Raw genomic sequence first — 72,089 nt, 5'->3', positions numbered from 1 at the left:
TCTCTTTAACAGAACTGTCTAGTGAGGGTGAATTGGGCTGAAGCTAGAGTTAATAACTACATTTTGGACAATGAAGATAGTTTATGAGTATGGAGAATTGGTCGCTTTCCCTTTGTGTTACCCAACTGCAAGTTTCCCCCAAGAGGCAACGTATAAGTTTTCTAAGGGCGCTTTCACACATACCAAATAATGCACTTTCAATCTACGTTCAGTGCACTTTACAGCTGGATTTTACTGTGAAATGGCAAAATCCACTTGCAAACAATGGTTAAAGTGCATTGAAAATGGATTGAAAGTGCATTATTCAGTATGTGTGAAAGTGCCCTAAATAAGTTTCTTTACATTATTGGTAGCTCGTCCTCCCCAGTAACATACATCTAGTTAAAAGCCTTGATTTACAAGATTCCTAAAACCCCAGGGAAGAAACTACACCATTTCTGATGTGGTTAGTGGTTAAGACCGGTGGTTTGGAGTGGTGGACTCTAATCTGGAGAACTGGGTTGGTTTCCCCACTCCTCCACATGAAGCCAGCTGGGTGACCTTGGGCTAGTCACAGCTCTTAGAGCTCTCTCAGCCCCACCTACCTCACAGGGTGTCTGTTGTGGGGAGGGGAAGGGAAGGTGATTATAAGCCGGTTTGAGTCTCCCATAAGTGGTAGAGAAAGCCAGCATATAAAAACCAACTCTTCCTCCTCCTCCAGCATGGTGTAGTGGTTAAGAGCGGTGGTTTGGAGCAGTGGACTCTGATCAGGAGAAGCAGGTTTGATTCCCCACTCCTCCACATGAAGCCAGCTGGGTGACCTTGGGCTAGTCACACTCTCTCAGCCCCACCTACCTCACAGGGTGTCTGTTGTGGGGAGGGGAAGGGAAGGTGATTTTAAGCCGGTTTGATTCTTCCTTAAGTGGTAGAGAAAGTCAGCATCTAAAAACCACCTCTTCATCTTCCATCTGAGCCTCTGTCAAAGCATTTTGTGAATGGCGTTCAGCTGACGCCTCCTAGCCCTTTTTTTCCAGCATCACCCCGGATGACTTCAGTTTGCTCCTCTTTTCACTTTAGTTTTTCCCACAAGCAGTGCCCTGCCCAAATTACAAGACAGATTGACACATTCTGTAGCGTCCTCCGGAGGGGAAAAATGTGCCGCTTGCTAATTTCCAGCTTTGTCTATTTCAATATTAGTACTTGCTGTCGTCAGGTAGAGCAACAGGGTGGAGTGATGTTTAAGGATGTGGAAAAAAAGACTTACTTCTGCCTAAGAAGCAGGCTAATTGGGCCTGTGGGGCCGAGTGTCAGATGCGCCAGACTTTCCCACGGCCACACCTTCAGTATGTGAACTTTACCCAGATTGATGCAGCGTTCTGTCTGCTTTATAGAAGCTGGAGCTGGCATTCTGGGAACGCTGCATGCGCCTCTGTGCACGCAGTGTCCGGTTTACTGCTTTTGGTTTTCCTGCTGATTGTATATAAAGCTTTTCCTGGGCGGTACCACTTCAGGCCAGGGAGGGGTGTCTGAATTAACTGGGGGGGGGGGGGACACACAGCATGCCGAGGGTGCAAAGTTCCTGATGAATTGTATAATTTCTAGAAAATCTGAAGCCATGGTGGCGGGGGGAGAGAACAGAAATGTGTGGGTGGGGGCCCCGAAATATGTACAATACTTATTTGCTTATCAGAACTCCTTGGGAGGAGCATTTCAGATGAAGCTAAAAAATGAAGGAGGGGAAGGGCTGTGGCTCAGTGGTAGAGCATCTGCTTGGCATGCAGAAGGTCCCAGGTTCAATCCCCGGCATCTCCAGTTAAAGGGACTAGGCAGGTAGGTGATGGGGAAGACCTCAGCCTGAGACCCTGGAGAGCTGCTGCTGGTCTGAGTTGACAATACTTTAATGGACCAAGGGTCTGATTTAGTATAAGGCTGCTTCAACACGCAAGGTTGACAGGCGCTCAGTCGGGGCTATTTCCAGTTGATCCTTTAAAAAAAAAGAAAGAAAGGACAAGAAAAGTTTTGTTGTGTATTTGGATGGTTCCTATGAACCATTTGATGTAACTGTTGCATGTGGGCATTCTGTCTACGTAGGAATCGATGATGAGAGTCCTGTGCCCATTTCCAGGGTGTGGTGGTGGTGGGGGCAAGATTGACCCCATCACCACTCACGGAAGAAGAACAGCTTGCACGTATCAGGCGGTGAATGTACAGCTCGGCTCTTGACCCTTTCTGTGTCGCTGCACGAAAACGGTATCGGCGTTGCTGTCAACCACATTCCAGTAGGAGATATTCTGAAGGTAGCCGTGGGATGTGGCTTCCGGCCCACATTACAACGACACTCTGCATGACAGAGTGGGTGGCAGCAGGAAGTGGAATTAGATGCCTACGGGGCATCTGTAGCCCATGCCAGGGTCCTGTTGTGATATCGATCGCTAATTAAAAGGAATTAAGAAAAGATTTCTCTTTGGGAAAAGTTAATGACTTGGATCCTGCAGAAAACCTCGGCTGATGGAAGGGATTTCTGGCAGCAGAATGGACTTTTTCTTGCCTCCCTCTGCAGTCCAAGGTGATTGCTGAAAAGCTGCTCTTTGGGGATAGGAGACCCCCTAGAACTGCATGGCGGGAGTCAGAGGTTTGCAGTGGGAAGGGGGAAATCGGTGAAAATCAAACTGGATTTTTTGGGGGAGAGTGACAATATAATGATGGCTCGCTTTCCTAAATAGTGCCATTTCCACAGATTAAAAGGGTTTATCTGTTATGGCAGGCTGTTCAATCCCTTAATTATCTGTATCGTCGTTTTTCTGTAGCTAATGAAGTTAAGTCGAGAAGAGCAGAGGCATCGCTTTTCCTTAACATGGCAAGATAAAACAAAACTAATTGCGTGGGTTATGGCAGTTCGCATGATTTAAACCCGATGCTGGCATGGGGAAATAACTTTCCTGAGCGGCTTTGTTTGAATTTCTGCTTTTGCCAAGCAGGTATCTTAACATGCTAGCACAAGACTCATGTAGGCTATGGATTTCTGGCATTCTACGCACGTGTAGCTGTTTTGCATTGATGGCGGTCCAGGTTGTATAAGATGGCTTCATGCGAAATGCAGGTTCAGGTTGAGGTTCAAATTTATTGCGTTTGGCCAAAGGCCATTACAAAAGTTAATCTAAAACACATAGAAAGCCAGGGGGAGAATTCCAGAAAAAAATAGAAGCTTTATTATGACTATGCTCAACTAAATCCTTAATTACTTATAGCAGAATGTAATAGAGCTGGAATAAGTACTGTTGATCTGAGTAGGTAATAAGACACATGGCAGAGTTATTAGAAGCTGGATTTAGAATTGTATAATTTGATTAATTTATGTACGCTAGGTAGAAGCTTTAACAATAATAAGCAATGACTTATTACATAGAATTGTAAAAATCAGTCATGAACACGGCTTTCAGTAACTGTAGTCATTTCATTGGACGAGAGTAATCATGGATATGCGGTCAGTATATTGTTAATATTTGACTTCCTTTGGAAGGTTTGATATACTGTATGTATGGAAAGTATGCATGGTTTCCCCCTTTTTCTAATAAATTTTTATATAGATTTAAAAAAAAATCTAAAAACACAATACAGTAAGTCCAGGTAACAAGCATTAATAATAACAGGAAAGAGCATGCTTCTCAGAACCACCAAAACTTATAAAATACTATGCAAACTTAAACATTCGGAATTATCTAAAATCTGATTAAGTAACTAGAATTTGACTAACAGACGTCATAATAATCAGCAAAAACCAAACTGAACTTGAAGTTAAGATTTTGTAGTATCAACCTCCTGTTCATGGGATTTGCAGTTCAATGATTACCGCATTGGGCCAAGCTGGCCTGAATTTTCTTTGCCGCTGAGCAAAGAGGGCGACTTTATAAGAGACATCTGACTCCGTGTCTGCAAAGAGAAATATAACTTTCTCCATCACAGTACGTTGATCTAAGTGGTGTAGTGATTAAGAGCGGTGGTTTGGAGTGGTGGACTCTAACTGGGTTTGTTTCCCCACTCCTCCACTTGCGTGGCAGAGGCTAATCTGGTGAACTGGATTTGTTTCCCCACTCCTACACATGAAGCCAGCTGGGTGACCTTGGGCTAGTCACAGCTCTCTTAGAGCTCTGTCAGCCTCACCTGCCTCACAGGGTGTCTGTTGTGGAGAAGGAAGGGAAGGTGATTGTAAGCTAGTTTGATTCTTCCTTAAGTGGCAGAGAAAGTCGGCATATAAAAACCAACTCTTCTTCTTTATCCTCAGAACAGTAACAAATGTTAGCAGCAGTTTGTTATCCAGAACTAATAACCCAGGTTAGTGCAGAAGAGCCAAGCTAGTTAAAATTATCTTGATCTTGTTGCCACAACCCATTTAATTCACAGCTGAATTTATTAATTGACCTGGTCTCTGCTAGACAGCAGACTTAAGAACTATCTGGCAGGAATCAAAAGCAACTCTGGCATTCCAAATGGTTCCAGAAGCTTTTTACAAAGCGGCTAATTATTTGCATTTGTAAGGATCCACCCAGATCTTACTTTCCAGAAATACAGAATGACCATTTAACCTCTGGCTCAGGGTTGCCAAGAGCCCCCAGACGACCCCCAGACAAATGCCCCCTAAGCCTCCCCCCAACCATCATCATGTTCCAAAAAAGCCACTTTAAGTTCCATGACAATCCTGGCTCCGCAGGTAGGGTTGCCAGGCCCCGACTTTGCAACTGGCGAGAGGTTTTTGGGGCAGAGCCTGAGGAGAGTGGGGTTTGGGGAGGGGAGGGACCTCAATGCCATAGAGTCCACTTGCCAAAGCAGCCATTTTCTCCAGGGGAACTGATCTCTAACGGCTGGATATCCATTGTAATAGCAGGAGATCTCCAGCTAGTACCTGGAGGTTGTCAACCCCCAAATATTGGTCCACTTTGTCCCCCCACCCGCTGTTGTCAGTCCTGATACAAAGACATGGCGCACAATCCAAACGGCTAAAGGCAAAAGGGGTAGGCTGAAAGATAAGCATGAAACATTTGAGAGCGAATGAGAGAGCATGTTGTGTATTAAGTTGTCAGTTTCGCCATTTATTTATTTATTTTAAATCATTCATATCCCGCTTTTCCTTTTGGTTCAGGGCAGCTTCCAATAACAGTTAAAACCTACCCAGATAAAACTAAAGATAAAATAGCAAATACCAAATCCTTCCCGCTTAAGAAGAAGAAAAGTGGGTTTTTATATGCTGACTTCCTGTACCACTGAAGGGAGACTCAAACCGGCTTACAATCACCTTCCCCTCCCCACAACAGACACCCTGTGAGGTAGGTGGGGCTGAGAGAGTGTGACTAGCCCAAGGTCACCCAGCTGGCTTCGTGTGTAGGAGTGGGGAAACAAATCCAGTTCACCAGATTAGCCTCCGCCGCTCACGTGGAGGAGTGGGGAACCAAACCCGGTTCTCCAGATCAGAGTCCACCGCTCCAAACAGTGGTTGCTGTTAACCACTACACCACGCTGGTTAAGATGCCTGCCAATCAAACTCCCTCAAAAGCAAACTGACAGGCCTTGCAGCGCCTCCTGACAATCTCCAAGGAGGGGCCCCTTCAGGTCTTCAGGAAGCCCATTCCACAGAGCCATGATGGAAAAGGCCCGGGCTCTGATCCATGCCCAACAGGCCACTCTTAAGTGGTGGCATAGCCAAGAGATAGCTGCCTGATGACCGCCACTGGTGCACAGGGACATATGGAAGGAGCCCCCAGATTGTGAAGGGCTTTAACATTCATAACCAGCACCTTAAAACGGCCAATGCAGGTGTTTTAGAAATGAGTAGCATCAGTATAAATATGCCGAGGCTTAAGGTTAACAAAAAAAATAAAAATAAGAAAGTCGACAATAACTAATGGCAATGATATTTAATTTTCGATCTAGATAATGTTTTTGATAGTAGAGACATTGAAAATGTTTGATAGATACAAAAGGTGATCATTTTCCGGCTATATTATATGCTCAACTCGACCAAATATATATATTTTTTTTATTCTATAACTTGGCCAATTATCTGATCATAAAACGGTGTTGAAAAACAAAGTGATGTAGTATGCTCGATCTGTTTCTGAATTTGTGGGTTTTTTTAAAAATGTGTGCTGGATATCATTGTCTTTTCCCTTTCCCTTTTCCCCCCTTCTGTACCCCTTTTATTAAAAATTTTTTTTTTAAAAAATGAGTAACATCAGTATTAGCTCTTCAAGCCAGTCCAAGGGGCACGTTTGGTGCACCACTACTAAAGCAAAGCATAGAATTCTGAAGATGCCTTTGAGAGGCTGGTCCGAATGTGCTTTGTCATGACTTGTGTCTATGAATAAGGCATCGCAGATCAAACACCGCTAGGAGGACTTCTGTTAACACTCCCGCCTTGTCTCCGGTGCGGTGGTGTTCAGCGGATTCATCAGTTTGCATACAAAGCAACAAGTGATGAAATGTCAGGTCTGCAGACCAGCTTTTTTAGGCTGCTTTGATTTGCACAAATACAATCCAGCCATTAAAACTTTTCAGTTTACTTGGTTAAAATGTGGTGAAAGCCTGAGATTCGCCCAACCCCAACCCCCACAGGGGAGGGGCTTTGGCTCAGTGGTAGAGCATCTGCTTGGCATGCAGAAGGTCCCAGGTTCAATCCCTGGCATCTCCAGTTAAAGGGACTAGGCAAGTAAGTGATGTGAAAGACCTCTGCCTGAGACCCTGGAGAGCCACTGCTGGTCCGAATAGACAATACTGACTTGATGGACCAAGGGTCTGATTCAGTATAAGGCAGCTTCATGTGTTCATTTTTATTGCCAGGTTACTGTGAAGCGGCTGCCCAGGTCATGATGTATGAAGATACGGCGTTAATTACATTACATACAGACTGCTCATTGTGTTTGTGTACAGTTGAGAGTAGCCAGACAGCATGATGGTGAGCCAAAAATTTTAATCAAAGGCCAGAAGATATTCTAGTCTATTACTTACCCATAATAAAAGTAAAGCCATAAAAACCATGGTATATCTGCATTTGCATTTATTGTGTTCATAACAGTAAAGTATGCAGAAAGAACAAGACCGAATTCATGGTCTTCATAGTACAATGGATGTCACAAAAGAGATGACTTTGTGGACTCATTGGAAAAGGGAAATATCATGCCCCCCAGTTCCCACCTCCTTACCTCTTGCTGTGTGCCCGCAATCCTCCCATTGCATGTCCCCTCCCCCTCCTTACCTTACGGGAGATGTTGTTTGGGGTTGCTAGGCATTATAGTGACTGGTCTTGCAAGATCTCAGTGGGCATTTCGTTGTTGTAGTGCTTGCACAAGTGTAGGCATTGCGTCTCCTTTTTAAAAATCCCCATATTAAAAAAAATGGGATTCTTCTGTAAACTGGAGTTTGTAGAAACATTTCTCATATCCCTACACGGTCCCATTTTGTGGATTTTTTGATTTGCACAGTGTCTCTCATTTCAGAATCAGATACTTGATATCTTTTCTACTCCATTTACAGGATTGTAAACTAGGCTTGTCCTGCAGGGTTGCAGGACCTTGTGTGAATGTATGTGTGTGTTAATTGCCATCAAGTTGCTTCCGACTCAAGGCAACCCTACGAATTAATGGCCTTCAAAATGTCCTATCGTTAACAGCCTTTCTCACATCTTGCAAACTGAGGGCAGTGGTTTCCTTTATAGAGTCAGTCCATCTCATGTCTCATAGGGTTTTTGAGGTAAGAGATGATTAGAAGTGGTTTACCATTGTCTTCTGCACAGTACTAACCAGGGTTAGCTGTAGTGGTACTGCCGTTGTCTATGAACGATTCTCCACCAGTGTCACCTTCCACTACTGCTGCTGCCCAGTAGCTACCCTTCAAGGATTCCTTTGTCACCATCACCATTGGAACTGTCTGCTCTCTTCTGCTGATGTGACCATTCATTCCTGAAGGGGGTGGACACATCTTCGTCTGGTGTCTCAGCTGTGACCATTTTGGCGTGAGTGACTCTACTAGGAGTTTAGCCCCTTGACAGAGTCTAGACTCCTTACGATATTAGCTTCACTGACATGCACAAACTCCCTCACTACATTAAGGTGTGTGACCCGTGGCGTAGAGTGGTAATCTGCAGTAATGCAGTCCAAGTTCTGCTGATGACCTGAGTTCGATCCCGATGGAAGTTGGGTTCAGGTAGCCGGCTCAAGGTAGAGTCAGCCTTCCATCCTTCCATGGTCGGTAAAATGAGATGACTGGGGAAGGCACTGGCAAACCACCCCGTAAACACAGTCTGCTTAGTAAACGTCGGGATGTGACGGCACCGGGGACCTTTACCAAGAGGGGGACTTTTAAGTAACACACAAGACCTTAAGTAGTGCAAACATCGTCTTAATTTGCAGGATAAATAGATACAGTACTTTTCTGCCGGGGCTTCAGAAACAGTAAATTGGAGATTAGTATCCCCTTCTTTAGATGTTAAGAAATTGGCATATATGAAACAAGTTCTCTTTAAAGAGTACAATCCACTGGGAAGTCCTTCTGCACCATGTACCAGGTCCCATCGTTCTGTGAACACTGCGAAACAATATGGCACCACAGTAGGAGTTGGAACCCCATCTGAAGCATAGTAGGAGTGATACTGGAGTGAAACTAATGGGGAATCAGCTAGGTAGAGCCATAAAGTACTATTCTGACCAAGGGCCCCAAAGCTTAGAAGATGCTTTCCTGAAGTCTGATGAACAAGCTAAGTACGTGTATGTGATGGCCATAAACTAATAATGACGACTATCAGAGATACAGTCTCTCAATTGCAACCAAAGCTTTTTTCTAAAAGGTAGGATTTACAGTCATGGTTGTACCCATTGTGTGAAATTTGCTCTTTATTTTGTTGAGGGACAACAAAGCCCTCTCTCCTTCAAGTTGCTTTTGTTGCCTTCCTCTTCACAAAGCTTCTCCTCTTTGCATCGTTTCCTACTAGGAGCAAATACGGTAAGCTAAAACACGCTTCACAGTTGAATGCGGGAGTCCCACCTGCCCGTCTTGTGCTTCTCAGTTAAGAACTGACCAAGGACATTATGTTCTGTCTTCAATGGTGGCGAAACCATTTAAGCTGAGCTAACCTTTCCAGAAAACTGTTATCAATGCAACACTGTGTTTTTTCCTGTTTTAAAAACATGTTCTCGGTGAACATTTAAAATAACTTTCTTTCCTGCTCAACCTGGTGCCAAGCATTTTTTTTAAACACCATATTTAAAACAAAGGTTTGTTAAAAAAGAAACGCACCGTCATGCTTGAGATACTTTATACAGAGGAACATGTCCCAAATATTCGCCCTTACTAACGGCAACATGCTTGTATTACCAAACAAAATTAACCGGGAAAACAAAAGGGTTCTTTCCAGACACCCACTACTTTGTTATCAGGACATCTCTCTCAAAGATTCTATCCACTTAGAGAATTTTTAAGACCATCTAGTTGTATTAAATAAGAATCTTGTTTCTTGGCAAGATGTTCTTGCCTGACATTGGGCTGCAATTCCCAGCAAAAGACAGGACAGGTCCTAAGGGACTTCTGCAGTGCATCTGAAATGAACAGGAACACCAGAACAACATGAGGCTGGATCCATCTACAAACCAGGGTGCAGATGGGAGATGGGCCAATTTCGCCCTTACCTCTGAAAAGCCATTATGGACATTGTATTGGAGCACTGGTCAAGGAAGAACAATCTGTACCATCAGCACTCTTGCTCTTGTGCGGGCTTTTGCACCATTACCTGAGCTTGCTCCACTTGCACAAAAATAGGAAACGGTAATTTCTGCAGACTCCCCCGTTTTTGCCACAGTCCCCCCCCCCACTGCATCCCATGCTATCCCAGAGGGTCTTCCAAACTTTAGAAGAAGACTTTTCAGGGGGCACAGGGAACTCAAGTCAGCATGCTCTAGTGGTTAAGAGCGGTTGTTTGGAGTGGTGGACTCTGATCTGGAGAACCGGGTTTGATTCCTCGCTCCTCCACGTGAGCGGCAGAGGCTAATCTGGTGAACCGGGTTGGTTTCCCGACTCCTACACATGACGCTAGCTGGGTGACCTTGGGCTAGTCACAATTTGTCAGCCCCACCTACCTCACAGGGTGTCTGTTGTGGGGAGGGGAAGAGAAGGTGATTGTAAGTCAGTTTCATTCTTCCTTAAGTGGTAGAGAAAGTCGACATATAAAAACCAACTCTTCATTCTTCTGAGACCTTGGAGAGCCCCTGCAGGTCTGAGTAGACAAATACTGACTTTGGTGGACCAAGGGTTGGTTTGCGGATGAGCTCTACCCTTTGTGTATCTATTGCATTGTTAATGTGGTGCTTGATTTGAAGATGTATATTGGCAAATAGAGCCAATTTGTTTAATGTGCCAGCACGTTGTTGTTTTTCTGTAGCTGTTCAATGTGAAGGTATCTATATTTTGTACATTCAGTATAAGGCAGCTTCATGTCTCCTTCTCCTCCTCCTCCTTCTCCTCCTCCTCCTTCTTTTTTCTTTTTTGAGGGGTGGCTTGGCAGCATGCAAATCTTGATTGTAGAGAGATGTGGGTTTTGAAGTTAATATTAAAAATCCCAATAAGAAACATTCACCCACCGCCACGCACTCCATGTAGACATCTCACTCTGGTTTGTGCCTGCCATGTTAGGAAATGCTGGTTTAATTAAAGTAAAACAAACAAAACATGTTGGAGGGTATTCTGGAGTAGGGTTGCCAACCTCCAGGCAGGTCCTGGAGATCTCCTGGAATGACAACTGTTGTCCAGACAACAGCGATCAGCTCCCCTGCCTGGAGGAAGTGGCATCTTTGGAGTCTATGGTATCACATCCCTGCTGAGATCTCTCCCCTCCCCAAACCCCGTCCTCCCCAAGGCTCCCCCCCCAAGGTTTTTCCAGGAATTTTCCAACCCAGACCTGGCAACCCTAGTCTGTAGACCCCACAGCAAAGCTATTAATTTTGCAATGCAAAATATTACTTGGGTTTCTGATTTCCCCCCCTCCCTACTATTTTCTCCAAATGTACAAAGGTTCTCTTGGCAAAGGGTGTTCGCTAAATCTTGCCCACGCTCAATGCATTGTTTGAGCTCCACAGAAGGTATCAAGTACAACGCCGTGGGATCCGTTTCCCCCTTCGGCAAGAACAGTCTCTTGGATGCGCCATGCTTTTAGACTTGTGTGGCAGAAGATGTTAGCATGGGAAAGAGGAGATGTAATTTGCCCTTGATCCGTTTTTATTGGCTTTGAAATGTGGCTGCACTGTTAAATTGGAAGTGCGCCGGAGGGACAAATTATGTGGGGATAGGTTCACTCTCCAGACAGCATTTCATCGGAGACTCGGAACAAGGGTAAAAGAGGATCATCTGCAGAGATCTAATCATGCTTGGGTTGCCCATAAAAGCCAAGAAGGGTAATTTGAATATTAAGAACAAAAGGGCAAATTGGTGGGGAGGGGTGGGGAGAAGGCATAAGCATTTATCAATCCATCTGTATTCCCAAAATCCAGTTCAAGACAAAAGATTATTAAAAATTGTTAATTTTCTCGTGTTGGGGAAGAACCCTTTTCACCAATAGAAACGTTAAATCTCTATCTTCAAACATTCTCTAGGCATGCGGAATTCCAAATTATTATTGTTAACTTCGTGTAGACTGCCTTTCTCATTGGGACTCAAGACTAGGATTGCCAGGTCCCTCTTTGCCACCGGCGGGAGGTTTTTAGGGTGGAGCCTGAGGGGGTGGTGTGTGGAGAGGGGAGGGACTGCAATGCCATAGAGTCCAATTGCCAAAGCAGCCATTTTTTCCCAGTTGTACTGAGCTCGATCGGCTGGAGATCAGTTGTAATAGCAGGAGACCACCAGCTACGACCTGGAGGTTGGCAACCCTACTCAAGACAGATTACAAATATAAAAGGCCATTAAGTCAGAGAACTTCTCTTGCCGTCCTTCATTGAGACTTGGTTGTTGTGCCGTGGGAGCTTGGTTAAGAGAGCCAGCATGGTGTAGTGGTTAAAAGCAGTGGTTTGGAGCGGTGGACTCTGATCTGGAGAACCGGGTTTGATTCCCCTCTCCTCCACATGAGCAGCAGAAGCTAACTGGATTTGTTTCCCCGCTTTGTGAACTGGATTTGTGAACTGGATTTGTTTCCCCACTCCTCTACACGAAGCCAGCTGGGTGACCTTGGGCTAGTCACACTCTCTCAGCCCCACCCACCTCACAGGGTGTCTGTTGTGGAGAGGGGAAGGGAAGGTGAGTGTAAGCCGGTTTGATTCTTCCTTAAGTAGCAGAGAAAGTTGGCATATAAAAACCAACTTTTCTTCCTCCTCCTCTTCTTCTTTTGGTTAGCCTGCATATTTTATGCCGGTGTTGAACATTTTTCCTTAGTTCCAATTGCAGTAAGTAAACTTTATTTAAAGAAAATTTTTACAGAATCAATTATACGCCACTCATGGCACAGGCAATGGGCAAAAACGCATGGTCAGTTTATCCTCCTTTAATCCCTGTTCTAGCCAGGATTGAACGCACATTAGGTGAAACGCATGCGTTCGATCCTGGCTGAATCCTGGCTGAAACAGGGATTAAAGGAGGATAAAGTGACCATGCGTTTTCGCCCAATGTTAACTGATAAATGCGAGAGATTGCAAACAGATGTTCCCATTCCAGCGTGATACGTTGGAATCTGTTCTTATTTGTTGTCATTCTGTAAAACTGTGTCCTAAAGTTAAAGACTATGAGCCTCTGTTGTTGCTCTAGCTGAAGTCAAATGTCACAGATTGAACACCTAGACTTGTGTTTGGGTATTGCATACTGTTTCTGGCGTCCCATCAGAATGGCAGTTTCTCTTGGGAGGAAAGGAAAGGGGAAGAGGGAAAGCAGAAACATCTGTTGGGCCGGGCGGGATGGTTGTGCAGCGCATAGGAAAGGAGAAATGCAGACATGTGTTCAGGCTGTCCCAGTAATGTTTTGGTGGTGTACATCCCCTTCCCTCACTGTTGACCTCGTCCATCTGTTGTACTTGTGGCTGCTCTCTGGAAGGGAAGCTTTGCGAGATCCTGAAAGAAAGACACATGCTTTGACTTCTCAGCTTTAAAACTGAGTGATGAATCAACAGAATAAACACATAGCACCAACCCCAACAAGAAGCTTCATTACTGAATGCTATCGTGGATCTAAAAAACGAATCTTATACGTTGTACCTGTCCTGTCTGTGGTCCTTTGTTCTCCAAAACCCGCCCTTTGTCCGTATTCACACCGAATACTCAAAGTGTCCCCCCCCTTGTTATTAGGGTTGCCAGGTTCCTCTTCATCACCAGTGGGAGGTTTTGGGGTAGAGCATGAGGAGGGGGGCGGGTTGGGAGGCGGGGGACTTCAATGCCATAGAGTCCAATTGCCAAAGCGGCCCTTTTCTCCAGGGGAACTGATTTCTATCGGCTGGAGATCAGTTGTCATAGCAGGAGATCTCCTGCTACTACCTGGAGGTTGTTCTTCTTCTTCTCCTCCTTCTCCTCCTCCTCCTCCACCTGAAAGGTGAGGGGCAACTCAAAGTGTCATCCTATGCAAAGTTACAGCCTTTGAAGCCCATTAGTAGACATAGATGGGTGTAGCTCTGCTCAGGATGGTGCTGTTAATCTATGTTGTCTTAATACAGTAAGAGCAAAACTAGAGTAAGGTGACAGCCTTCTCAGGGTAAGGCCTATTAAGAGCAACAGAACTTACTTTTCAGTAAACATGCATAAAAGTGGACGGTGTATGCCATATTCCAACCCCAGTGTGTTTTATGAGGGCTATATTTTTGAAGAGTTCTGTTTGTCCGAAGTAGTATCCATGGAGTCTGCTGTTTGTTTACTGTCATCGGCCTATCTTTAGTAAGACGTGACTTCTGGAGAGGAACAGTTTGAAGATTGGGGGAAGGGGTGGATCCCATGGGGGGGGGGGAAGCTGTTTGCATCTGGAGTACTGTACTTGTCAAGTACTTAGCTTTCCATAATACAGGGCTGTTTTAATGTGGTTAAAACCCTTGACCCGCCATAGCAAGGCAGCTGATTCGGGTAACAGTCGGGCAAAATCAGGATGTCAGAGCTGACGGCTTGTTTCTTCTTCCTTCCCATGGACCAAAGCAACTCTGCTGGATTAGTAGAGCCAAAAAAGGATGTGATATGGGCCTCAAATTTTCCTGAATTGTAGGTAGGGTTGCTAACCTCCAGGTACTAGCTGGAGTTCTCCTGCTATTACAAGTGATCTCCAGCTGATAGAGATCGGTTCACCTGGAGAAAATGGCTACTTTGGCAATTGGACTCTATGGCATTGAAGTCCCTCCCCGAACCCCACCCTCCTCAGTCTCCGCCCCAAATCACTAGGAATTTCCCAACCTGGAGCTGGCAACCCTACGGGTTCTAACCAAACCCAGAGACTAAATCCTAGGAATGTGTTACAGGCGGCTGGGGGCAATTTTTGACAGGTCTTTTCTGTAGTTGGTGATCCGGCTTGGAGCTAGCAAATGTCACAGCAGCAAAGGCAGGAACTGATAGGCACCCATAACCGTTCTAGAACTTGTCCTAGTTCTCCTAAGAGGAGCACTTTTTTCAAGCTCTACTGCTTTTGTGGAAATCAGGGGCAAAAACGCATGGTCGCTTTATCCTCCTTTAATCCCTGTTTCAGCCAGGATTCAGCCTGGATCGAATGCATGCGTTTCGCCTCATGTGCGTTCGATCCTGGCTAAAACAGGGATTAAAGGAGGATAAAGCGACCGTGCGTTTTTGCCCCAGGAGGAAAGAAATTCTGGTTAGTGCCGTTGTGCTTCTTGGCTTAGTTTGTCCACATTGCCGTTCAGTTCTGCTGTCTCTGGTGACCCGAGAATAATTTTGACAGTAAGATGTTTGGCTGTATCGAATGAGCTGGGCTTTCCTAAGGAAATATTGGACCTTAAGAGTATTCCACCCAGTTTTGCTAATCAGTCACCACTGTGGAACAAAGATAAAGAGCATCACCACATGAAGTGATTCATTCTTTACCCTTCTTCTGGCTCACGTGCCTATTGATTTTTGATTTTGGGTGCATTCACAGAACCTCAGCTCATATAACTGCTGGGAATTCCAACCATATAGTTACCTGAATGTCCTGAATACTTGTTGCAGATTTAATACATAGGGATGCCAGGTCCCTCTTTGCCACCGGTGGGAGGTTTTGGGGGCGGGCCTGGGGAGAGTGGGGTTTGGGGAGGGGAGGGACCTCAATGCCATAGGGTCCAATTGCCAAAGCGGCCAATTTCTCCAGGTGAACGGATCACTGTCGGCTGGAGATCAGTTGTAATAGCAGGAGGTCTCCAGCTAGTACCGGGACGTTGGCAACCCTATTAATACAACCACAGGAAATGTTGTCCTCTTGGATATGGTGATACGGACGTGAAATGTAGTTAACTCGGTTGTGATTTCCCCCCTACCTGTATGTGCATACCCCTGTTTATAAGAAAGGACTAGTGAGTGGACCAGGACGAGGATAAACGCAACGTTTCCGTCACATGTTGACCTGTACATGAATGTAACATGATGATGATTCAATACGTATAAAGCAAGATAAAGTGTACGCTGTGCATGGGTTGTACATGTGCTCACTGTAACTTGTGAACAGGGCTCCTATAAAGAAAGTGAGTGAGGAACGGAACATAGAGGGGTGTTATGGTGAGAATTCCTTTATAAATGTGTGGCGTAGATGCCTTGGACTTTGCCATATACTTCCTTCTTCCAAATATATTCAACTCTCAGCAGCTATCAAGGATGTTTTACAGCTTTTTGCACAATTCAGTTGTTTGCTCTGTCATCTTTGTGAAGCTGTAGCTTTAATCTAACAAGATGCTTATGTATTATATTCAGAAATCATTTCTTTCTTCTGACATATTGGAAACAGGTGTGTGTGTGGGAGCATCATTTATCCTAAAGACTTTCTATGAAGCCCAGAGGGTTTGGATAGCGGCAACTTGCAGTATGTTTAGTGACAAGGGAACTCTCCTGGACTCAGTAAGAAACTGAGCTTGATAAACCAAGCCATTTCCCCCCAAAATTGCTAAATGGTTGGTTGGAGGGGGGTGGGTTCTGAGCTCTTTGCGGGACTTGGGAAACCCTGATGTATTTTTCGTAACAACATCAGAGACACAATTTTGTTTTCCTCCCCCACCATCAGGGGAAGGGCCGTGGCTCAGCGGTGTGCATGTTTTCATTCTGAAGTTCCCACGTCAAATACCTGATATCTCTAGTTAGAGGATGTCAGGTAGCAATTGTTGGATGGGAGATCACCAAGGAATACCAGGGTTGCTATGCAGAGGAAGGCACTGGCAAACCACCTCTGTTAGTCTCTTGCCACGAAACCCCCCCCAAAAAAGGGGTCGCCATAAGTCGGCTGCGACTTGACGGCACTTCACACTCACACACATACCCGGGGTCATGTAAAAATTTCTTGGGTGAAAAGGGGTCGCGAGTGGAAAAGGTTTTAAGAAGCCCTGCAGTAGAGAAGCCCATAGATTTGACCCACCGAATGGCTCATTTTCCTCCTCCCAGTGGATAGTTGAATATTAGTCTATTGCAACAAAGCTGTAAAGGACTGGCTCGTAGAAAGATTATTCATAGTTTTTTTTTTTTAATTTCAGCTCCACTGTAGCGCAAAACTACATCGCATAGATTTAGTGATGGGGACCAGCTGGAACACACAACGGCTGTTCCTCTTAGCCGTTACCCTGGTGAGTTTCTTTTCTGCAAGTTCTCGTACTACTTCATAGATGTTGACATGCAGAAGCGATTTGAAAAGTTTCGTCACGCTTTACAACATTGTGGTACATATTGGGATTTTCTTTTTAAGGGTTTACTTCTTTTTAAAAACATTTATTTTGGAGATTAGCTATCTTCAGTGTGGGAACCGTCTTGTGGGGTTCCACAGGGTGCAATCTTATCCCTACATGTTATTTGACTTCTGTGTAAAGCCCGCCGGATAAATTATTCATAGCAGTGTGCTGATGACACCCAGTTCTATATCACTCTATCCAACTCCCTGAATGATGATGTTGAGGGCGATCTGGCTGCGACATCTGTCACCCATTGATCACCAGGGTTGATTCGGCTGATGTGCCTCCATGTGCCTCCCAAAGCTGTGCTTCCCGAAGCTGCGCACTTGGTGGAATAGGATGACCATCCCAGATAGAATTGCTCAAAACCAGCTAGTCTAACTGGTGACTCAACGCTGGACCCCTGCCCCAAATTGTGTCAATTTGCAGTATATCTCTGTTTTCTCTTCAGGTTTCTGTCACAGCAGTTCCAGAAGAGGGGCATCTGAATTTGACAGATGATATCAGCATTGACGGGATAGAACGTAACCTCCATACATTGGGCGTAACGGATAATAAAATTATGACAGCGCAGTATGAATGCTACCAAAAAATTATGCAAGCGCCTGCGAACACAATTGAAGGTAAAGGGGGCTCATTTTGAGATTGTTTGTGATGCTACAAATAGCAATGGAGACTGACCCTTTTCAGGCAATGCAGTCACGCTACATGCAATCCTCCCGATACATGTGATTCCCATGTTGTCTGAAATGGTATGCCCTGAACTAGATGGCATAGGCTAGCCCGACCCCATCAAATCTTGGAAGCTAAGCATGGTATAGTGATTACGAGCAGTGGTTAGGAGTGGTAGACTCTGATCTGGAGAACCGGGTTTGACTCCCCACTCCTCCACATAAGCGGCAGACGCTAATCTGGTGAACTGGGTTGGTTTCCCCACTCCTACACACGAAGCCAGCAGGGTGACCTTGGGCTACTCACAGCTCTCTTTGAGCTCTCTCAGCCTCATCTACCTCACAGGGTGTCTGTTGTGGGGAGGGGAAGGTGATTGTAAGCCTGTTTGATTCTTCTTTAAGTGGTAGAGAAAGTCGGCATATAAAAACCAACTCCTCTTCTTATTTCCCTTTTTCTTCTTCTTTTTCTTCTCCTCCTCCTCCTCCTCCTTGTTAGTACTTGGATGGGAGACCACCAAGGAAGTCCATGGTCGCTATGCAAAGGCAGGCAATGGCAAACCACCTCTGAATGTCTCTTGCCTTGAAAACCCTACAGGGGTCGCCATAAGTCGGTTGCAACTTGAGGGTACTTCCCACCATAGTCTCGATATATTCCTCAAACCCCTGACTTTTCAGGGTTGCATGTACCGAAGCTGAAAATCTGCCCATTTGGGCCTTTCCGGCAGCATGACGACTGTGTATAGCGAGAGGCTCAACACACAGTTGCCAGCCGCCTGGTATGTAATGAGATTGTAATGTCTGGAAAGGACAACCCTTGCTATGCAAAGGGGCACAGGAAGTCCACAGTCCCTATGAACAGCCAGTGTGGAGCAGCTGAGCAGGCCAACTGTTCAAGCGCTATTGAACAACCTTTTTCCTTGGGGGCCGAGACCAAGAGTGGGAATTGTGCCTGAAGTGGAATACCCTCAGGCAGGGAAGAGAGATTTTCGGTGTCAGCGAATGTAGTTGCCTGTCTTCTGAAGAACAGGGCTGTGCCCCCATGCCCTCTTCACCCATCAATTTCTGATGGAAATGCTCGGAAGGAGTACATCGGATGTCAGTTCTGTAACCAGCTCGAAACGAGGCACAGTTGTTTTTCAGTTCTGATGCTGGTCCATTGGAATTCTACTGTACGATGTTATCTTTACTGTATTGTTTCAGCCATCAACAGTAGGCTCTCCTGTTTCTTCAGATGTCTGCTGGATTGGATTAGGCATTGCTCCCGATTTCTGTGTTTAGCATGTTTGGTAGCTTTTAAAAATGATTCTTTTTTTCAGTGTTTTGTTACTTTTCTTTATCTTGTTTTGTATTGCTTTGAGTGTGTTCCGGGCAGCGAAAGGAACCACAAGAATTTAGAAAGAAACAGATGCTCCCGTAGCCTCAGTTCAAAGTGCCCTGCTTCTGTATTGTTTAAATCAACTGGCGCATGCACATTAGCGTGCAAAGTGGACAAACGCTCGTTCCGTTCTTTTGTTTCCACAGTGTCACGCAAGCAGAAAGCAGGTTAAAGTGAATTAAGATATATTTTATTCGCCCACAGGGGAACTCTTTGTGGAAACATAGCCTATTTCCTAAAAAGCAATTCTGGTTAGGCTGTAGCAACAAAAAATGCAAAAATCCTGCGGCTCCTGGAGAGGATTATAGTTTATTGTGGCAGGACCTTTCATGGGTCCAGTTTATCAGATAGCACAATGCAACATGTTGGCTTTGGCTGCGAGTGCAGTGAATGATGATTTGAAGCTTGTTGAGACTTTGCTGTGGTACGTCAGGACCACTGAGTACCCTTCTTGATAGGGTTGTCTGCCCCTTCCTGCTATAAAAACCCGTACCTTGCCACACAAGTGAAGTAGGGAAATTTTGAGCTGCTACTCCAGTTGTAGAAGAGCCCCATGGGGCAGAGTGGTAAGCTGCAGTACTGCTGCAGTGGTAAGCTGCAGTCAAAAGCTCTGCACACGACCTGAGTTCGATCATCCAGCCCTCCTAACAAATGAGTTCAATACCCCTGGTCTACATCGTGATTTAAAAAAGAACTGGCATAGAGTTTTGAAATGCAATCACACTGTTTTGTTATCTAAAAGAATGTAGGTTGGATTCATGATCCATGGGCAGAAGGATAATAGATCAATGTCCTCCAAAGTGTCCTATCCTTAACAGCCTTGCTCAGATCTTGCAAACTGAGGGCTGTGGCTTCCTTTACTGAATCAATCCATCTCTTGTTGGATCTTCCTCTTTGCCTGCTGCCTTCAACTTTTCCTAGCATGATTGTCTTTTCCAGTGACTCTTGTCTTCTCATAATGTGACCAAAGTACGACAGCCTCAGTTTTGTCATTTTAGCTTCTAGGGTCAGTTCAGGCTTGATTTGATCAATAACCCACTGATTTGTTTTTTTTTTTGGCAGTCCACAGTATCCGTAACACTCTCCTCCAACACCACATTTCAAAGAAATCTACTTTCGTCCTATCCTTGGTTAAATTGCGCCCAAATACCTCACAACCTGGTTTCTCTTTATTTTTCTAGGTCCGCACTGCAACAGAACGTGGGATGGATGGTTGTGTTGGGACAGTGTGGCTGCAGGAAGCAATTTGGAGCAGAACTGCCCGGATTACTTTCAGGACTTTGACCCGTCAGGTAAACATTGAAGATGTAGTCATCGGCAATGTGAGCTACCTTTTCAGGGAATTGAGGCATTGATGCTGGTGTCTTCCTACCATTCTAAAAATCACTCCCTTGAATAGATGAAAACAGATTTTAGGCCGGTTTTATTTAATAAACAAACAAGAAATGAAATCAAAACTGCAAGCAGAGTGTTTACTCAAATGCCAGACTAGTTGTTGTTTTTTCCAGGTATGCCGTCAAAAAAAGAGGTGGATTGTCTTCCATTCTCATACAAGTTACAGTTATGTCCAGTGATAAAAAAATTGTTTTGTGTATAACACTATTGGGGTGGGGGTCAACTTACATTCAGGGTCAACTTCCTTTTGAGGAAACACGGTACATCCTCTTTCCCACTGAGGAAATCTAGAAGCTGGGAAGTGCTCGAGGATCTCCCCATTGGAGGAGTAAAAATGATCTATTTCGAGCATTATGACAACATGGAGGAATGGAAAATGTGAGACATTTTTAGACTTTCAGGAGCACTCAGAGTTTGGCTGGCTTGTGAAAATTCTGTGTGTGTTTGTCTATTACTTATGAAGCTGCCTTATGCTGAATCAGACCATTGGTCCATCAAGGTCCATATTATCCACTCAGACTGGTAGTGGCTTCTCCAGGGTCTCAGGCAGAGGTCTCTCACGTCACCTACTACCTGGTCCTTTTCACTGGAGATGCCGAGGATTGAACCTGGGACCTTCTGTGTGCCAAGCAGATGCTCTACCACTGAGCCACCCCGCCCCCCGGATTATCCTACAGTGTTTTTAAAAGCAGGTGATGGTGGTGCCGAGGATCTGGTTGTAGATCATAGCTGAAAATCCTTTTTTTTTCAGCATCAGACTGTGATCGGGAAAGATATTTATGCTTGTTTATGGCGCTACCACGTTTGTTGTTCACTGGGTGACTGAAGTCACCTGACCCCTTCACCTAGGGTTGCCAGGTCTCTCTTCGCCAACGGCAGGAGGTTTTTGGGGCGGAGCCTGTGGAGGGCGGGGTTTGGGGAGGGGAGGGACTTTAATGCCATAGAGTCCAATTGCCAAAACGGCCATTTTCTCCAGGGGAACTGATCTCTATCTGCTGGAGATCAGTCATAATAGCAGGAGATCTCCAGCTAGTACCTGGGGGTTGGCACCTTCACCACTTCAAATGCCCATTCCAAAAGAATCAAAAGAATTTCAGCATTAGGTCAGACTGATCTTTGACATGAGTAACAGGAAATGTCTTCTGTTTAAATGTGTAAAAAGCTATTTCTTTTTTTTAAAGGAACTCAAAATTTTACACAGCATTTTAAAAGGTGGAGACCAGAAAAGTTCTAAAAAATGTGCAAAAAAATGGGACGGGGTATTCCTGTACTAGCTGGTCCCAACTATAAATCCAGACAGAACTTTATAGCTTACATTGTTGAAGACTAGCCTCAGTCACGTGCTTCTTCTGTACAGAGAAGAAGCAGGAAGTATCTGAATCATTCATGTGTGAATTACTAGAGCCATTAATTTGATGAAAATTATGAAAGGGTTACCACTTCCATTGTGAAACAGGAAGAGAGGGTCATGGCAATAATTAACAGAATAGTTAAAGCAAGGAAGGGGTTTGTAGGCTGGATATAAGATGCCAGACAAAGGGAAGTGTTCTTATTCACCTATCCTAACTTGGATGACCCAAGCTAGCCTGATCTCATCAGATTTCAGACGCTAAGCAGGGTCAGCCCTAGTTACTATTTGGATGGGAGATCACCAAGGAATACCAGGGTTGCTATGCCGAGGCAGGCAATGGCAAAACACCTCTGTTCATCTCTTCTTGAAAACACTGCGGGGCCGCCATAAGAAGAAGAGTTGGTTTTTATATGCCGACTTCCTCTACCTTTTAAGGAGAATCAAACCGGCTTACAATCTCCTACACTTCCTTTTCCCACAGCAGACAGCTTGTGAGGTAGGTGGGGCTGAGAGAGTGTGACTAGCCCAAGGTCACCCAGCTGGCTTCATGTGTAGGAGTGGGGAAACCAACCCGGTTCACCAGGTTAGAGTCCACCGCTCATGTGGAGGAGTGGGGAATCGAACCCAGTCCTCCAGATTAGAGTCCATCGCTCAACCAACTAAACCACGCTGTGACTTGATAGCACTTTCCACCACCACCTCCTTCAATAAACAGGTTTTCTAGAAAAGAAAAGAAAAGAAAAGAAAAGAAAGGAGGGAAATTTAAACTTTAGACAACTTGACCAACTTTAAAATGGTCGCCGGTAAAGGCTGGGTTGGTTTCCATACAGTAGAGTATGGTCCTCTTGTTAAGTGGCAAGAGATTTAAAACAACACAAAATGTGGGGGGACGACAAAGCTGTTTGTTCCACCTGTCTTGGGGAAGTTTAAATTTTGTGCAAAATGAGTTTCCTGGGAGTGAGGTGGGATTGTGTGCTTGTTCCTAACACTTGTTCCTGACGCCGGGAAGGGCTATGGCTCAGTTTGTAGAGCATCTGGTTGGCATGCAGAAAGTCCCAGGTTCAATTCCTGGCAACTCCAATTAAAGGGACTAGGCAAGTAGGTGATGTGAAAGACCCCTGCCTGAGACCCTAGAGAGCCGCTGCTGGTCTGCATAGACAATACTGCCTTTGATGGACCGAGGGTCTGATTCAGTATAAGGCAGCTTCATGTGTTCATCACATACCACTGCTTAGAGCCAGAAAGCCAGCAACCTTGGCTTTACATTAGGTTGGAACTCTGCACTAACTCCACATGGGTGGGTTGTACTAGGAAAGAACTATTTCTTACTTATTGAAAAAGACTGTGTTATTTATTTATCGAGAACATTTCGATGCGGCCTCCTTAGGAAACCTGCTTGAGGCAAATAGTTGTACTGATTAAAATCTGGCATTCAGTGATGGGACATTTAAGATCCATTTTAATAAACCTTTGAGTATTTCAGCACTGTACGCACATGCATACACGTACACACAAAGCTGCCTTCTACTGAATCAGCAGTGGCCCCTCTAGGCCATTCTTGTCTGCTCTTCCTGACAGCTCCTCCAGCAGAGTGAAATCCTTCCCATTTACCTGAGATCCTTGAACTGGGGATGCCAGGGATGGAACTTGGGACCTTTTGCATGGAAGGCAGGTTGCCACTGAGCCATGGGCTCTCCCCAGATGTTAGGGTTGACAGCATCCATGTGGGATGTGGAGATCTCCCAAATTTGACACCTAATGTCCAGACAACAGAGATCAGTTGGCTTTGAGAACGTGGCTGCTTTGGAAGGTGGACTCTATGGCATGAGCCCCTGCTTAGGTTCCTTCCCCAAACCCCAGACTCCACCCCCACAATCTCTAGGAATTTCCGAACCAGGAATTGGCAACCCAACCAAACATTGGCATATAGCATTTAACTATTAGTGAGCTAAGTAGCCCTGTGACATACACTTTCCACTTTTTCTGTTGAAGTAAATGCAAAGTTCTCTTTCGTATTACTATACTTATTGTTTTTTTTTCCAGAATTATGCTCTTTATATGGTGAGAAACATATATATTGATTGTTGTCCCCCCCCTTTCCCTTTATTCTGTCCAATTGTAGAAAAAGTTGTTAAGAGCTGCGACCAAAATGGGCAGTGGTTCGTACATCCAGAAAGTAACAGAACGTGGACAAACTACACACTGTGTACCCTAGGAGTAATTTTGAAACTACAGGTAGACTTTTTTTTTAAAAAAAAATGATTGTTACCAGGAAGAAGGGCATTTCAAAAAGTGTATAACTGCTGTAGAGTTTGCAACCTGAACCTCAAATATATATACTATAGTATATAGACTATACTTAATAATAAATGTATATTATAATAAATATCTATAGTAGTATACCTATAATAAATGAAGAAGAAGAGTTGGTTTTTATATGCCGATTTTTCTCTACCACTAAGGAAGAATCAAACTGGCTTACAATCACCTTCCCTTCCCCTCCCCACAACAGACACCCTCTGAGGTAGGTGGGGCTGAGAGAGCTCTAAGAGAGCTGTGACTAGCCCAAGGTCACCCAGCTGGCTTTGTGTGGAGGAGTGGGGAAACAAATCCTGTTCACCAGATTAGCCTCCGCCGCTCATGTGGAGGAGTGGGGAATCAAACCCGGTTCTACAGATCAGACTCCACCGCTCCAAACCACTGCTCTTAACCACTACACCACGCTGGCTTAACCACTACACCACGCTGTTACTCCATTGATGCATTGAATGTTTGGGATGGGACTGAGGTAGAGCTCAATTTGCTGTGGTTCCAGTTTTCACACTTATTTCTGTCTTTTCTTGCAGACAGCTCTGAATTTGTACTATCTCACTATCATTGGCCACAGCCTCTCCATTGTTTCACTGTTGATTTCCCTTGGCATATTCTCCTACTTTAAGTAAGTAGAACCATTCCTTGCATGTGGTACCTAGTCTTTTTGGTTGCAAGCTCTGTACATAATTCAATAATTTCAGACATGGTATCTTGAGGAGAGTGAAAGTACAACAAAGGGAGCAGACATTGTGTTCACAGTGAGTTCCTCTTGGTCTGGTTGTTGACGGGAGCTCAGAGAAGGCAAGGGGAACGTCCTGTGTCTCAGATATCTTGGCCATAGTTCTCTCGACAAGTTGGATGTGGTGGTGACTGAGCAAAGCCACAACCTAATGAATGAATGGTTTATTATGGTCATAGCCCAACAAGATAATACATACAATACCAAAAATGTTTATGTAGAAAACCGATACATAGGTAATATAAAAATAGCAAATTGAATTGACTAGATCAGTGTTCCCAAACCTTTTGGGCCACTGCCCCCTTGGTTCCACAAACTTAACCCCAGTGCCTCCATACCCTATCCTATAAAAAGCATTAATCAAAATAGGAGTTTGCATGAGGCACTAAAGAAGATAATAACAATAAAATTTCAAAACCGTAACAATTAATTGCACATCTATTCAAAATCAAATTAAAACTTTTTAGTTGAAATTTATTCAACAAAACTGATGAACTTGACCCAGTGGTACCAGCTCTTCAAAGTCTGGAAAAAAATGCTGATAGTTTCCACTAAATTTGCCAGCATGGTGCCATAGCTTGATCTACTGTAAATTAATGAACAACAGAGTTGAAGGGGCCCGCCTCTAGCGCCCCCCTGCTGCCCCCTTGCCTCTTAGTGCCCCCCTAGGTAATCCCCCCCAGGGGGTGGTAGTGCCCACTTTGGGAACCACTGGACTAGATCAATAGAGAATGACGGTAGACTCTAGCAACTACACCAAATCTAGCGACTCTGTCTGTAATCTAAGACTCATGGTCCGAGGAAGAAGGAAAATATACGATTCCTCCAATCTTCCAGGGGCTTTTTGGAGGATAGGAGTAATAAAACATATCTAAGAACACCATAAAAAGGGCAATGTAGTAAAACGGATGGGAGACCACCAAGGAAGTCCAGGGTCCCTGTTCGGAGGCAGACAGTGGCAAACCACCTCTGAATGTCTCTTGCCTTGAAAATCCTATGATGTCATCAGTTGGCTGTGACTTGACAGCCCAAAAAAAAGGCACACCACAATATTTCCCTTCCAGAAGTACAGATATTCACAGCTGGATTTTTAAAACTCATAACCAGTTGTTCCCGTTGTTGCGATATCTGTGGCTCTAACTATACATTTTTAAAAGTTTCAGGAGTAATAATAAGCAACACTTACATAGCCCGATATGTAGTTGGACTATACTCCAAACCAGTTACCAGTAGCCATGCTAAAAAAAAAAAAAAAAAAATTATAATTTGTGGTGGATTAAACTTCCCCTCCTCAGATAAGAAAATTCCGTGTATTTCTACCCTCTATATGGCAGAGCCAAAGAAATAACAACTGGAAAGAGAAACCCCAGGGTTCATTGGTGGAAGGTTGTTGAGGTACATTTACTTTCCAATCCCTTACAAAACTCAACTGAACATTTTGTTAAGTCTCTTGCGTAAATGCTGAGCATTCCTCCTGGTTAAAAATGTTTTAGAAGAGCATTTTTTCCTCCTTTGATTTGTTGTTTGCAAGAACAGCTGCAGTCAATTTTTGAGTTTTCTTTGATGCCTTCAGATTTAATTGTAGTTTGCATAGTGACATGAACATTTTTTTTGTTCAGTTACACAAGAATAAATAGCAGCTTGCTTTGTAAATGACGGATCATTCTTTTTCTATTGCCTTTCCAGTCACTGTTAATCTGAATTGTCTACTGTTGTTTTGGGCGCCTTTTTGGTATAACATGGCATGCTACCACTGTATGTTCCCCATCATCCGTCACCAGTAGTGATGGTACCCAGGTTTTATAATGACCTGGTGCAGGATCCATATTTGCCTAGTTTACAATGCTCAGCTACATTATGAATCGAGCATCATTTCCCTGAGGTTCTAAATCAACTTCTCATGCAAAATGAGAGGCTTAGATCCACCACAGCATTTCCACCCGTGGACCGCAACTTTCTCTCCTTCCCTGTTTCCTTGCAGCTCAGAATGCATCCTGAAATGCGGCTCCTGGAGATTTCCCTGTCCCCAGGGACCAGCATTTTGGGGGGAAATTAGGGGCTTCAGCAGGAGGAAAGGAATGAAAAAGGTGTGCTCCATCCTTCGGTCCGTGGAAACACTATGGTGGATCCAAACCAGATTCTGCCCATGTGCAGAATGTGTTCTTAGTTTAAGTCCATGTTTATTGTCCAAGTCCTGGGAGTTTATCAGCTCAGACAAACTTAAGCAAATACCCTCATGGCGCCTGCTCCTGCTCCCAGTTTTGTCCGATAAACACATAGCCATGGAAAACAGAGAGAGGAGCTTCTCTTCATGGTAGTTTGATGTGTATTAGATCATGAAGCCAGTATATTAAGCATACTGATATCTGGGAAGTTCCTTTTTATTTTCAAAACAACACAAAAAACATCACACACAAAATACATAACAATCAGTACACACTACACACAATACACACAACCCTACACTGACTAAATTAAGCAATAAACTCCTAATCTAGTATTCAACATTCATTTCTCTGGGTGAAACAATATCATTTTGTACCTTCCATCTTACACTAAATTGCAACTCATGGTAATGAAAAGCTCCTTAAAAAAGGGAAAAAACACCTATCTATCTATCTATCTATCTATCTATCTATCTATCTATCTATCATACCCTACATGACTATTATTTCTATCGCTATATGTGATTAAGCAGTGTCGCCTAGTTTACTCAGATAGAACAAGAAAAAAGACTCTTCGTGTTATAAATATGCTAACAAATGTAATATTCTTAATCTGCATAGCAATTGTAACTGCTCAATTTGAAACTCTCAATTTGTAATATACAATTTATAATCTATGATGCAAATATAATATACTTTGACATGTCTTTCACAATGTGAATGATAGAATGTAAATAAAATATCTTTTACATAATGTTGTCTACTTTACTCGAATGAAGCAAGAAAAATGCTTTTCATGTTATTACATTTATACCAGTTAACTCAACAACAATTTATTAATACGGTCACTGACCAACAGAAAAAACAACAACAGCCACAACAGATAATAAGAAAACCACAACAACAGCTACTACAAATAATCTAAGCCTAAAATTTACATATTACATGTATGAATAAAACTTATATAGACATCATACAACTTGGTGTGACCCCCTTAAAATTTTGAGTAATAAAGTATTTCTGTTACTCTTATCCTGTCAGGGTGCTACGTATTTTAATAGCTGCAGTGCAGAATTTAGCAGTGAAGAGTTAACTCATATATCTGGGAAGTTTCTGTGAGTTCAGTTGACAACTCCCCATTCTCAAGTGATTATATTTGCATTCTGTTCCCACAAAGGAGACGAATCTGGGGGATTCCCTCTTCTTGTAACTTCCTCTTGTGTCTTTGTTTTCAGGAGCCTGAGTTGCCAGAGGATCACTTTGCATAAGAACCTCTTTTTTTCTTTTGTGTGCAACTCCATCGTCACAATCATTAGTCTTACAGGAGTTGCAAACAACCAGCAGTTGGTTGAAGCCAATCCCGTAAGTGACCCGTGCATTCGGTTGTCTCTGATTTATAAGGGGTATCATTTAGGGATCAGAACAGCAATTTGCATCAATCCAGAGTTTCTTGCATAAGGCGCTGGCTTGGATCCCATGCTAAATCCCATGTTAAAGAGATTTCCATCAGCGGAGCAGGACTTCCTCGGCCCTCCTGTTGCAGCCCAAAATCATCCCGGAAATGCTGCTTCTCGGGGACAAGAGTACTAGAGAAGAGTCAGACGTTTTTTGGACTCTCTTTCCATGTTAACTGCTTGAATCTCAGCAATTGTGTTACATTTCTAACAACCGGGTGTGTCTACTGTGTGGGATTCCTGCTAAATAGTTTTGAGTAAGAAACTGACCTGCAAAGAGTTAGAGTTATTTTGCAGAAAACGAAATGACATATATCAAAGTCTGCAGAAAAAGTATATCGTAAACCGTTCATGCATTCTTTAAAGGCACTAGCTAGCTAAGTATACTTAGATACTTATACAGTAGATATCCTGGATCGTTTTGAACAGAATGTTTTCAGAAGCAGACAGGCTATATAAATTGAAATAATTGTTTTGTTGCGGCCCTGCTACTTTCTGAACTCACCCAGGAATCCTGTTAGGTTCTTGTCATCATATTTTTCCAGGGCTTTATGACCTGATTTCCTTTTGGAATAGAAAGAGGCTTCCCTTTGATATGATATTTGAGATCCAGCGTGGTATATAGTGGTAAGAGTATCATACTAATATTGGAGTAGACCCAAGTTCAAATAGCCACTGTGACATGAAACACTCTAAGTAATATCAGGCTAGTAGTGGTGAGACCCAGTGTAGTGTAGTGGTTAAGAGCAGTGGTTTAGAGCGGTGGACTCTAATCTGGAGAACCGGGTTTGATTCCCCACTCTTCCACATGAGCGGTGGATGATAATCTGGTGAACCTGGTTTGGTTTCCTTACTCCTACACATGAAGCCAGCTGGGTGACCTTGGGCTAGGCACTCTCTCAGCCTCACCTACCTCACAGAGTGTCTGTTGTGGGGAGGGGAAGGGAAGGTGACTGTAAGCTGGTTTGATTCTCCCTTAAGTGGTAGAGAAAGTCGGCATATAAAAACCAACTCTTCTTCTTCCTCTTCCTCTCAGCCTAACAGTTGTTGAGACCAAATAGAATAGAGACTCCTGTTTATTGGGTAATCTATCCCAAAAAGTATATGTGGTTTTATGTAGTGTGATAGGCAGTTTGAATGTGTTTTTTCTGACTTCCACACAGATTGGGGAGCTGATAATCTTCTGATTCTAAGATTCCAATATCCCTCAAGGCACTTCCTAGCCACTTCTTCCTCTGAACCAGTTGTCCATTGCCCTCTATTGGCTTCATGCCATGACCACGGCTAGGCCACCAGAGCTATTTTCTGCCACCATTTTGAATTCTCTGTTCATATGTCAAAATGACTGAAATACAGAAGCTGGCATGTTTGCATAGCACATTCCAGCAGCTTTTTTATTTACAAAAATTCATAGATCTTCACTGACTTAAAAGTCAGCGTGGTGTAGTGGTTAAGAGACTCTAATCTGGAGAACTGGGTTCGATTCCTCACTCCTCTACATGAATCCTGCTGGGTGACCTTGGGCTAGTCTTTGCGCTCTCTCAGCCCCACCTACCTCACAAGGTGTCTGTTGTGGGGAGGGGAATGGAAGTAGATTGTAAGCCAGTTTGATTCGCCTTAAAAGGTAGAGAAAGTCAGCATATAAAAATCAACTTCTCCTCCTCTTCCTCCTCTTCCTAAATACTGACTTAAGCATGACGTCACTGGTGTAGCAATATCTAGGAATGATGGTGATTCAAAATGGCAGCCGGCAAGGATAGTAAAACGGGACAGGAGGAACAGGCCTTGCCCTAACTAGAAATCTAAAGCCAAGGTTTTTTTCTAGGAACACCTCTGCTAGAAGTGGGATTCTTAGTATTCTAACCAGGTCTAACCAAGTCAGAGACCGCCTGTTACCCATTCGGTGATTTACATCGATGTATCGAATGTCTTAATGCTAGGTTCATTTTAAATAACGAGTGTGACATTAACATGACATTTGGAAAAAGGGAACAAATCATTTAGCTCATTGGTAGCTTACAGAACTGACACTGCTGCTTCACCTTTTAATTAGTGCTGTCTCAGTTGACGTTCATCCATAGCGTAGGAAGATGCGTCTTGAATTGTGTGGTATGTAAAACCTGTGGTCTTTTCCCTCCCTCCTCTTCTCTTTAGGTCGGATGCAAAGTCGCTCAGTTTATTCATCTTTATTTAATGGTTTGCAGTTACTTCTGGATGCTCTGCGAAGGCATTTACTTGCACACTCTCATTGTGGTGGCCGTATTTGCAGAGAAACAGCACCTGCTGTGGTATTACCTTCTGGGATGGGGTACGCTATCTTCCTCTCTCTTTTTTTTAATAGCTCAATCAAGTGTATCAAGATATGCCTAAAGGCAAGTCATTGTTTGTTGTTCTAATGTGAGAGCATTTCGCTTGAAATGTTCACGGGAACATGTGGCCGATCCTGTTGCTTTGGGTCGAGAAATTAAAACCAAAGATAAATGACCCGTCATTCTAATTTGCCCCTTTTGTTTGAATAGAGGAACAGAATTTTATCTCAGTTACATTTCTGAGCGGGTAGCTGCTGATGCAAGGGCCTTATCTTCTCGAAAAGCGAAGTCCCGCACATTTGTTCAGCCAGGAAGCCGCTCCTCCTTTGTGTTAGAGAAAATAGTCCTCTATTATGAAAAGGCATTAAGGGGCAATTATTCATTGTTTCTCGTCTTGGAGATGTTTATATAGGGATGGCTGTTTATTTTCAAAGAGGTCTCGCCATGTCTAGGGTAGGGGGTCAGACCAAGGTTTATTTTTCCAGCAGTTCCTTTTGACCTGCTTTGTTCACAGAGCAAGGAAACCTCAACTAGGGAATGGTGTTGAAGATGGTATGCCACTGATCTCTGGTGTAGGCTGCATCCCTCCCCCCCCCCAATCCAGTCAGATTAAAGAATTAATCCTACTCGGGCTGCCTAAACCCCATGACGTGAGAATTTCAGCTGGTAATTTGATCCGCAAAAAAGCTAAGTCCGACTTGAATCATAGAATAGAATCATAGAGTTGGAAGGGACCACCAAGGGGGTCATCTAGTCCAATCCCCTTCATAGAATAGAATCATAGAATCATAGAGTTGGAAGTGACCACCGGGGTCATCTAGTCCAATCCCCTGCACAATGCAGGATATTGAATATTAGATGGTTATCCTGTGGCTTGTTGAGCTGAGGAAGGGGCCCCCCGTGGTCACGGGCAGGAAGTGCTGCCTGCATAATGCACTTCCCGCTTGAAGCCTTATCATTGTACTTCCATAGACCAGCAGATGCAGAAGCGCTTGCAAGGTATAGCTAGCAAACTCAGCCCTGCATCTTGGGATTTTCACTCCAGATTGAGTATTAGTCCTGGTGTGATGCCAGCGCTTCCGGGTCGCGCCGGAAGTGACATCATCGCATGGCAACAAACATCCCCCCCCTCATTTCGCCAGCCTGCTTCTGCCTGCCAACCAGATGAGTATCGGTGGGCACCAGCAACAATTACCAGGAATTTGCCCACCATTAAGCCAACCGAAAAGCCTTAAAAATGATATTAACATAGAAATCTGTACATAATGGGTCACCTTAATCAAGCTCTTCAGGGCTTCATCTCAGTTTGATTTGATTTAAAGCTGTTTAAATAAAAACCATTCTTTATTTCTAGAACTGACTCAAACCTCCCCTTGGTGGTCATGGAGTTACTTTACTACTTGGAGAGCCAATTGTAGCCCAGTCATTAATAACGAGGACGTCTTAAGCAAATCAAGATGTACATAATTAATCTTATAGTTGTTTCTAGGAAATACGTCAACAGATTTAGCCTCCCCCCTCTCCCCGGCTTGTTCACCTCTCTTCGTTTTGTGTGTGTGGAGGGGTGCATTTCAGTCAAAAATACAGAATGGGTTAAAGTGGCAGTGAAGGAGGACCCCTTTCTGGCAGCAGCCTGAGCTTTAGAACGTCCTTTCAGAGTTTTTTGCAGCAAAAGCTGTCTGCCAGCATGTCCATTTTAGTACATGGTCTCCACACTAAAGGCCAAGATGAGAACTTGGCAATCCTTTCAAGGAGGGGATGGCTTCTTCCATGGTCATGCAGCAGTTCATGGGATCGTGACCATGTCTGTTATTATTTTTGTCGTCGTTGTCAGTCAACAGTGAGTACAAATGAGCAAAAACGTGTCCATGCTTTTCTTTCATGGGCTGTGCGCCAGCAGAGCACTTAAAACCCTTGCCTAACTGCTTTCTCTTGATAGTCTCACAGCAAAATCCGGGGAAATTTTGTATGTGGCCAGAGGATTCTCAGTGGGCTTATCCATTGGAGGCTAAAGCCACGTGTTAGTCACCAGTAACTGAAACAGATTCATTCAATCAAGGGAGGTTTATTAAATGGAAGGTTTAATTGTGCTAAAATTGGAGCTTGAACAAACAGGGCTTTTATTTTCCAGGCAGACATGGCATTGTGAATCTTCATGACAACTTCCAGGAAGGGCAGCTGTGTAGGAAAACCAAAGACAATGCAACATCTCAAAGGATTTTAGTATTTCATGACCTTTCATGGGGTCGAAGTCCACTTTGTCAGATGCATTAAAATAGTTGGTGTTTTGGCGACCAGTTACCTCTTGTAAACTGGGCTCAGGGCTACAAAAATGTGTCACAAATTACGTTTGTTAGATTTGGATTGACGTAGTGGCAGTGACTCCAATGGAATGGTGTTTTCCGCTGGCCAAAGACAGGCGAGCAATTTTTGTGGGTTCTCCTGTCTCATTGCAAACTCCCCCACCCAGGCACGTACACACACACACTGTTCCTGGGGCTCACATTTTGGGAGGCGCCGTGGGAGAGAAGGACTACATTTGCGCCACTTAAGATCCAAGCCTTAGTCTGTTTATTGAGCTTGGTCTTCCTGACAAATTCTCACATTTCTGCTTGAAATTTTTTATCCAGAATCTCTCACACTATTGAGCAATGTCACCCCACAGCTCCGGGTACTGAAACAGAACAGAACGTTATTAGAACATAGGCAAGGCCTGGTCTGGGCCCTGCTAGGCCATAACCAGCCAAAGCCAGCAACCAACATAACAAGTGAAAATTGAAACTAAAGAAAAGGCTTTTTCCTTAAGGGTGCATGTTGAAATAACTGTACAATGCCATAAAGGAATGTCACCAAATTCACAACTCCCCACGATATAACAGTCATGATGAATTATGGTGTGACATTGGGTGTGTAGAACATTGTCCTGATGTCAACCAAGCAGATTTATGTCCTCTTTGGAGGAGATCACAGTTGATCTCATGTACAGGTCTGGACTTTGAGGTTCCAATGGTGATTTGCACTAGACTTATCAGTCTGTGGTTGCCATAGGGTTGCCAGCTCCAGGCTTGTTAATTTCTGGAGATTTAAGGGAGGAGCACAAGGTTTGGGGAGGGGAGGGATCTCATGGTATAATGCCATAGAGTCTACCCTCCGAAGCAGCCATTTTCTCCAGGGGAACTGATCTCTGGAGATCAGTTGTAATTCTTGGAGATCTCCAGCCTCCACCTGGAAGTTGGCAGCTCTAATGAAAGCAAAATTTGTATAGTGTTTGTATGAACTGTGTAGAGATGCAATGCAGTATATGAATAGTTTTTATTGTATTAAAAGAATTTATTTGCCTCATCTTGACTCCCAGCACGTCTAACAGGCATTATAAATATAAAACATAATTACATTCCCACATAAAAATTAGAAAGAAAATGCCTAATACTTTAAAAAATATTTAGGGTTTTTTTAATCATTCCCTTCCACAACCAAAACAAATTAACAGAGCAGAGGTCTCCAACAGGTAGTTCACGAGCTACTTGATCATTACCAAATGCTTCAAAGGAGCTTGTACATGCCCTACAAGACCCAGGAAAAGACCACAAAAAGAATTCAACACGGTCTCTGAATGCTAATGAAGTTAAAATATAATCAGTCACACTGTGGCCTCTTCTTGATATAAGAAGTAGCTGTCATTAAAGGTTGGTGACCCTGCAATAGAGTAAGATGTCCTTGTTAGCTGACTGAACAACATCAAGACAATGTATTGGGTTTGGGGTTTCCCCCCCTTATTTTTTAGAATCTCCCTTCGGGTCATTAAGGCCTATGTACTTTGAAGCTTTGCAAAGATTTGTTTTCTTCCTGGTAGAAATTTATTTTACTGAGACGTGAAATGGTTACTTTGGATAAATGTAGGGCTGCCTGCCTCAGCCAGCAAGCCTTGGGAGACTGAAGGAGGGGACGTATCCTAACAGCATCCAGAGATGTCAGTTCTGGCTACGTAAGCAGAATCCTAGAGCTTCCTGCAACATGGTGCGATCGCTTCTAGTTACGTAGCTGGAAATGACATTGGGGTATCGTGGGGTACTGTCCCCTCACCCTGTGAGAGCCTGCGTGGTATAGTGGTTAAGAGTGGTGGTTTGGAGAGGTAGACTGTTCTGGAGAACTGGGTTTGATTCCCCACTCCTCCACATGAGCGGCGGAGGCTAATCTGGTGAACTGGATTTGTTTCCCCACTCCTCCACATGAAGCCAGCTGGGTGACCTTGGGCTAGTCACACTCTCCCAGCCTCACCTACCTCACAGGGTGTCTGTTGTGGGGAGGGGAAGGGAAGGTGATTGTAAGCCAGTTTGATTCTTCCTTAAGTGGTAGAGAAAGTCAGCATATAAAAACCAACTCTTCTTTTTCTTCCTGTTTTTCCCCTGGTGCCCCACTGACTGCCAGTGGGGGACAGAGGATTGTTGGTGAATCCCCCGACAACGGCGGGCAAATGCCAGCCACAGCTAAATGAACAGTAATCCATGCCTGCCTTGTTAGAGTTCTTATTTAGAGTTCTTAATAAGAAATACATCATTTGTTTTCACAGGATTTCCGTTGATTCCTGCCTGCATACATGCTGTTGCCAGGGCCATATATTTCAATGACAAGTAAGTGAAAACAGGTTTATTTTATTTTAATTGTATTTAACTGGCAAGGAGTGAGAGTTCTTCTTCCCTAACTTTATTTTTATCCCCCTACAGCTGCTGGATCAGTTCAGATACTCACCTGCTGTATATCATCCACGGTCCTATTTGTGCTGCACTAGTGGTATGAACTTTTTCAGTTGATCCATTCATATATACATATTCACCCATTCATTAGTTTTAAGTCTAATGTTTCTTTGATATGTAACGACCAGTATAATCTTTAGGGTTACCAGGTCCCTCTTCACCACTGGCGGAAGGTTTTGGGGTGGAGCCTGAGGAGGGCGGGGTTTGGGGAGGGGAGTGTCTTCAATGCCATAGAGTCTAATTGCCAAAGCAGCCATTTTCTCCAGGTGAACTGATCTCTATCGGCTGGAGCTCAGTTGAGGTTGGCAACCCTAATAATCTTCCTCTTTTTAAAAAAGTGTGTGGATAATAACAATAGGGTAGGCAATACATCGTGCATTCAAATGTGAAAATGCCAGTCATTTGTGGTTGTGGACAAGGGTTGGATCCAGTCAGTGTCCCCACTGGTGAAAAAAGAGGGAAATCCTCTTTGATTACCAAAAAGACTTTGGTGGAGATCGTAGTACCTGTGTGGAGTGGGATGGGGGCTATAATAAGGAGAGGACTTGGGCAGGATTGAGGGGGGAAAGCTGGTGGGATCCGACCCCCAAAGTCCCCATTATATGGGGGGGGCAGGTCTCCCAGAATGATATCCCAAGGGAGCATGGTGAACCACCAGTGGAAGGTAATATGATACCTTTGTACGTGCCCAGAAATAACAAGCATTTCCAGCCAATGTTTGCATTTACCAGGAACTGGACTGAAAACGTCGAAGCATAGATCATGTCATTATGAATTGAATTTTGTGTTTCAGTATTGTGGGCCGCTTTGCTAATTTCAGTAGAAAAGCAGCTATGAAAAAGACACACCAGTAGAAATAAATAAATAAATGGCCACCTTGAGATTCAGTCATGGCCACCAAAATGATCAAGGGGTTTGGAGCTAAAGCATGGTGGGGCTTTTTAGTTTTTTAAAACATGGTCAAAAAATATGCCCCAAATCGGGTAGTAGAGAGAAGCCAAGTACACTTTTGTTCCAAGTTCTGTCAAACTTGGTGACGGGAAGTTGGTTCAGGAGAGAAGTTCTGCTGCTTGGAGCCCTTTGAGATCCTGCCTCGTCTAAGAGCTAGATTTGAGTCCAGTAGAACCTTAGAAGCCAATAAGATTTTCAGGGATTTGACTCTCGAAAGCTCATACCCCGAAAATCATATTGGTCTCTAAGGTGCTACTGGACTCAGAATCTAACTCTTCAACTGCAGACCAACACGGCTATCCTCTTCTAAGACTGTAAAGGAGTTCAAGACCTGGCTGGCTGTTGGCATGGCCTCTATAATTCACAGGAGCAGCTTTTGTGACGTGGTGCGGCACTTCTCTTTAAAATGTGCCTTTTCAGGGCTTGCGAAAGTACTCGGCTGCGGTTTTTAAAAATAGCTTTGTGCTAGATGAAAGCACTGAAAAGGCCGCAATAAAAGTCTGAAGTGTGGATTTTTGAAGATTATTTCGTAGTGTGTTTGGGGGAGAGTGCTAATTTTAATCTGTGAAGGAAGGACATGCTGTTGAGTGTACAATAGGAAGTTAGATGAGGAAGTTAAGCGGTCTTAAATCTAAATAAATCCCATATAACAGAATTGGAGACCTTGTTCAGCTAAACAAGCTGAAATTGATTGTGGCTTTTCGGAGCTGTAGCAGCTGCCTATGTAGAAATTTCCTGTGACCATGGCTTATTTAGTTCAGGGTTGACTTGCAAATCATAGCCCTGAGAGTTTAGAGACAGTTTCCTTCTTTTCGTGGTTCCAGAGGCCAACCCTTTGCTCCTTCTGGTTTTTGACATTGTTGTCCTGTTCCTGCTTAGGGATATCCAAGGCCACTTAAAATTTTAGCTTTCGTTCAAAAATATGTGTATGTAGCGTTTGTGCTTCAAAAGATTTAAGGGGAATCATTAAAACAATTGAAACCAGAGCTAAGATACACATATTAAAATAAAATAAAATGTTGAGTAGGAAAGAGGCATTACTGAGGAAATGCCAAATGAAACAAAACATTGGGGAGGAGGGAAGGATAACTGAAGGAATGCCAACAAAACAAAAAAGTCTTCACCCGCTGGTGGAAAATGGCAACAGAAGGGGACAGACGAGTCTACCTGGGGAGAGATTTCCAAAGGTTTGGTGCCATGACTGAGAAGGCACCCAAACCAGGGCTTAAGAAGATGTCTGCAGTGGTTGGGTGGGTTCTATCTGAAATTTGGGGATTTGGGAGTAGGTTTTCTCCTCCATGTTGCTGCTGTGCAGTGCAAAGGAACTCTTCTCTTTCATTAAATGATTTAAAATGTATTTAAAATACCACTCCTGTGAATGTCTGCAAAACACACTGGATTTTGTGCATGTAGGCTTTTGTCGTGTATCACATTGACTTCTGGCTGTGCCTCATGCCACAAAATTTCCGGTTATGGGGCCTGCTTGGTTGCTTACGTACTAAATTACCTTGTGCAAAAATGAACACGAAGCATGTCTTTTTCTTCTAGGTGAACCTCTTTTTCCTGTTGAACATTGTTCGCGTTCTGATAACCAAGCTAAAAGTCACCCACCGTGCAGAATCAAATCTTTACATGAAAGCAGTCAGAGCCACCCTAATTTTAGTGCCACTCCTTGGCATCGAGTTTGTGTTGCTGCCTTGGCGACCAGAGGGCCGTATTGCTGAGGAGATTTATGATTATGTAATGCATATTCTTATGCATTATCAGGTATGAACTCCCAAGAACTCTTTGTAGTTCACAACTGCTGGTAAAGGAATGCTGATAAATAGAGGGGTTTTACGTTTTACAGAGCCAGTGTGGTGCAGTGGTTAAGAGTGGCAGACTCTAATCCGGAGAATCGGGTTTGATTCCCCACTCCTCCACAGGAAGCCTGTTGGGCAACACAGACTGGATGCTGCTACTGCAGTCGTCTTGTTTGTGGGCTTCCTAGAGGCACCTGGTTGACCACTGTGAATAGGCTGCTGGACTTGATGGGCCTCGGTCAGATCCAACATGGCTTTTCTTATGTTCTTATGACCTTGAGTCAGTCACAGTTCTCTCAGAACTCTCTCAGCCCACTCAGAGGCAGGCAAATGGCAAACCAATAGGAGTAATATAGTCAAATGTGTGTGTGTGTTAAGTGCCGTCAAGTCGCTTCCGACTCCTGGCGACCCTATGAATCAAAGTCCTTCAAAATGTCCTATCTTTGACAGCCTTCCTCAGGTCTTGCAAACTAAAGGCTGTGGCTTCCTTTATTGAGTCAAATAGCCAGGAAGAAAGCCTTATTTCAAAAAAACAAGCCCCCAGGTCTCCAGCCAATCCAGTGGAGGGGAGGCAAATCTTTTTTGTGTTGCAGGGGCTCTTTCAACCTCCATTATTTTGCACAAGAAATGTTCCATCACAAATATTTGACTCACTCGTATGCCCATGATGTATATTTGAGTATAACGTTTGTTAAATACATTTTCCCATCAAACTAACTGTCTGTTTTATTCTCCAGGGTTTGTTGGTGGCAACAATTTTCTGCTTTTTTAACGGAGAGGTACAGTAACTGACATCTTTTCTCCTTATGGTTTTGGGCATTGATGGAATGGAATTGGCTTGAAACTGGGTGTGGCAGCTGTTCTGAGAGCACCAAAAGCTATAGGGCAGCGGAAAGTATAACTAATCCATGCCTGGATGGAACCCTACTTAAGCTCTCTGTAAGCTGCTTTGAACTTCCTAAAAGAGGAGGAGCCAGGTAGAAATATAATAGTAAATAGTTTTTTTTTAAAGTTTTAACCAGTGAACGTGGCAGCTACATGGTCTGAATCCAAGTTATAGCATGACTTATAGCAGGGGTCCCCATCTGTTTTGAGCCTGTGGGCTAGGGTTGCCAACCTCCAGGTACTAGCTGGAGATCTCCTGCTATTACAACTGATCTCCAGCCAATAGAGATCAGTTCACCTGGAGAAAATGGCTGCTTTGGCAATTGGACTCGATGGCATCGAAGTCCTTCCCCTCCACAAAGCCCCCCCCTCCTCAGGCTTGGCCCCAAAACCTCCCACTGGTGGCGAAGAGGGACCCGGCAACCCTACTGTGGATTTCTGACACAGCATGGTGAGCACAGCCACAAAATGGCTGCCATAGGAGGCAAAGCAAGCCACAAAATGGCTGCCACAGCTTATCTTTAGTCCGTCAGTGAAGATCCTTGTGTTGTGGTGACAGCTGCTGCCAAAGCCAAAAGTTTAAAAATCTTCAGAGACAATCAAATCTCCAATGGCCGATCAGAAGCCTTGCTGGGTAAAAGCCCCACCTGGCCCTGGCCGTGTTCTATAAACACTTGGCAGGCACCAGGAAAGTTGTTGGCAGGTGCCATGGTGCCCCCAGGCACCATGTGTTTTACCAGAGGTTTGTGGTGTTGGGGCAGATCCATACAACTAAGTAGCTATGTGGCACTTGTTTCACTACCAGTCAGGTGAAGGCAGCTTCGTGTGGCAAGCCTTTGACAGTTGCACTCCATCAATTCGTACTTCCATGGTTGATGTGAGACTGTATACATGCTTTGCGCGCATTCAGTCAGTATGAGCAGAGGAGAGGAGGAGCCAACCAATTCCCACCAGCCCTGTCCCTTTGTATACATCAGGCATAATTTGTGAAAAGCTACACACAAACAAAGCTTACATTCTGCTAGCTGGCTAGGCTTGGCAATTCGAGACCCTGCTTTTGAATTAGGGCAGCCAATGCGTTTTATGTGCTAGGAGTTCTTTTTCTCCCCCCACAACTCTTCTTATCGATGCAGCTATTGCAGTATTTCAGTCGTGCTATTGGCTCTTTTTTGGAAGAGCTGGATTCCATTTCCATCCTATCAAGGCCCCCAGTAAATAAACCCAACGTCCTGTTGCACAGGTGGCCAGTCCTATTGTATGAACGGAAACTATACACAACATCCTTCCAGCAAATGGATAAACAAACAGAGGCCTCGAGTGCCTTCATCTAATTCTACCAAGGTATTTTTACCCAAGGTAGAAAAGCCCGTGGAACTTGGTTAAGGAAAATGGTTTTCTATTGACTTCATGGAAATACAGATCGGGTCCCGCCAGCATAAGCTGGATCATAGCTTTTAGGAGATCTTGCACCCTGCTGAACAACTGACATTGAGCAACCAAATGAGAAAGAGCACCCAAATGCTATAATGAGAATAGCTCAAATAAAATAACAGCACGTGGCTCAATATAGTAATCAAACACAACATATATTGTATGGAAACAACATCCAAAATGCAATACAGCCTATCTAATGCGTGCAAACACAAAAATCGGTGCTGAACAAAAACAGGCAATATATATAAAGATACAAAGGTAGGTCTCCACCAAAAAAGCTACAGTGTAAGTCCAACAATGTTTGTCTTAGAAAAGAAACAACTTCTTGCAAACGGCTTAATACATATCCTGTCAGTGGACTGGGCTTGACACAGCGCTTACAGCAATCTCCTCCGTCCCGTTTACTTAAACTCATGCCTCTTAAACGGGTAACTGAAAAGTCTGGTGGGGACCACAATTCATTAACATGTGTTCAGAACCGGATACAGAACACAGATCCTAGGTATTCTGTGCGTTTCACCTCCAGGCTTCTTCAGCCTCTAACAAGTAGTCAGTTCACCATGAGTAGTTTCTTGGCAAGTTTCTGGAGCGTATTGTTTCCATACAATATATCTTGTGCTTGATTACTATATTGAGCCACGTGCTGCTATTTTATTTGAACAACTGACATTGGCACATATATTTGTGCAACGTATATTTAGTACATTGGCATCCTGTCCTAGTTGCTCAGGGAAATCTCCCATTCAACGAACTGGCAGGCTCCCTTCATTTCAGAAGCTATAGGCTCAGCTACATATTACAATTCCTTCAATTTTTATGTTAAACAGTTTTTTTTCCTTTTGCATATGCAACTTCCAGGATTGCTTTTTCAAGGATGGCGTGGGTAGAGAGGGGAACTCTTATTAATGGCATATTTTTATATACTATTGCAGATCCTCTGACAGCAACCTGCAAAATGTGTGGGGGTCATTACGTTATCAATAAACCACTTTCTTTTCCACAGAACCATCTTTTTTTGTGGGGGGGCTCTTCTATGTTTGGGACTGCCATGGCCCTCTTTTTTGTTTTAAAATAAAAACAAGACATCATAACTATGTAAATGAGGCTTGAGCTGAAGCTGGTTGCCTACAGCCCATTCTCAAAGTCCCATCTTTCCTTTCCTGCTTGATTGTACGGATAATTCATTTTATAGCAGTTTCCTTTCCTGTGAAACGGCAGTAACCTTTATCCGTGTGTAAATATTTGAATCGCTTGTTGAGGGATTCTCCGATTTGTCACAGACAGGACATTTGAACTTCCCTCAGTCTAATTAAACGAGACGAGGTTTTAGAGAGTTGAGCTGGGGAAGGCTTAGAATAGACCGAGCACATCTGTGCTAGATCAGGGGGAGAAAGTGCCTGGCGGGCCCACAACACGGCTTAAAGCACTTAAGGAAAGGGACACCAGGGAAGAGGAGGAGACTCCCTTTTCAAAAATAAGAGACATTGTGATTGGGTCGGGTCTCTTGGTCAACACAGTCAGCATGGAGACACTCTTCTGTCCACGTTTCCGTGCTTTGGAGATGAGAAAGCGAGTGCTTGAGGCCAGGACCAGCGAGGAAGTCACGCATCACTTATACCGTCTTAAGGAGGCCCATGTATGGTGTGAGAACCCTAGCTCTAATTAACGTTAATGGCCAAACCGTCTAGAATAGGCTGCTCGTTGCGTTGCTAAGCAACCTGGGAACATTGGTTGACTGGGGAGTCCATATTCTAAGGGTCTGTAGGTGAGGATTTGAATCCCAAGGGTTTTATCCCCTTGCTCTTCAGTGTGGAGCTTTGGCTGCATTCCCCCTTGCGACATCTCAGCTGCTCACTCCCATTTGCTTGGGCTCGGTTTTTAAAGGGAGAGAGACCTGCTGAAGCTTCAGTTGGTGTTCGCTCAAGGAAGGAGAAGCCTCTTTCCTATTGTGTCTCTGTTCTCATGGGAACTGGTGCACCTTATCACATTCGACCTGTTAAAAATTAATTGCCAGGGTTGGGTAGAAAATAACAAAACTAAGGTGTTTTCAGAGAGTAGCCGTGTTGGTCTGCAGTAGAACAGTTAGATTCGAGTCCGGTAGCATGTTAGAGACCAACAGGATTTTTTGGGTATAATCTTTTGAGAGTAAAAGTTCCCTTTGTCAGATAACTGAGGTGTTGTGCTTCCTTCCAGCATGGTGTAGAGGTTAGGAGTGGTGGATTCTAATCTGGAGAACCGGGTTTGATTCCCCACTCTTCCACATGAGCGGCAGAGTCTAATCTGGTGAACTGGATTGGTTTCCCCACTCCTCCACATGAAGCCAACTGGGTGACCATGGGCTAGTCTCTTCTTCCTCTTCCTCCTCTTCCTCTTCTTCTCCCTCTTCGCATATGAGATTACTTTTTTCCATTTGCCTTGCATATGTATGTGTCAATGGTTGTATTTTAAAATGCATCCCCCACCCTTCCACTTTGGTGCTTTTTAAAGCAGCTTGCAAGCATTAAAGAATTGCATCAGAACAGCAACAAGAATGAAAACCAAAACTGCAATAAAGTTAAGACTTATATTTTTTTATTGTTTTCCCTGTTCCCTGGAATAGGTCCAGTCTGTTATCCGAAGGCACTGGAATCAATACATAATCCAATTTGATAACAGCTTCGCTCATTCGGACGCGATTCGCTCCGCTTCCTACACAGTCTCCTCGATCACAGATGGTCAGAGTTTCACCTACAATCATGACTGCACCAGTGAACATTTAAATGGGAAAACCTGCCACGACAAGGAAAATGTGGTTTTTTAAAGCCGAAAAGTTGCATGGCTGATTGTGGAAAACTCTTGTTGTTCGCCCCCCCCCTCCGTCCCAGAAATATTTTTGAGTGGATGACCCAAGAGGACTTTTCTTGTCAAGCAACCGACGTGGATATTCTTGAAGGATGTCATTAATTTCAATGTTTCTCACATGGGCATATGTATTAGCATATCCTACATGTGAGTGTCTGTGTGTATTCCTTGCTTGTTTATACCGGAGCTGGTCACACCCTATCAAGCTAATATTTTAAACTTTGACCTCTGATTCCCAACATTCAAGGGGAAAACTGGTTGAAATTTTAATTTCAGCTCCAGTTATATGCATATATGTATATGTTTTGTGCATATATGTATCGGAATATATAAACTTTTGCCTTTTCAGTTTCTACTGTGTAGACAAAGCAGGGCAATTATTTTGTATGAAGGGAACCGGAAACCGTTTCCCTGTTTTCTCAGAAGTTTGTATCACGACTGGGTTGTCTTTGAGGCCATTTTGTCTTGCTCACGTCCCCACCCGCCTGTAAATACTATATTTATCATATTTGGTCGTCTTAAGTGTAGCCAACAAACACAACCTAAATAAGTCTTGAAAGCAGACGTAATCTTTGCAAAGCACTGTTCAGGTTAACCGTGCGGCATTTAACACGCACAAAGACGGACTGTCGTAGATAATGGGCCTGCAATATAGGTAATTATTCCAACCTCAGTAAAATTCGTTAAGCTGCCTGTCTTCAAGAGAACTTAGACTGAAACCTGGCTTGGAACAAAGGCCTGTGGAACTGAGTGGGTCTTGCTTCTGAGTAAGCATGTATTGGATTGGGTGTTCAGTCGCAACTAACTGCTAGATTGAGGCTATTGAGTTGCCTTGTTTTAACCTTTGTCTTAAATTTGAGCATGTAGCCAACGCTGTGGAAGCCTTAGGGATGACGGTGGATGGGCGGGCTTCTTCCTCTTTTCCTTCAGCTCCCACATTCAGCCTCTCACGTCCAAGATCATAGCCATATTCACCAAATCCTTCCTTTGGAGCGGTGGACTCTGCTCTGGAGAACCAGGTTTGATTCCCCACTCCTCCACATGAGCGGCGGAGGCTAATCCGGTGAACTGGATTTGTTTCCCCACTTCTACACATGAAGCCAGCTGGGTGACCCCTGGGCTAGTCACACTCTCTCAGCCTCACCTACCTCACAGGGTGTCTGTTGTGGGGAGGGGAAGGGAAGGTGATTGTAAGCTGGTTTGAGTCTCCCTTAAGTGGTAGAGAAAGTCAGCATACAAAAACCAACTCCTCCTCTTCTTCTTCCATTCTCTTGCAGGCGTGGGGGATTAATGTTGCAGGTATGGGGATGCTGACATGCGTTTCCCCACGTTTTTTCCATGAGGAAATCTGTTGTCCCTGTTTGTGAATGTTGGTCCTGCAGTAGTTGGAAAGACCTGCTTGTGCCTAATGACTTTATTCAGATCATACGTATGTTCTAAGATATGAATTTAAAGCAGAGACTGTGGCGGATTTGTATTTAATAAAGAAATCGGGCATTTCCTTTGCCCCACGGATGTTGCTTCTCTTACATATTTAGTAAAATAATAATAATGATGGCGTTAATGCTTCAGGCTACTGTGGGTCTCCTGGGTCAGAGGTTTAAGTCACAAAGACTAGGCCGTTGTTCAGACTTCCTGTGGTACGGAAACCCGGCTGACAACATACAGATAGGAAAGGCGACGTGAGTGGGCCTTAGCTGTGGGGAATCTGCTGCTGTGATTTCCTGTGCACATATTGGATGGGCACCCAAGACTAGAAGCTGTCTTGCTCCTTTGAAGAGTTTCAGACCTTGGAAGGATGGATTTATTTACAATTATTTAGTTATTGTAGAGGGTCCCCATCGGTGCAGAAGGGCTGAGTCCTCTATTTGATCACTGCCACTGACTAGAAATGGGAGGAGCCTAAAGTACTAGGCAGTGTTGTTTGGCAATGGTGGAAAGAGGGAGTGGGCAGGGCCTGTGTAGTCCAAGCTTCAAATCTGGACAGTAGCCAGCATCACCCAGCAGAGTACCATAGAATTGGAAGGGACCACCCGAGTAATCTAGTCTAACCCCCTGCACAATGCTGGAAATTCACAACTACCTCCCCACCCCCATACCCCCAGTGACCCCTGCTCCATGCCCAGAAGATGGCCAAGATGCCCTCCCTCTCATCATCAGCTTAAGGTCACAGAATCAGCATTGCTGACAGATGGCCATCTAGCCTCTGCTTAATAACCTCCAGGGAATGAGAGCTCACCACCTCCTGAGGAAGCCTGTTGCAGATGAACCTATGGAGACAAAGGCGGTGCCAAACCACCTCTGCTCATCTCTTGCCTTGAAAACCCCTTGATGGGGTAGCCATAAGTCATTTGAGAGCACACTTTACCTTACAGTATTATAGGTTATCATAGATGACCCCAGCATGTATCTCATTTTTTGCAAGACACATTTATGCCTAATTCTTTCAACAGCTGGGGGAAACATAGCAACCTTGGGTATTTAATGTTGATCCACATCTGCTACCAAATAAATGAGTTTCTCAACAGTGCGTAGGAATAATCTGCTATCAAGAGTTTCCTTTAGAAATCTTCCTTGAAGGAGAGTATAAAAAACCACATAATGAATCTCCCAGGGAACACTAAAGTAAGTGACAATTTATAGAAGCTTCAGCCTATCAGTATCTGCTCTCCAAATAAGAGGTCAGCATTTTCTGAAATTGCAGCCTGTTTCAAGATGTCCCAGGGCATTATTTTGCTGTCTGCTCTTATTCTGAGAAGCGCTTTACTTGATAAGTTAAACCACTGTTGGGTTTATCTTTTTTAGCAGATGATAATAGCTAGGGTTGCCCACTCTGGGTTGGAAAATTCCTGGAGATAGGGAGGTGGAGATTTGGGTAGGGTGGGATTGGGGAGGGGGAGGGACCTCAGCAGGGTATAATGCCATCTAGTCCACCCTCCAAATAAGCCATCTGAAGTGATCTCTAGATTGGAGATCTATTGTAATTCTGGGAGATCTCCAGGCTCCACCTGGAGGTTGGCAACCCTAATAACAGAAATTTTTGGTGGGTAGTGTTTTTTTTTAAGCTGACAGGAAGCCAGATAAAACCTGGCTTTGAATACCGTCTGCCGTGCCTTTCGTGAATTAATAAAATAAAATAAAAGCGGGTGGCAGAAAGCATATGGAACTTTTTGTCAGATTAGATGGGGGCGAACCTGTTTTAATATCTGTAGGTTATTTAATGTGAAATGAAAGGGGTGTTTGGCTACCATCACTGTTTAGAATATTCTCACGGGAAGTTTTTTATCATTTATGAAAAGCCGCTGGCGAGGAAAGAAATAAAGCTCTCTTTCGTCTTTCTGAGACCAGCCGTTGTTTTTATGCGGAACATAAAATGTTCACCTTCTTCCCCTTTCAAGGTTGAATGTTAATTGTCATTTAACAGGCCTCAATAGGCGGCTGATTTGTCATCCGCTAGAATGCTTAAAGGGTTTGAAAGGCTCTGGCTTATTTTTCATCTTGATCACTCGGTCACATTCAAAGGGAAGATATTAGGAACGTTTAGTGAACGCTTATCGTTTTTCCCCTTTTCTTTTCAATATACTCCTGGCTGGGGATTTGAGTTTACCTGAAACGGTTACTTGTCTTGCGTGTTAAAATATGGTTGCTAGTACCTGGAGATCTCCTGCTAATTCAACATCTCCAGCCGATAGAGATCGGTTCGCCTGGAGAAAGTGGCTACTTTGCCAATTGGACTCTATGGCATTGAAGTCCCTCCCCAAACCCTGCCCTCCTCAGGCTTCACCCCAAAAATCTCCCACCGGTGGGGAACAGGAACCTGGCAACCCTATGATAAAAACTTAAAGTCATTGAATTCTGAAGGCTGTATTTAAACAAAAGCACGGGTGTTTTCAAGGCTGTGATTCCATAGATACACAGGGATGCATTCAGCTGTTCGTTTTAATCTCCGTGTCGTGTGCAGTCCTTCTGAAGAGGTGCCGTTTTCGTGATTGAAAGCATATAGACGCGGAGGTATTACGAGAACCAGCGTTTAAGTGCCTTGTAGAGCTGTCCTCCAAAACTAAACAAAAGCAGAGTAAAATTTGCCAAGTACATTATTTGCATAATTTCTAAAGGCCTTCATTCCAAATTCTAATATTTATTAGTTTAACAATGCACGCGCATTGCCGGTTGTACCTCTGGCATCTGGGCCTAAAGTTGCATAATGATACCACGTTCAGATTATGCATCATTCTTGGAGAGATGACACATAAGTTCTGGTCTTTGCACTGCCCATGACATCACCGCGAAGGACGGATGTTTATGTTATAACTTTTTCCCCTGGAAATGGGTGTGGTGATTTTTTAGTTGGTTGCTGCCTTTCCAAAGCAGCACAAAGGAGAGGCCTTTGGATGGGTTGCGGGTCCCTCGACGAGGATTCCTCTTTGTAGATTTGAACCTTAACGGCTGCTTGGGCGACACAAATCTAAGGGAAATCCAGATAGTTGTCTCCAAGGCAATTCTGTGGAGCTTTGCATGTGCTATGACTTAATTATTATTTTGAAAGCAGCAAAGTTTATTGCATAACATTACAACGATACAAAATCTTTCTAAACGCAAACAACAGAAGCTTCTAAGTGTCATAGAACTCTTTGTGTCTGAAGAATTGTTTCTGTGGAGTCCGGAAACTTGCATACCACTACAACAATAAATCATGGTTTAAAACCTCTCCTTATTTTGAAAGGCTCGGTCTCTGGGAAAACCCGGTAGGAACTCTCGAAATAAGGAAAGATTTTAAACCACGATTTATTGTTGTAGTGGTATGCAAGCTTCCAGACTCCACAGAAACCATTCTTCTGACACCTGTGCAAGAGGTCAGATGGATGACTTGGTTCTTCCTTTGTAGTTCCGTTAGAAGAGGCTCAGTCTCTGGGCAAACTCAGTAGGAACTCTTCTAACTACAAAGGAAGAACCAAGTCATCCATCTGACCTCTTGCATGGGCTGCTATGAAGAATGGGCACATCTGGAAGCATTTGCATATGGGTCTGCATATGGGTAGTGGTTAAGAGCTGTGGTTAAGAGCGGGGGACTCTAAACTGGTGAACCGGGTTGGTTCCCCCACTGCTACACATGAAGCCAGCTGGGTGACCTTAGGCTAGTCACAGCACTCTTAGCGGTCTCAGCCCCACTATCTCACAGTGTGTCTGTTGTGGGGAGGGGAAGGGAAGGTTATTGTAAGCCGGTAGAGAAATTTGGCATATAAAAATCAACTCCTCTTCTTCTCCTTCTTCTTCTATGCTCATTGCCACAAAAAAGGTTTAGTGGCCTAAAAGTTGATCATCCCTACCTTTTTCTCCCTCTGATAAATTCCGAGGTGACTTTCCTTTATGAATAGGAATGTACTCTGCACATGTACTGTGGAATTCCTGTCTATTATCACTACCGGTGGCTCTCTAGGGTCGCAGGCAGAGGTCTTTCACATTACCTACTACCTGATCCCTTTTAACTGGAATTGAACCTGGGATCTTCTGCATGCAGAACAGATGTTCTACCACTGAGCCTCGGCCCCTTGCAAATTGATTTGCTGGGAGCCCAACCATAATAATTCTGCAGCTCCTTGAATACTCACCTATTATTTTCCAGCCATAGCCTGAAAGTCAAAACCCTTTTGGCTTTGCTGCCATATGGTCACCAGGCTAGACATCCAAGGTTCTTCCAACATTCATATACAGGATGTGGCTTTTCATCAATGGGGATTTTTAAGCTGGGTTCTATGAAGATTATCGCACTTGAGTTGACTTTGGTTGATATGGATGCTCTGTCTGTAGTGATTTAATGGTCCCACATATTTAGGTATCACTTGATGGATCGGGAGAGAAACATGCCTGGATGAACCAGCTCTTGAGCCAGTGTGGTGTAGTGGTTAAGAGCGGTGGTTTGGAGCTGTGGAGTCTGATCTGGAGAACCGGGTTTGATTCCTCCACATGAGCGGTGGAGGCTAATCTGGTGAACTGGATGTGTTTCCCCACTCCTACACACGAAGCCAGCTGGGTGACCTTAAGCAAGTCACATTCTCTCAGCTTCACCTACCTCACAGGGTGTGTGTTGTGGGGAGGGGAAGGGAAGGTGATTGTAAGCTGGTTTGAGTCTCCTTAAGTGGTAGAGAAAGTTGGCATATAAAAACCATCTCTTCTTCTTCTTCTTGGTGGGAATCAATGGAGAGGTCTTCATTCAGCCAGCTGCCAGTTAATTGCTACATGGTGACACGTTGCCTTTTATGAATGTGATTGGTCAATAAAAGAGCTTGCAAAGAATTGCGCTCTGAAGGCTGTTGAAAGTTCTCCTAAAGCCATGCCTTTCCAAAGACCGCCTTTTAGTTCTCATTGTACCTACGTAACATTAGCATAAGTCAGAATGTTCCCCCCCCCCAGAATTGCCTCTTGCACTTAGTGTCTCTAATAATAGCTGTCTGAATTTAATATATCTGGATATTTTTTCCAAATGAATTTTTTTTCTGCTGTTACATTCAATTAATAAAAGATCAGAAATGATGGTTTCCTTGTGATCCATGAAAGGCTCTTGGTTAACCCCTGCTACCTTTTATGTTCAAAATATCACTTTGACCTTTAAAGCAAAATTGTTTCGCCATATTCTTTTACTATGACCATCTACACAGGAAAGCAGGCTACGTTCAGCATTGGAGAATGTAAATTTGCCAGGTGCTAGAGAAAATTACTATGTTTGCGGAATAGAAGCAAGGGGGCAAAAAATTTGACGTTTACGTTTTGAGTAGCCTTACGTGATGACATTCTTTTCGGCTGCTGGAAACGCAAAGAATAAACTTACTGGGTCATAAAATATTATGTTTAGACAGCTCCTATGCTCCTTCTAATGCACGATACGGTCAGAAATAATGCTTGCTTAATTTCGTCATGATGAAGGAATCCACAGAATTGAGAAACGGCTACATTTATTTAGTCACGCGCCCAAGCCACAGTGTCTGAGAATGTTGGCCTTAAGCTGTTTAGCGCCATTCCTGCAAGTGTCTACACAACACATTTCAATATGTTAAAGTGCCGTTCAATTTGTCTTGCTTAATTTTCCAGCAAGGTGAAAGCAGAGGATGAATGCAGGCTGTAAGGTCATTGAGAACTGGCGTTAATACATGGTTAGAGTATTGGGTTACGATCAAGGAGTCTCTGATTCAGACCTTGGTTGCCATGAATATTGCTGGCTGACCTTGGCCAATCCTTGCTCAGCCAAACCTACCCCACAGGGCCAAATGGATGACGGGAGAACCATATACACCACCTCTGAGCTCCAAGGAGGACGGTTGGGATCCAGCAAATCCAGCCAGAGTGGTATAGTGGTTAAGAGCAGGGGTTGGATTTAATAATTAATAACTATGTCAGACTTTGGGAAATGATAAAAAAGACAGGGCATCGTGGTCCAATAAAAATATTTCTTTTCTGAGTCGTATCAGTAACACAAATGAATATCTTACCAAGACTGTTGTTTTTGTTTCAGAATTTATCTATAATCACACAAACAAAACATTTTGACATTTGGAGGAAAGACTTGTTGAACTTTATTTGGCAAGGGAAAAAAATCTAGAATTGCATATAAATACTTGGTTGACTCTAAAGAGAGAGGAGGGTTTGCTCTTCCGAATTTTAGATTGTATGCGGAAGCATCGGCTTTGGTATGGCTAAAAGACTGGATACAATTAAAAAATACACGTTTATTGGACTTGGAAGGTTTTAATAACAGATTTGGGTGGCAAGGTTACTTGTGGTATGATAAACTTAAAAATCACATGGCATTTCAGCACCATATTGTAAAATCCTCATTGATAAAAATTTGGTTAAGATATAAACATCTGTTGGAAACTAGAACACCGCTATGGATCTCTACACAAGAAATGTTAACATTACGACCACTAAGACCATCCCAATTTATAACATACCAGGATCTTCTAACTTGGGAAGATAAAAAGTGTGCCTTAAAAGACCATGAAGATCTTAAAGAACGTTTAACTTGGTTTCAATATCATCAAATCTGTATATATACAAGATATGAAGATAGGCTTTCTTAAAGATAAATCAACATTACAAGTTTTACTGGAGAATAATGACCATTTAATCTCGAAGATGTATAAGATGTTATTAATATATACAGAACAAGATCAAATTAAACCTATGATGATAACTTGGGCACAGACAATAGGTCATGATATTTTATTGAATAAGTGGGAAAGACTTTGGACAAGAGATAATGAAACTTGTGCTTTCACAGTCGTTGAGAGAGAACATATACAAGATGATCTACAGATGGTATCTGACACTGAAAAAACTAGCCAAAATGTAGAGTACAATGTCACCAAACTGTTGGAAATGCAAAGAAGAAGTTGGTTCTTTTCGTCATATATGGTGGCTTTGCGACAAAGCTAAAAACTTTTGGGATATGATTTACAATGAATTAAGACTAATTTTACAGCGAAATATCCCAAAAACATCGGAGATGATGCTGATAAGTATGATACCAGAACATATCTTGACACAAAGAACTTTCTTGATATATGCCACCACTGCTGCAAGATTGGTCTATGCCAGGGGTCGGCAAACTCATTAGTCAAAAGAGCCAAATATCAACAGTACAACGATTGAGATTTATTTTGAGAGCCAAATTTCTTAAACTTAAACTATATAGGTAGGTACACTGTTTATTAACTTAATAAACTTTAATTAAAGTTTTAAGTCTTAAACAAACTATAGGTACACTGAATAAAACTTGATATCATACTTAATAGTGATTTATTGATAAAAATTAAATTGTAAGTCCCTGCCATTTCCCCCTTCCAGTCCGGAGTCCTCGTCTGGAGGCCTGGTCTACCACCATAAAAGCCTATTGGTAGACCTGGCCTCCGGCTGAGTCCCATTGGGAGGCCAGGTCTACCCATTGGCTTTCTTGGCAGTAGACCTGGCCTCCAGAGGCCCATAGAAGCCAATTGGTAGACCTGGCCCCTGAAGGGGGACTTTTTCCCCTCCTCGGAGTCCAGGTCTACAGCCAAGAAAGCCAGTGGGTAGATATGGCCTCCCAATGGGACTCAGCTGGAGGCCACGTCTACCAAAGGAAGCCCGCCCCGCCCAACAGCTGATAGGCAGGGGGGGCAGGAACCGCCGAGCCGCCCGCCCAGCAATTGCGCTACTAGAGGGGAGGCTTTAGCCTCCCAACCATTGAGGGCAAAGGAAAGGGCGACCCGGCCATTCTCCACGGCGGGGGGGGAGAGAGCGCGCCCGCTCGCCTGCTCTCTCGCGCTCTCTCTCTCTCTCTCTCTCAGGCACGCCGGCTCCGCAGCCCGGCTGCCGGCGCGAGACCAAGTTTGGAGAGCCACACTCAACGGGCCAAAGAGCCACATGCGGCTCGGGAGCCGCAGTTTGCAGACCCCTGGTCTATGCAGCTAAATGGAAAATGTCTGAGATACCAGACAAAAATGACTGGATAAATAAAATGTTTGAACTAGCAGAAATGGCTAAACTTACTGCTTTAGTAAATCAAAAAGACAAGAATATGTGAGAGAATGGGAGGCATGGATAACATATTGTGAAAATGAATTAAATATGGGAAATGTTAAAGGCTATGACTTAATCTAATTCAATTGATTAATGTTGAAAGGATGAAGTATTTAATAATTAAAGTATATAGAATGATAAAATGTAATTTATAGAAATGAGACAATGAATAATAATGAATTAGAAAACAAATACAGAGGGGATTATATAGATATCAATTTGATAGAGGAGGGGAGAGGGGAAGTCAGAAAAAGTTAATACTGATTAGGCTGATTAGTTTGAAATTGTTTTATTTTATGTAACTTTGCAGATGACAATATTGAAACTGTATGTGACTTAATAAGAAAATTTAAAAAAAAATTAAAAGAAGAGCGATGGGTTGGATTGGTGGACTCTGATCTGGTGAACTGGGTTGGTTTCCCCACTCCTATACATGAAGCCAGCTGGGTGACCTTCACACTCTCTCAGCCCCACCTATCTCACAGGGTGTCTGTTGTGGGGAGGGGAAGGGAAGGTCATTGTAAGACGGTTTGATTTTTCCTTAAGTGGTAGAGAAAGTCGGCATATAAAAACCAACTCTTCTCCTCCTCCTCCTCCTCCTCTCACTGCCCTCAGCTTGCCAATTGCCAGTTTTTATATGCAGGGAAGTTGTCACATGGGGTGCATTCAAAACAGATACCCGGAGGAAGTATATTCTTTACAGGAAGTGAATTTGAGTTACATGGTAACGTTTTAAGGATATAATCTCTTTACGTATTACAGAGGACGCGGATTGGGTTTGGGGACCCTACCCTGTGTCCTATGAAACAGATTATCCTCAGTCCTTTCATGGGTTGTGCCCAATTCAGACTGCGACTGTTGCACTTATAGAAAAGAGGTGGATCCTTCTTCCATTTTCCTGACCTGAAACAGTCGGGGGGGGGGCACTGTTGGGCCCATTGGGAAAGACTTCTCCAATGAGCTAAATAGCACCCTCTCAGGAGAATCTGTAACTCATGTCCCTCTATTATGGAGGACACCAGGTGGGGAACCCAAACCCAGCCTGTGTACTCCATAATGTGGACAGAGGCAGTCTCTTCACTTTAAAAAATATCATTGAAAATTTACTGCTGTGCAATTCATTCTGGGAATGAAGAATACAGATAAAATTACAATTGCTCTCTCCCAGAAAAGATGATATGTGCATGGAATTAAATAATACCTTTTTGGCACATACACCCTACTGCAAAAGGGTGTGTCTGTGCATTTACAGTAATTTTTGTTGCTGTCGTTAAATCAGAATAGTTTAAAAATAGCGACAAAATTAATATAGCGTTTCCAGTACACATTGTTTTCCATGTATTTTAATTCTTACACAGCCCTATCACGTAGACCAATGTTGCCTCCATATTTTGGATAGTGGCTTGCCTAAGAACCACCTGAAGAGTCATTTAAAGTAAGGCCTTTTATGCACGCCTGTTTCCTTCGCCACCACCCCTTCGACGACTTCGGGTCTTTGTTCTGAGTACACGTGCCGTTTCCGACCGTCAGAGGTCGCCTCGCTCTCCCCCTGCGTTGCCTCGCATTTTGCCCGCGTTTTCAAATTCGAGATAAAACAGAAGTCTGAAAACTCGGTCGAAACGCGGGGAAACGCAGGGGGAGAGCGAGGCCACCTCTGACGGTCGGAAACGACATGCGTGATCCCAACAAAGACCTGAAGTCGTCGGAGGGGTGACATTGAGATAAGAAGCCATGCATAAAAGGCCTAATAGAGTAGGGAGGCTCTGGTTCAAGCCTCCACCGCTGAGAGACTGGGGCACAGTTCCTTTCCCTCAGCCGAGCCCAAGTTTCAGGTACGAGGCCATGAGCTTGTTAGAGAAGCAGCATGAGAAAAATGTGCTCGACCGCACCCTTTACTTTCCCTCAGAAATGCATGGAATCTTCCTCTCAAGTGATCCTTCAGCCATAAAACGATTAGAAGCATAAACACAACTTTGAAGAGATAACGTTAATATTGTGGAGGGAAATAAGATTCTAAGGAAGCTATTTTCAGGGGGGTAGCTTTTGTTAGCCTGCAGAACAAAATTCGAGTACAGAAGCACCTGGGAGACCAGGAAAAATGTCCCAGGGTGTACGTTTTTGAGAGTCAAAGCTCACTAGTACATTGTAGGAAGCCCACAAACAAGACCACTGCAGCAGCATTGTCCTGCCTGTGTTCCACAGCACCTAAGATAATTATATATAATATAATTATAAGAACATAACATAAGAAACATATTATATAATTATAATTATAGATAATTATAATCTATATTATATTATATATTATATATTATATTATTATATATATTATATATAATATATATAAATATATATATTATAATTATAATATATATTATAATTATAATAAGAACATAAGAAAGGCCATGCTGGATCAGACCAAGGCCCATCACGTCCCTCAGTCTGTTCGCACAGTGGCCAAGCAGGTGCCTCTAGGAAGCCCCATAAACAAGACAACTGCAGCAGCACCATCCTGCCTGTTGTGTTTATGCTTCTAATCATTTTATGGCTGAAGGATCACTTGAGAGGAAGATTCCATGAATTTCTGAGGGAAAGTAAAGGGTGCGGTCGAGCACCTGTTGTAATACGCATCATGACTAGTATTCATTTTTATTAGTAGCCATAAATAGCCCTCTCCTCCATGAACATGCCCACTCCCCTCTTAAAACCTTCCAAGTTGGCAGCCATCACCATATGCGGGGCAGGGAGCACCACAATTTAACTAGGCGGTGTGTAAAGCAGGTGCTATTTATCAGCTCCAGGATTCTGCTATCAAACAACAGAACAGCCGTGTCTTAACAGTATGATCCACCCCTGTTTGTGTTGAGGACCATTTAACGCACTTGTACCGCCCCACCTATCCAGAGCTATGAAGAGGCAGTGATGACATGAGGTTATTTGCTGGGTCATTACATTGGAATAGGTGAGTTGTAAATCATTTTGATTGGATTTAGGTTTGTTTTAGGACCCCCGTGGCGCAGAGTGTTAAGCTGCAGTACTGCAGTCAAAAGCTCTGCTCACGACCTGAGTTCGATCCCGACGGAAGTCGGTTGCAGGTAGCCGGCTCAAGGTTGACTCAGCCTTCCATCCTTCCAAGGTCGGTGAAATGAGTACCAAGCTTGCTGGGGTAAAGGGAATATGATTGGGGAAGGCACTGGCAAACCACCCCGCCAACAAAGTCTGCCTTGGAAACGTTGGGCTGTGACATCACCCCATGGGTCAGGAATGACCCGGTGCTTTCACAGGGGACCTTTACCTTTACCTCTCCCCCCAGTATACAGCTCATGCAAGACGGTGCTAAAATGTCTTGAAAGTTTGAAGGGAAATCTGAAGAACCAATCTACCTCTTGACTGAACCCTCTTCCTGATAAACAGCCAAATGATTAATATTTTTTTAACCTCGCAACGAGCACTTGAATATCTCGGCCTTTTTGGCTGGTCACAGGGATGTGCTATTGTTTTGGCATCGCCATTATATGTTGTTTCCTTCTGCACAGATAAAAATGATGAATGCGCGGATCTGCTTTTACAGTTTATGTATATTAAAAAAAAATGAGACAGACACAGAGAGAGGATGAGTCAATATATTGTATCATCTCCCTTTTAAACGAAAGATGGGTGTTGCTAAAGACATCTGAACAAACAAAAGGGCAGATATCCCATATCCTGAATCCTGAACCAGAATGTCAGCCTGAATGCTGTTCTAATTATTATTATTGTTTCAATTAAATACCCCGCTCTCCCCGGCCGAGACAGGGCTCAGAGCGGCTGGAGGAGCAGTGAAGATGTAGCGCAGAGAGATATCTGCCTCTCCTTCGCTGCTGTAACCCAGCAGAATCCTGGTTACACCGATCCCTTTCCTACGTCCCCGTCCCCAAATAGAGAATTCAAGTCAAGAACCGACAGCACCTTTGTGACTTGTCAGGCCAATTACGAAATTGCTTCAAGAAAAATATCAAAGACTTCCAGCTAATCAAATGTTAGATAAACACCGAATAGCACTAGAATGAGTGATAGGCAATGTTTTATTCACTATGTTCCAACCATTTGTCCTGGGTTTTCAAACGGTATAATACATTTTTATTATGTAATAGGTAGATATTTTGATTGATCTTTAAACTTTTACAATTACATATTTAGATATATTTTTTAATTAATATTCAAGCTTGTCATATTATATTGTATTCGACTAAGTTTATTTTTCCATTGAATTTGTTTTATTGTTTTTTATATCAAACGGTTTTTACCTTTTCCTTTTTTCCCCTTTTGTAGCCCCTTAATTATAAAATAAACCTTTAAAAAATATATCAACGATAATAAGTTTGTCAAGATAACACGAGGTAACATAATTTGTCATCATTTTGAAAAATAGCAACTTTACAGCCACAAGTGTAATGAGATGTTAGCGTGATCAGCATAGCGACCTTTGTAAATATTAGATTTCCACTACGGAAAGGGTGTACTGAACAAAAGCTTTCAAGTGAACACCTGAAGCTGCCTTATACTGAATCAGACCCTTGGTCCATCAAAGTCAGTATTGTCTAAGACCGGCAGCGGCTCTCCAGGGTCTCAGGCAGAGACTGCCTGCACATGGGGGGCAATCTCCTGCCCCTGCCCTGCGGATGCCAGCCTCCAGGTGGGACCTGGGGACCCCCCGGAATTACAGCTCCTCTCCTGTCTACAGAGATCAGTTCCCCTGGAGAAAATTGATGATTTGGAGGGTGGGGTCTATGGCATTGTGCCCCACTGAGGTCCCTGTCCTCCCCCAGGCTCCCCCCCAAATCTCCACCCTCCATCACCCACCCTCTCTCAGTCGTAGAAAAAAAGAGGGGAGAGAATGATGTCACAGCATCAGCAACACTCTAGGAATTTTCCCTAATTTCTCTAGTCTTTACCACAGAGACTGGGGGAATTTCTAGAATTTCGTGAGGGTGGGGGCATTGGTTGGATGGCTGCGATGGCTAGAAATTGGCATGAGTCCATTCCTACGTCAGTCAGGTATAGTCACAGTGATCCATACCTTAGTTACATCCAGACTGGACTACTGTAATGTGCCCCAATTGGGGCTACCCTTGATGTGTGTGAAGAAGGAGGAGGAGAAGGAGAAGAGTTGGTTTTTATATGCCGACTTTCTCTACCACTTAAGGGAGACTCAAACCGGCTTACAATCACCTTCCCTTCCCCTCCCCAACAGACACCTTGTGAGGTAGGTGAGGCTGAGAGAGCTCTAACAGAGCTGTGACTAGCCCAAGGTCACCCAGCTGGCTTCGTGTGGAGGAGTGGGGAAACAAATCCAGTTCACCAGATTAGAGTCCGCCCGATTCAAGGTGTTGGTTTTGACCTTTGAAGCCCTACATGGCTTGGGGCCAAATCTGAAGGACTGTCTTCTCCCATACGTTCCTACCCAAGAATTAAAATCACAAGAAGAGTTCATCATGACTGTCCCATCAATCAAAGAAGCTTGTTCGGTGGGTACACAAGAGAGGGCCTTTTCACAGGCAGCCCCACAATTATGGCACAACTTCCAGTTTTGCCGTTGATTATATCAGGCTGCAGAACCTAAAATGCTGTAGGACAAATCATGCAGAAGACCCGCCTAATCTTATGACCTTACTAAGTGATATCAGAACATTGGTCCGTATAAATCAGCTCTTTCTATGCTTATCGGCAATGACTCTTCGGCCATTTATGCTTGGTAATTAGCAGTGCGTTCCAGGCTGAAGTGCCCCGCATATTTTTTTGAGTTCTTCACGCTGAACCGTCATTCCAGACGTCACTGCGAAGCGGTGCAAACCTGCTTCGCATTTCTTAAGAGCCCCTTTAACATGACCTTTTTTTATTTTCTCCATCCCCACCTCGATGCATCCACTCAAGGAAGCATGAAGAATCACAGCTGCAGGTTAGCTATGCAAACGAAGATTACTAATGGCTAGGCAAACAAAGGAGCAGGCAAGTGGGAGTGGTGGAATTCGTTTGACTTTCTCCTCTTGCATAGGGACCGTGAATAGGCATTTTAAAGGTTGGATTTTAAAAAGGAGATTTGAGCGAGCATCAAAATCGACCCTGCATAAATGGCCTTCAAGGACTCGAGTATGGTCTTCTGCATGGGAGCCCTAACTGTAGTCATGCTGCTTAGAGTCTGCCTTTTTTTCTTCTGAGCCTCACAGGAAAAGAAACCTGCAGTGTTTCCCAATATTTGGACTCTTCTGTGTGCCTCTTAGAACGATGGTGTGATCATGTTCCAAGAGCTGGCAGAAGCTTTGGTGAGAAATGTACGAAAAAGTCTTGACACAGCAGACGTATCTCACATTAACTGCATTACTACTCAAACTATTAGAAGTGTTAACTAGACAGAAGCTGTTCATGTAACGCCAATAAAAGAGTGACTCTTTCGTTCCTGTTGCTTTGACATTAGGGTAATAAAGCACTGTAGTTATGCTTTGATGTCTACTAAACCCCAAACAAAAGGTCCTCCTTTATTTTTGCTACATTCTCATAGTTAAGTTGATATCATGATTCCTCTGTGGATCGCAGCCTTGAATTTTTGCAAAAAAATTTTTAATTGGGTTAGTCATTCACAACTGAAAAAAGCCGTTCACTGTAACTTAGAGCAGGGGTCCCCAACATGGTGGGGTCAAGTGGGGCTTTTGCCAGCAGGGCTTCTGATTGGCCATTGGATGGGCTGTGCATATTTTTTTTGTAAAGTTGCTTTGGCAGCAGCTGCCACCACAGCAGAAAGATCTTTGCTGCATGGCTGAAGATTAGCTGTGTTTAAGCAAATAAATAGATAGACAGACAGACAGACAGACAGACAGACAGATAGATAGATAGATAGATAGATAGATGCCCCATGGCACAGAGTGGTAAGTTGCAGTACTGCAGTCAAAAGCTCTGCTCATGACTTGAGTTCAATCCCAATGGAAGTCAGTTTCAGGTAGCCGGCTAAAGGTTGACTCAGCCCTCCATCCTTCCGAGGTCGGTAAAATGAGTACCCAGCTTGCTGGGGGCAAAGGGAAGATGACTGTGGAAGGCAATGGCAAACCACCTCATCAACATAGTCTGCCTAGGAGCCTGAAGAGGGCAGAGTTTGGGGAGGGGCTTCAATGCCATAGAGTCCAATGGCCAAAGCGGCCATTTTCTCCAGAGGAACTGATCTCTATCGGCTGGAGATCAGTTGTAATAGCAGGAGATCTCCAGCTAGTACCTGGAGGTTGTCAACCCTATTCATGTGTTCATGTATGTTCTAAGCCCACCAACTTCAACGGACTGAAAAGGGTGAAGTATGCACAGACCTCACTGTGAGTGAGGGCACTCTTGCTTCTGCATCTTCTCTCCCCCTCCCAACTTCTCTCTTTGCTCGAGTTACTTCTGTTCTCTGTCTCTCTCTTGTTTCTTTCATCTCAGTTTTCAAACTATACGCTGGCTGTATGTTTTCCTTTCCCACGCTCTTGAAAAGCTCTCGCTGGTGGAGCTAAGGGACCTGGCAACCCTAATGGGAGACCACTAAGGTAGTCCAGGGCTATCACACAGAGGCAGGCAATGGCAAACCACCTCTGAATGTCTCTAGCCTTTAAAACCCGATGGGTTCTCCATACATCAGCTGCAACTTGACAACACTTTCCACCATGACCAATGCGAATGTAAAACTTGCATTGTGCAGAAGGCTCATCCACTTTTTAAATGGATCTCTTTACTTTCTGTCCCGCATTTTAACTGCACTCACATGTGCACACATATAGTTTGTAAAGGCCTGAAGCCATGCTTAATGCCACGTATGGCACTAATTCATATATTGCAAATAATGAACCACATGGATCTAGTGAGCAGTTAATTTGGATTTGGAAGCAAACAAACCATATGGAACCTGATTTAAAGGATATTATTTGGCTGAAATAATTACAATTCCTGGGAGCTCGGTGAGACTTCCTCTGTAGGGTTGCCAACCCCCAGGTAGTAGCAGATCAGTTCACCTGGAGAAAATGGACGCTTGGGCAATTCGACTCTATGGCAATGAAGCCCCTCCCCTCCCCAAGCCCCACCCTCCTCAGGCTCTGCCCCAAAAACCTCCAGGTGTTTCCCAACCCGGAGCTGGCAACCCTATTTATTTCCTACCTCATGCTCAAACGTACTGAGACTCAACATTAAAGGAAACCTTACTGCCATTTCTAATTTCTGAGAGATCCCAGATGGGCTCTTCTAGATCCCAGACTCTTCTTTGTAGTATCCCATGGGCCTGTTTCGTGCAACGGCTGGAAGAATTAAATTGTAAAGGGCTTTTTTAATATTATTATTAAATGGGAAGCTGCTACAAGTCTTGGCACCTCACAATGGTCTGAGTAATGCATGTTTGCACGTGTTGAGTAACAGTATTATCAAAAAGTGTGCATGATATTATTAAGACAATATGTTTTGAGCACTTTTTGGAAACATTTCTGTTTTTAATAATAAATTAGTTGACATAGCAAATTGTAATATTTATAAGTAGGGCAGTTTACTACATGAGAAACTAAATCAGAGTTGGGTTTCAAATTGCAGAGGGTGCCTGCAAATGTTTGGAAAAAAAGTTCCTCTTTTTTTTTTTTTTTGCAAGCACTCAGAATTGTTCTAAATTGTCGTGCAAATGTTTGGACATGGGTATTTTTGCATTACTTTGCCGTGGTTTTTCCTGTCTACTCCCTGCATGAGCCATCTTCGTAATCCAATAGGGGGGAAAATACTTTAAAAGAGGTGCTTTCATTTTTGGAGTAGTGTGGGAAGTGTACAGCTTGTCTCTGTATTATTCAAACTTTGCTTATTTCCTCTGCTTGATTCCCAGAGCTGAGTATGGTTGTGTCAACTGTTCTAAATTAGTTCACAAACACTTGGGCCATTTATGCAGGGTCAATTATGATGCTCGCTCGAAGCTCTTTTTAAAAAACGCAACCTTTAAAATGCCTATTCATGCTCCCGATGCAAAAGGATAAATTCTACCCCACCCCCACTCGCCTGCTCCTTCGCTCCTTGGTTTGCAGAGCCATTGGCAATGGTCGTTTGCATAGCTAAGCCGCGTTTGTGATTTTTCATGGATTCTTCAGTAAATGCTTCGGTGCAGGGGCGGAGCAAATACAAAAGGTCGCGTTAAAGGGGCTCTTAAGAAATGCGAAGCAGGTATGCGCCGGCTTCGCAGTGACTTCCTGAATGATGGTTCAGCGTGAAAAACTAAAAAAAAAAATATGCGGGGCACTTCAGCGTGGAATGCTCTGCTAATTACCAAGCACAAATGGCCTTGGCATGTTCTTACACACCAGCCTGGGAACTACAGTTCAATTCAAGAAATTCTGAAAATAGGTTAGCATGATTACTACGTTCGCCTGATTCATGTCATTGACTAAGCAGGGGGAAATGGTAAATTCGAAAGGTAAATTTGAAATGGTAAATTCGAAAGGTAAATTTGAAATGGTAAATTTGATTTTAAATAACATATGTGTAATAATTACCCGGGGCAATACTTATGCCTAACTGTCTGGCCACTATGGTCATCTTTGCAGGGCTGCTTCTGGTACCCCCACCTTCTGAGATTAGGTTAGGGTTGCCAGATCCCTTTGCCACTGGAGGGAGGTTTTTGGGATGGAGCCTGAGGAGGGCAGGGTTTGGAGAGGGGAGGGACTTCAATGCCATAGAGTCCAACTGCCAAAGCAGCCATTTTCTCCAGGTGAACTGATATATATCGGCTGGAGATCGGTTGTAATAGCGGGAGATCTCCAGCTAGTACCTGGAGGTTGGCAACCCTGGATTAGGTGGGTGGCAATCCAGGAGAAGGCCTTCTCGGTCTTGGCACCAAAGCACTGGAACTCTTCCCCCAGGGAGGTTTGTCTGTCCCCTTCTGTTGCCGTCTTCTGCCAGCCAAAGGTGAAGACTTTTCTTTCGTTTGGCATTCCCTCAGTGATCCCTTCATCCTAACCAAAATTTAATTGCTATTTTTATATTTTGCATGTATTTTAACTCGTTTTCACGGTTTTCATGATATGTCTTTGTTGTTTTTGAGGTTTTTTAAAATGTGGTTTTATTTTGTAATTGTTTTAATGATGTGTGTTTGGCAGAGTTGATGTTCATGGTTTTAAAATGTGGTTTTAATTTGTTAACTGCCTTGGTAGCCTTGGTAAGGGCAGAAAGGCAAGATACAAATTTTGTAAGTAAATAATAATAATAATAATCGAGTAACCAATACATTGTGAGAATGAGCCACCAACAGCTCTCTGGCCTGCTTCTATACTAAATACTGCTAAAATATAAAACTGCACAAATATAAAACTGCCACCGCACAAATATAAAACTTCTTGAAATGCTGCTCATTTTAAATGGTGAATAAATAGGGTTGCCAGGTGCCTGCTGGCGGCGGGCAAACCCCCGACAATTGACCCCTCTACCCGCCGACCACCTGAGGGTCGGCTGGCAAACGTGCATGCGCATGTGCATACCGCGCGCGCCACTTCCGGTTTAGAATTGGAAGTTCCACCTCGTGAGCAGCCTTATACCTCTTCGTTTGAGTGGTAAAGGGCCGTTTTACCACTCAAACGAGGAGGTATCAGGCCCCTTGCGAGGCGGCACTTCTGGTTCTAAACCAGAGGTGATGCGCGCAGTATGGAAGCTAAGCGGGGTCGGCCCTGGTTATTACTTGGATGGGAGACCACCAAGGGATACCAGGGTCATTACGCAGAGGCAGGCAATGGCAAACCACCTCTGAATGTCTTGTGTCTTGAAAGCCCCACAGAGTGGACCTTAGTCAGCTGTGACTTGACAGCATTTTCCACCACCACCACATAAATATATACACCACTGAAGGTACATTGTTAATGTAATATATAAAATAAAAACAATATAATAATTCAATAAAAAATATAAACAGATGTAACACAAAGAACCAAGGATGGGGCCGATAACACTTATTGGGGGTATGCCAACAGAGCTACAATATAGGATGAGGGGAGACAGATGAATCTCCCTGGGGAGGCAGTTACAAAGTTTTGGTGCTATAGTTTTGGGGCAAATGTTAGAGTGTCTCCACAAGTGCAATGCCAGCTTTTCCGCATCAAGCTGGAAGTGACATCATCATGCAGGGATTATGGATTGCTGCCCCTGAACCTACCTCCCTAAACCTCCTGCTGGTTGCCAGGAGGGACCTGGTAACCCTATATATAGGACTTTAAAGGGCAATACCTTTAATATCAGTGTTAGGTATAAGAACATAAGAAAGGCCACGCAGGATCAGACCTAGGCCCATCAAGTCCACCAGTCTGTTCACACGGTGGCCAACCAGGTGCCTCTAGGAAGCCCACAAACAAGACAACTGTAGCAGCATTATCCTGCCTTTGTTCAACAGCACCTAATACGGTATATTAGGCATGCTCCTCTGATACTAGAGAGAATAGGTATGCATCCTGACTAGTATCCAGTTTGACTAGTAGCCACGAATACCCCTCTCCTCCATGGTGTATGATCATGTTACTGTTCAAAATGCCCGGGAGTTTCACACACATTTTCTTGTCGTCATCTTTACAACCAGCTTGTAAGGTTGGTCAGCATAATGATCCCCATCCTACAATTGGTGTGGGGGGGGAAGGCAGCTGCTGCTCAGACACAGCGGCTTGACTAACACCGCAGTCCCATCCTTAAATCAAGGCAGCCAGAAAAAGTGCAGAACAGGATGATCCTCGCAACTTCTTAAGCAAAGTTATGGCCGCCTAGGGAGGGTCAGGCTCGGGAAGGATTTAGTACTAATCCTGTCCCCATCTGTCTGATTTGAGAATCTGATTTCAGCCTAAAACCATTTGTTACTTGTTTATTATAGCCCCACCTTTTTTCCCCCCAAAAGGAAAAACCTACCACAGAAATCTTAAATGTGAGTTCATGCAAGAGCAAGTGACCGGAAGGAGCTATGCTGTTGCTCCCTCCCTCGGCTGTGGCGATGATAGTTTTTGGCCAGGTGAGCCACAGGAAGGGCTATCAAAGTGCCTTCCCTCTCCTCCGCTACGCTGCATGATAACTAGGTAGATGGAGGGCAGGTGGCAGTTGGAGCAAGCGGGCTGAAATAAAATATATGCAGTTATTTTGCTCCTTACTTGGATTGGGATCTCACAAGGCAGTGGCGATTCCATCGAATTCCTTGCACACTCTTCCAGACACACCCTGCATCTGCCAATCAGCTGTTCTATGCACTGCATCATCTCTGGCCAGAACACGCTTACACTTGCCTTTGTCCTTTGGATGCCTTGGGATGACCTACATAGTCAATTAAGCATGTCTCATCTTATGGTGCCTGGAAACACTTATCTTGTCTCTAATAATCAGCACGCCGTTCTGCAGGGAGGACAAAAATTCTTTTCTCTGCCTGTGCAATTTTCAGGTTAGGTCCTAACCTCTACACATTTCAGGATCCATGGGACTACATTTCCCACGATCTCCTGCTATGACAACTGATCTCCAGCCGATAGAGATCAGTTCACCTGGAGAAAAGGGCCGCTTGGGCAATTGGACTCTATGGCATTGAAGTCCCTCCTCTCCCCAAACCCCGCCCTCCTCAGGCTCCGCCCCAAAAACCTCCCACCGGTGACGAAGAGAGACTTGGCAACCGAAATTTTTGTAATTGACCCTCAGTTACCAGAGAATTTTTGTTTGTTTGATTGATTGCAGGACAGGGGGGCATGTGAAAGCCAGACAGGTTTTACAGTGTCAGAATAGGGTCTGGGAGACCCCGGGTACAAATCCCCACTCTACCATGGAAGCTCTCTGGGTGACCTTGGGCCAACGACTCTCTTTCTCAGCCTACCCTACCTCACAGGGTTGTTGTGAGGATAAAACAGAAGAGGGAAGAATGATGTTGTCAGGCACTTTGTGTCTCCATTGTAGAGAAAAGCAAGGTATAAATATCTAAAGAAATATTATAGGTTTTTAAATGCCTGGATAATTTTTTTCATGGAATCATGGAATCATAGAGTTGGAAGGGACCACCAGGGTCATCGAGTCCAACCCCCTGCATAATGCAGGAAATTCACAACTACCTCCCCCACACACCCCTAGTGACCCCTCCTCCATGCCCAGAAGATGGCCAAGGTGACCTCCCTCTTGTGATCTGCCTAAGGTCATAGAATCAGCATTTCTGACAGATGGCCATCTAGCCTCTGCTTAAAAACCTCCAGGGAAGGAGAGCTCACCACCTCCCGAGGAAGCCTATCTCACTGAGGAGCCGCTATAACTGTTACAAAATTCTTCCTAATGTCTTGTTTGCAATCTTTTTTTGCAATAATTCTTATTTGTGTTTTGTTTTTAAACTCTTTCGAGTGAGTTTCTTCCTTTCGCCTTCTTGTTTTCTTGCTGAATTACTGGGACAAAGTTCGCAAATGGTAGACCTATGCCATTGCTTTTGCAAACTGCCAGGGACCAGTTCCCTTCTGGTGTACATAGTCCGGGACGCAATAAATTCCTTGGAGAACGCAGTTATATGACTTTACAGATAACTGGATCTTTACAACCCTCTCAGCTAACCCTGGCGGGCACTGCATCATCGTGGCAGAGATTAGCGCCTGGCTTAAATGGTATTAACTCAGAGTGTGCTGCTATTAGTGGCCGAGAACACAATGAAAGGCAGTACAGTCTGTGCCAGGCACCAAAAGGGGCTGGATAGTTACACAAACGTCCGGTGTTACTGTGCCAGTGACCGTACCATCTATCAACCTGAAACAAGTTGGTAGGAGACTGTCATGCATTGTAAATAAGGTTGGGGTTTAGTCTGTCTGAATGCCTCTGTTTAATGGCCTGCATTCGTTAAGACTCTCGGTGCATCTGCCCACCTCTGGGACCGTCTGGTGGGGGCGGTGCTCTCAAGAAGCCGGGAACAGGACAGGTTAATAGGCTGTGCTTGTGGAAACTGTGGAACTGGAGGTAAAGGCCTCATTCTCCCAATCCATTAGGGTTGCCAGCTCCGGATTGGGGGTAGAGCCTGAGGAGGGAGGGAGGGGTTTGGAGAGGGCAGGGACTTCAATTAGGGTTGCCAACCTCCAGGTACTACTGGAAAATTACAGGCACTTATGGCAAAAACAAACACTATAATGCAATTAAGTGCCTGTAATTTTCCAGTAGCTACATTTTGGGTACTCGTCGTTTTTTTGATTGCCAAACCGCCAGGTACTAGCTGGAGATCTCCTGCTATTACAACTGATCTCCAGCCTGCTATTACATCTGATCTCCAGGACCCACCTGGAGGTTGGCAACCCAGTGTCAGCATCACTGCTGTTTATTTTTATTCCCACCACCAACAACAACAACAACAATCTTGGAGCAGAGGAGGAAGAGGAGGAGGAGAAGGAGAAGAAGAAGAGTTGGTTTTTACATGCTGACTTTCTCTACCACTTAAGGAAGAATCAAACCAACTTCCAATCACCTTCCCTTCCTCTCCCCACAACAGACACCTTGTGAGGTAGGTGGGGCTGAGAGGGTTCAGAGAGAACTGTGATTGGCCCAAGGTCACCCAGCAGGCTTCATGTGGAGGAGTGAGGAATCGAACCCGGAACACCAGACTTGAGTCCACCACTCTTAACCACTATGCCGCACTGGCAGCCAGGAACCTGAAGCTCCTGCAAGACTTGTTCATGTACTAAATTAGCGCTTTTGTGACATTTAGCGCTCAATGGTACCAAACACTTTCCCCCTTCCTCTATCTGTAGCATAAGAACCTCTCCTCATTCTTTGAAGTACTCACTGCTCAGTCCATTCTGCTACACCAAAAAGTTGCCTAGCAACTGATTGTCCCAAACATCTGTCTAAGCTTCTTTCTCAATTATAGCACCGTTTTCATGCTACCTCATCCTGTAGCCACAGATGGCTTCCCATGCTTCTGGGAAGACCAGACGTGAGTGACAGAAACCTTCTTTAATCTGGAGAGCCGGGTTTGATTCCCCACTCCTCCACATGAGTGGCCGTCCATTATTTTTGAAAAGTCTTGGCAAACAGGTGAGGTGCCAGAAGATTGGAGGCGGGCAAATGTTGTCCCCATTTTCAAGAAGGGGAAAAAGGAGGATCCGGGTAACTACCGACCCATCAGCTTGACTTCTATACCAGGAAAAGTGTTCGAACAAATCATCAAACAGTCCGTCCTTGAGCATTTAAAAAGGATGGATCTGATCACTAAGAGCCAGCATGGGTTTCTCAAGAATAAGTCATGTCAGACTAATCTTATCTCCTTTTTTGAGAAAGTTACTACCTTGCTGGATCAGGGGAATGCTGTAGACATAGTTTATCTAGATTTCAGCAAGGCTTTTGATAAGGTTCCACATAGCATTCTAGTTGACAAATTGGGAAAATGTGGGTTAGATCCTATTATTGTTAGATGGATCTGCAACTGGTTGACAGATGGTACCCAAAGAGTGCTAGTTAATGTTTCCTCGTCCACTTGGAGACAAGTGACTAGTGGAGTTCCTCAGGAATCTGTGCTGGGCCCTGTGTTGTTCAATATCTTTATAAATGATTTGGATGAAGGAATAGAGGGGATTCTTATTAAATTTGCAGATGATACTAAATTGGGAGGGTAGCAAATACGGTAGAAGACAGAGCCAAGATGCAGGATGATCTTGACAGGCTGGAGAAATGGGCTAGAACTAATAAAATGCACTTCAACAAAGACAAATGTAAAGTTCTGCATTTAGGTAGGAAAAATCAAATGCATAATTATAGGATGGGGGAGACTTGTTTGAGCAGTAGAGTGTGTGAAAAGGATCTTGGGGTCTTAGTAGACCATACACTGAACATGAGTCAGCAGTGTGATGCTGTAACTAAAAAGGCAAACACAGTCTTGGCCTGCATCAACAGAGGTATAGTGTCCAGATCACGCAAAGTGATGGTATCGCTTTACTCTGCTCTTGTTAGACCTCAACTAGAGTACTGTGTTCAGTTTTGGGCACCACAATTTAAGAAAGATGTAGACAAGCTGGAACGTGTCCAGAGAAGGGCAACAAAGATGGTGAGGGGTCTGGAGACCAAGTCCTATGAGGAAAGGTTGAAGGAGGTGGGTATGTTTAGCCTGAAGAGGAGAAGACTGAGAGGGGATATGATAATCATGTTCAAGTACTTGAAGGGCTGTCATATAGAGGAGGGTGCCGAGTTGTTTTCTGTTGCTCAAGAAGGTCGGACCAGAACCAACGGGTTGAAATTAAATCAAAAGAGTTTCCGACTAGACATTAGGAAGAATTTTCTAACAGAGCGGTTCCTCAGTGGAACAGGCTTCCCCAGGAGATGGTAAGTTCTCCTTCCCTGGAGGTTTTTAAGAAGAGGTTAGATGGCCATCTGTCAGCAATGCTGATTCTGTGACCTTAGGCAGATGATGAGAGGGAGGGCATCTTGGCCATCTTCTGATCACTAGGGGTGTGGAGGGGGGAGGTAGTTGTGAATTTCCTGCATTGTTTAGGGGGTTGGACTTGATGGCCCTGGTGGTCTCTTCCAACTCGATGATTCTATGATTCTAATCTATTCTATGACTCTAATCTGGATTTGTTTCCCCACTCCTCCACATGAAGCCTTCTGGGTGACCTTGGGCTAGTCACAGCACTCTCTGAACTCTCTCAGCCCCACCTACCTCACAAGGTGACTGTTGTGGGGAGAGGAAGGGAAGAAGACTGTAATCCAGTTTGGTTCTCCTTAAAATGGTAGAGAAAGTCAGTATATAAAAACCAACTCTTTGTCTTCTTTTTCCCACGCAGTGCTGGTGCCAGCAGTTAGCAGGGTGGGACCGATGCCAAGGCCCACCCCTGCTGTGAAATAATTGTGGGAAATGGCATCTTTATTATTTTATGGTGATGGATGCTAAACTCTCTCCAAGGTGCCAAGAGACCATTTGCCCAATCTAATAACACACACACCCCTCTCTTTGTTAACAGCAAATCAGTGGACTTCAAGGAGGTTTTTTTTTTTTAATTTTTGCATGTCACAGATACATCAGGAAAAAGATCTTGCAAGCATTATGTTGGACAGGGTGACAGAAAAATAGGGATTGTCTGTGTCTAATATTTGTGGCTAATGATATGATAATGATGCCCCAAATGTATATAATATATGGGGGGGCGCCATTTTGTACTTTTGGCCCCCTTCAAAAAAATGTAGATCCATCCCTGTTGCCAGATCACTTCACCTGGAGAAAAATGGCTGCTTTGGATGGTGAACTCTATGGCATTATACCCCACTGAAGTCCCTCCTCTCCCCAAACCCTGCCCTCCTCAGGCTCCACTGGGGGAGTGAGGGGGGGTAGTTGTGAATTTCCTGTGTTGTGCAGGGGGTTGAACTAGATGACCCTTGAAGTCCCTTTCAGCTATGTTTGTATGTTTCTATCTTCAGAAGCAAGGTCCAATGAAAAAAAGTGCTTCACTACTGCAATCCCATGTAAATTTTTACTTTGAAAAGTCTTTTGCAAGTTCAGCGCCATCAAGATGGGAGACAACCAGTATTACTATAAAAACACACACACTCATATCTTTTTATGGTGCCACAGACAATTCCCATTTGGTCAGTTTTCAAATAAGGATTACCAAATTTATGTCTGAAGTGTTTTTCCTTTTAAACTAACTCCAGAACCAACAAGGGGACAATTAAATACTTATTTAATATGTTACAGTAATGTCATTAACTTAATTTATGTAGCTCTCATTGTGTTCCAAAAGCATGTTAATAATACCAGTTGTTCCCATACGAAAGCCTTTGCATATTCATGAACCCTTATGTTGTTCTACCACAAAAAGGGAGAGTCAAAATAGGTTTGTTTTTTGATGTTTCCAATAGTATGATTACAGACTGTTTTCTTGCAGATGCCACTGCTACCTCCAACTGTTAAAGGAAATGTTTGAGATGTGAATTACTACTTGGGTGTCTCCATGTGCTGTTGGCATCTGCCCATGACCCTAGTTCATCTCACGGTCCGTTCCTTGAATCATTTCTCAATAAATGCTGCTGACCGTGATGGTGCAAAAGCTTTAAGGACCGTGACTCTGGAAGATATATACCTCTTCCCCAGCCCCTGAAAAGGTTTAGCTAACAGACAGTGCAAGCTCAGAAGAGGCCACAAGATGCAACACAAGTTCGTTGCTTATTACCAAGGCACAACTTGGTCCTATTCCACAGGTGCAAACCTGCTTTACAAGATACCCAAGGCAAATTTTGATAGAAGACATTGGTGAAATGGTGGTATAACCCCAATGTTTTACCCAGATTAATCCGAACAGATTTAAAGTTTTTTTTTAAATAGAGTTCCAATGAATTTGACTCCACAGAGATACACAGATATCAGCTCCCATTAAACACTTCTCAGAGCTATCAACAAAACATTGCTGGTTTTAAGGACATATTTTGGACACGTCCCTTGATCAAACAATTTTGGAAAGAAATACTTCCTGAGATTAACACAATGACAGGATATTTGCTATCTCGTGATCCGAAAGTGGTCATGTTGAATTATCTGAAAGGACATTGAGGAAGTTGATCTAGATTTCATATTGAATCTCTGCACAGCTGCAAAAATTTGTTTGAACAGCAGATTGATCCCCTGCCAGTCTCTGAATGGTTGAAAAAAATGTGGAAGATTGCTGTGAGGACTAAGCTAACATGCTATAGAAGGAACTGACTATGGACTGAAGCAAACAAAATTATTTAAAGATGGTTAATGCATAGGGTATAACACACTGGAACAATACATCCTTTTTTTTTTTGCCGTCAAGTGACAACTGACCTCTTAGGGTTTTCAAGGCAAGAGATGGTTTCGGAGCTGGTTTGCCGTTACCTGCCTCCTGGTCACGACCCTGGACTTCCTTGGAGGTCTCCCATCCAAATACTAGTTAAGGCCAACCCTGCTTAGCTTCCAAGATCAGACAAGATCAGGGCCTTTTATGCATGGGTAGTTCCCACTGGATATGCTGCTCTCTCACACAGTATTTGAACTCGAATTCTCAAATCATTATGCACAGTGGCTTTTCCCCCCGAAGAAATTTCTGGAGTACTTGGGGTCAAATTTATGCATCACCAGGGAAAATGCAGAGCTTCAGAACTTCTCGCTAGGATTCACGCACGTCACACACACACACAAAAAAAACCCTGTTCAATCAGGCTGATGTCTGAAACCAATGACACTTGCTGTGAAACTGACCAAATAAGCAGTCGCAGAGGTCCCTTGTGCTTATTTCAGTGAGCTCACTAGTTGCAAACAAAACAAAACAAAACCTGT

The 72,089-nt window shown here is 43.9% G+C and overlaps 1 protein-coding gene across 1 annotated transcript; it reads left to right on the top strand.

The window, feature by feature from the left end:
• Window positions 1–16,672: 16,672 nt before the first annotated feature.
• Window positions 16,673–43,261, top strand: CALCRL (calcitonin receptor like receptor). Its single transcript, XM_056861204.1, has 12 exons — window positions 16,673–16,723; window positions 17,277–17,448; window positions 20,053–20,163; window positions 23,740–23,852; window positions 24,464–24,555; window positions 28,070–28,196; window positions 30,443–30,596; window positions 35,168–35,228; window positions 35,322–35,388; window positions 37,851–38,069; window positions 38,842–38,883; window positions 43,023–43,261. The coding sequence occupies exons 1-12, from the start codon at window positions 16,673–16,675 to the stop codon at window positions 43,221–43,223; spliced, it is 1,410 nt and encodes a 469-aa protein (XP_056717182.1). The 3' UTR covers window positions 43,224–43,261.
• The last annotated feature ends 28,828 nt before the right edge of the window (window positions 43,262–72,089 follow it).

Source organism: Euleptes europaea, chromosome 15 (assembly GCF_029931775.1).
Source record: "Euleptes europaea isolate rEulEur1 chromosome 15, rEulEur1.hap1, whole genome shotgun sequence".
NCBI classification, from domain to species: Eukaryota; Metazoa; Chordata; class Lepidosauria; order Squamata; family Sphaerodactylidae; genus Euleptes; species Euleptes europaea.
This window is presented reverse-complemented; position numbering and strand designations above follow the sequence as displayed.

Bases quoted from the DNA above. Each gene is read 5' to 3' on its own strand.
- CALCRL (XM_056861204.1), top strand. From the start codon at position 16,673: ATGGGGACCAGCTGGAACACACAACGGCTGTTCCTCTTAGCCGTTACC. The intron at 17,449-20,052 runs GTAAAGGGGGCT...TTATTTTTCTAG, and splicing joins GCCTGCGAACACAATTGAAG to GTCCGCACTGCAACAGAACG. The intron at 28,197-30,442 runs GTAAGTGACCCG...TCTTCTCTTTAG, and splicing joins AGTTGGTTGAAGCCAATCCC to GTCGGATGCAAAGTCGCTCA.